Source organism: Heptranchias perlo, chromosome 3, assembly GCF_035084215.1.
Source record: "Heptranchias perlo isolate sHepPer1 chromosome 3, sHepPer1.hap1, whole genome shotgun sequence".
NCBI lineage: Eukaryota > Metazoa > Chordata > Chondrichthyes > Hexanchiformes > Hexanchidae > Heptranchias > Heptranchias perlo.
Window position 1 is genome coordinate 37,256,622 of NC_090327.1, and position 71,642 is coordinate 37,328,263.

Here is a 71,642-nt window from a genome sequence, read left to right on the forward strand (position 1 = left end):
ATTTGATATCATTATACTTTTGAGGGAGGGGTGGCAGAGGCCGTATGGCAGAATGAAAGCCCATCCATCCAATCTCAGTTGGTGAGCAGGATGGGAGAGGAGAGATTGGGGTGCACCGATTAGCACAGTATTCCAAAATATAGTCAGGCAGTTAAATGGTTAATGCCAATATTTGGAAGGGAGATAAGATTTTAGGGACTCCCCCTTTCAGTTGAGGTTTTCAGCTCCTCCCGTTGTACTTGTGTCATGTGATGCTGATTAGCTGCAGTCCAATGAGGCATGTAGGAGGCTATTGGGACAACTAATAAATAGCAACACTCTACCGAAGAGTAGATATGTAAGTGGTTAATTTGCCTATTGCTGCAGGTAAAGGAATTACAAATTATGCTTCTCTTAGTACTTTGGCTATAAGTTGGATGTATTATCTCTAACAATCTGTCTTTGTTCTTCTATGTTAGTGATTTCTAGCAGGTTCTGAGCCATGGGGGATGATGAGATTGCAGCCCTGGTTGTGGATAATGGATCTGGGATGTGTAAGGCCGGGTTTGCAGGGGATGATGCCCCCAGAGCTGTGTTTCCCTCCATTGTGGGGAGGCCTCGACACCAGGTAAAAGTTTGAGCTAACAAAATCTTATCACCACCTTCTTTTGGTGCTTCAGATGTGAATGTGATTGTCCCATGGATGTATGTGTGCTTTAATGTGCATGTTTGATCTGAATGCCTGTTTTGAAGAACAATGTTTGACCTGTAGTGGTGGGAACAGGAGTAGGTAATTTAGCCCCTTAAACTTGTGTTCTCATTCAATGAGATCATGGCTGATTTGTGATCTAACTCCATATACCCATCATAGCCCCATAATCTCTTAAATTTGTTAACAATAAGAGATTTTAAATCTGAGATTGATAATATAACAATTGAGCTAGCATCAACTGCCATTTGCAGAAAAGTTCCCAACTTCTAACACCTTTTTGTGTAGAAGTATTTCCTAATTTCATTCCTGGCACTAATTTAGTCCCCTAATCCTAGACTCCCCAACCAGTGCAAATAGGGTAGATAGTGTCTCTCAATATCTTAAATTTTGATCACATCACACCATAATCTCTTAAATTCCAGGGAATGCAACCCTAGTTTGTGTAATTGCTCCTTCTAATTTAACCATTGGAGTCCAGGTATCATTCTAGTAAATCTGTATTCCCTCCAAGGCCAATATATCCTTCCTAAGTGCAGTGCTCAGAACTGAACACAGCACTCCAGGCATGGTCTAACCAAGGCTTTTATAGCTGTAGCATAACTTCTACCCCCTTGCACTCTAGGATTTTCTGGGCTACAGGGAAAGGGTGGGGGGAGTGGGAATAGCTGGATTGCTCTTGCAGAGAGCTGGCATGGGCTGAATGGTCTCATTCTCTGAATCTATAATAATGTTCTATGTACATGGGCCCTTAATCTTTGTAAATGATGTACTCCAAACAGTAGAAGTACAAAATCTTTTTAGGTCCAAAGAGGATGACTCCACATTTGCTTACTTTGGGCAAAACTGTGGAAAATGGATTTCATTCACTATCTATTAATATCTCTGCAATTTTATATTTGGATGACAGGCTAGAGAGCCACATATCCAAGTTGTTAATAAATACAGTGAAGAGTTAAGGCCCCCAACACACATCCCTGTGGGACACCACTAGTCACATCCTGCCAATTATCCCTACACTATCTCTCCTGCCACTCAGCTAATTTCCTAACCAGGTCAATAATTTGCCCTCCATTCCATGTACTTCAACTTTAGCTTTAAAAAAAAGTCCTTCATAAAGAGACTATCAAATGCCTTCTGGAAGTCCCTTTTTTTAAATTTGTTCATGGGATGTGCGTGAGGCTGGCATTTATTGCCCTTGTGGTGGTGAGCTGCTGCCTTGAACCACTGCAGTCCATGTGGTGAAGGTTCTCCCACACTGCTGTTGGGTAGGGAGCTCCAGGATTTTGACCTAGTGCTGATGAAGAAATGGTGATATATTTCCAAGTCGGGATGGTGTGTGACTTGGAGGGGAAAGTGTTGCTCCCATGTACCTGCTACTCTTGTCCTTCTAGGTGGTAGAGGTTGCGGGTTTGGGAGTCGCTGTCGAAGAAGCCTTGGCGAGTTGCTGCAGTGCATCCTGTGGCTGGTACACACGGCAGTGCCGGTGGTGAAGGGAGTGAATGTTTAGGGTGGTGGATGGGGTGCCAATTAAGCAGGCTGCTTTGTCCTGGATGGTGTTGGACCTGCATTCATCCAGGCAAGTGGAGTATTCCATCACACTCCTGACTTGTGCCTTGTAGATGGTGGAAAGGATTTGGGGAGTCAGGAGTGGAGTCACTCGCTGCAGAATACCCAGCCTCTGACCTGCTCTTGTAGCCCCAGTATTTATATGGCTGATCCAGTTAAGTTTCTGGTCAATGGTGACACTGCCTCCACCCCCCACAGGATGTTGATGGCGGGGGATTCGGCAATGTTAATGACATTGAATGTCAAGGGGGGGTGGTTAGAATCTTGTTGGAGATGGTCATTGTCTGGCGCAAATGTTACTTGCCACTTATGAGCCCAAGCCTGGATGTTGTCCAGGTCATGCTACATGTGGGCTCGGACTGCTTCATTATTTGAGGGGTTGTGAATGAAACTGAACACTGCAATCATTAGCGAATGTCCCTATTTCTGACCTTTTGGAGGGAAGGTCATTGAAGCAGCTGAACATGGTTGGGCCTAGGACACTACCCTGAGGAACTCCTGCAGCAGTGTCCTGGGGGCTGAGATGATTAGCCTCCAACAACCACTACCATCCTCCTTTGTGCTAGGTATGACTCTAGCCACTAGAGTTTTCCCCCTGATTCCCATTGACTTCAATTTTACTAGAGCTCCTTGGTGCCACACTGTCAAATGCTGCCTTGATGTCAAGGGCAGTCACCCTCACCTCTGGAATTCAGCTCTTTTGCCCATCATTGGGCCAAGGCTGTAATGAGGTCTGGAGCCGACTGGTCCTGGCAGAACCCAAACTGAGCATTGATGAGCAGGTTATTAAGTGTTGCTTGATAGCATTGTTGATGACAGCTTCCATCACTTTACTGATTGAAAGCAGACTGATGGGGCAGTAATTGGCCAGACATCATCCATACAGTCCCCTGTCCACTACTTTAGTCACTTCTTCAAACAACACAATCAGGTTTGCTGGGCATGACCTACCCTTTACAAATCCATGCTGGATCTCTGATCAGTTGAAAATTTAAGGTGTTCAGTCACTCTAACCTTAATTATTAGATGGTAGGTTAATTGATCTCTAATTCCCTGGTTCTCATTTCTCAATCTAAAGGAACAGTTCCTGAATTGAGAACTTTAGAAGATTATAGTTGGGGCTTCTACAATGTTTTCACTACTTTTGAAACCCTGGGATGGAAACCATCTGGTCCTGGGGATTTGTCACACTTTTGCCATTTTTTCATTTGTTTACATTATGGTGAGTCCCTGATTCAAAATTAGTTTCTTGGGGCATCTGGCATTTACTTTACTGTAAATATTGGTGCAATGTAATTAATGTCCACCATTTCCTTATCTTCATTTTACAATATCACCATTAGCAGTTTTTAAGGGACCCACATTGTTCTTGACCACCCTCTTTCCTAATAATTGTGAAAAAATTTTGTTGGTTTTGATATCCCTTGCAAGTTTCTTTTATTTTGGAGCTCTTACTATCTGTCACACTTTGCTGTTCTTCGTATCTCCCATCACCTGGATCTGTGCTTTTTGTGTTTATGTTGTCCCTTACCCCTCGTCATTCATGTTTTTGGCAAGTAGAGCTCTTTCCCCTTAGGGGATCATTAAATTCTTTTGAACACCTCCTACTGGTCTTGTTTTGCCCACTTTACTGTAGATAGTTAAGGCCAACTTCAACAGGATGACTCAGTTTAGAATCTTAGTTGCTGATACAGGTTTCTCCCTTTCAAATGTAATGTTGAACTTGATCTGATTGCTGTTAGATAAATGTTCATGCACTGTTAAGCTGTAAACTCAATCTGGTGTATTACTCACTATTAAATCTATTGGCCTGCCCCCTTGTGGTTCTAGGACATATTGTTGCAGAAAGCTGTCCTGAAAACACCCAAAATTTGATGCCTTTCTGATGAGCTTGTCTGCTTATTGCAATCAATAGGAAAGTTAAAATTCCCCATTAAAACCACTCTGCCTTTGCTATATGCCTGACTAATCTCTGCATTTGCACATTCTACCATTTTACAGCTGCTACCAGGGGGGCTTATACACAACTGCTACAGTCTTAAATCCTTTTTTAATTCTACCCATAGTCTCCAATGCCTGCTTACCTCTTGTTATAGCCTCATCATTGAAGTAACTTCATCTTTAATCACTAAGGCTTCTCTTCTCCTCCCTCACCCCCCTGCTGCCAGTTTCCCTATCCTTCCTATAGACCTTATGACCTGGTATATTCAGTTCAGCCTTTACTGTCTTACAACTATGTCTCAGTAATGGCTACCATGTACCCTCTAAGTTGAATGTGTTCCTTATACTCATGTCTTTGTATAAAGAATGCTCATTTGGGCCACATACCCTAACCTGTCCCTCTGCTCTAATGGTTTTCTTTACATCTTTAGTTTTTACTACCTGTAGTTGAGTAATTTGACTTACTCTACTACTGTTTGTTTTAAAATTATTTATACTACTGCTCCCCCCCCCCCCCACCCCAATCAATTTACTAGTTTAAAGCTTATGATTGCCCTATTTATCCTTTCCACTAGGACCCTGGTTCAGGTGGAACTGACCAACAGTACAGTTCCTTCCTGTCTCAGTACTAGTGCCAGTGTCCCATGAAATGGCACTCCTTTCCCACACTACTCATTCAGCCACATGTTTGCCTCCCTAATCTGCTTATCCCTACACCAATTTGGACATGGCTCAGGTAATAATCCAGAAACCCTTGAGGTCTTGGTTTTTTTTAATTTAACTCCTTGGACCACAACAATTTTATATCTGATTACTCTAAAGCTACTTGTGTGCCAATTTGCATATGCCAGTTCTCCTCATTGCCTGCCATTGACCTGTCCTATATCTTAAGAGTTGCTCTGATCTTTTGCATTGCTTCAAGGTCCTAGTCAATGACTTGTTCTGTCCCAATGCTGACCTGCACTTGCACACTAGAGCTTGACTACTTCCTCTTGTGCATGCAGTGTTGCTGCACTCACTACCTATTCTGCATCTACATAGTTATGGATGGGCAATAAATGCTGGCCTCACCAGTGACACCCACATCCCATGAACAAATTTTAAAGTATATTAGTCAGCCTCATGTGAATCATCTATGGGATTGTGCCCATGACTGACTATAACCATGGTCTGGTGCCTGCAGGTTAGGTGTAACCGTCTCTTCTGTGAAATCAATGGGCAAAAGAGTAACTAGGGAGAGAGTAGGGCCTCTTAAGGATCAACAAGGTCATCTATGTGCAGAACCACAAGAGATGGGTGAGATCCTGAATGAATATTTCTCATCGGTATTTACGGTTGAGAAAGGCATGGATGTTGGGGAACTTGGGGAAATAAATAGTGATGTCTTGAGTGTACATATTAGAGAGGGAGGTGCTGGAAGTCTTAACGCGCATCAAGGTGGATAAATCTCCGGGACCTGACAATGTACCCAGGAGGTTAGGGAGGAAATTGCGGGTCCCCTAGCGCAGATATTTGAATCATTGACAGCTACAGGTGAGGTGCCTGAAGATTGGAGGGTAGCAAATGTTATGCCTTTGTTTAAGAAGGGTGGCAGGGAAAAGCCTGGGAACTACAGACCGGTGAGCCTGACATCTGTCGTGGGTAAGTTGTTAGAGGTAATTCTGAGACAGGATCTACAGGCATTTGGAGAGGCAGGGACTGATTAGGAACAGTCAGCATGGTTTTGTGAGTGGAAAATCATATCTCTCGCATTTGAGTTTTTTGAAGGGGTAACCAAGAAGATAGATGAGGGCTGTGCAGTAGACGTGGTCTACATGGACTTTAGCAAAGCCTTTGACAAGGTACCGCATGGTAGGTTGTTATATAAGGTTAAATCTCATGGGATCCGAGGTGAGGTAGCCAATTGGATACAAAATTGGCTTGAAGACAGAGGGTGGTTGTAGAGGTTGTTTTTCAGACTGGAGGCCTGTGACCAGCGGTGTGCCTCAGGGATCGGTGCTGGGTCCGCTGTCATTTATATTAATGATTTGGATGAGAATTTAGGAGGAATGGCTAGTAAGTTTTCAGATGACACCAAGATTGGTGGCATTGTGGACAGTGAAAAAGGTTATCTAGGATTGCAAGGGGATCTTGATAAATTGGGCCGATGAATGGCAGATGGAGCTTAATTTAGATAAATGTGAGGTGATGTATTTTGGTAGATCGAATCAGACCAGGACCTACTCCGTTAATGGTAGGGCGTTGGGGAGAGTTATAGAACAGAGATCTAGTACAACAGGTTCATAGCTCCTTGAAAGTGGAGTCACAGGTGGATAGGGTGGTGAAGAAGGCATTCGGCATGCTTGGTTTCATTGGTCAGAACATTGAATACAGGAGTTGGGATGTCTTGTTGAAGTTGTACAAGACATTAGTTAGGCTACACTTGGAATACTGTGTACAGTTCTGGTCACCCTATTATAGAAAGGATATTATTAAACTAGAAAGAGTGCAGAAAAGATTTACTAGGATGCTACCGGGACTTGATGGTTTGACTTATAGGGAGAAGTTAGATAGACTGGGACTTTTTTCCCTGGAGAGTAGGAGGTTTAGGGGTGATCTTATAGAAGTCTATAAAATAATGAGGGGTGTAGATAGTCAAAATCTTTTCCCAAAGGTAGGGGAGTCTATAACGAGGGGGCATAGATTTAAGGTGAGAGGGGAGAGATACAAAAGGGTCCAGAAGGGCAATTTTTTCACTAAGGGTGGTGGGTGTCTGGAACGAGCTGCTAGAGGCGGGGACAATTTTGTCTTTTAAAAAGCATTTGGACAGTTACATGGGTAAGATGGGTATAGAGGGATATGGGCCAAGTGCAGGCAATTGGGACTAGCTTAGTGGTATAAACTGGGTGACATGGACATGTTGGGCCACAGGGCCTGTTTCCATGTTAACTTCTATGATTCTAATGTAAAATAGGTTATCTGGAAATGATCTGATGTGGAAGCTGGATTTCATTTGTTCCCCCAGCAATTTTTTTTCAAATTGTGGGACTGACCCCCTTACCTAACCAGCTTTCTCATTGCTGTGTGTAAACTGGCATGACTGATTCAAATGCCATTAATCTATTCTGGGCATCATGAGAATCCAAGATTGAACTCTCAAAGGGTGTCCATGATGAGGACTACATTTTCTTTCATCTGAGCAAATTCCTAGCCTTTCACTCTGGCGTTCTCCTTTGTCTTTCAGATGAAATGTTTAAATTGAGGCTCCAGCTGTGGGATGTGAAGAGCCAATGGCTCTCAATGTTCTGGCTAACATTTCTCAAATCAATACTACCAAAATAGGTCACTTATCTCATTTGCTGTTTTGAGATCTTGCTGTGTGCAAATTGGCTAATTCATTTTCCTACATAAGCTAAGCATCAGAAGTAATTGTGGTACACTTTTTGGGAATGACATGGGTGCTATTTAAATGAAAGTTCTTTTTATTGTTCCTTGTTCTGTCTGTCTTCCCACCCCAACAAATCTATTCAGTTCTTTCTAAGGCATTTGTCTTGATCATTGTAGGAGATCCTACAACTCTAGTCTGAATAGGAATCCATTTTTGTTTTTACTTGTTTGCCTCTAAATACTACAAAGTTTTTTTTTTTTCAACTCTCTAGGTTCTGACAATCTCAAGCACACTCAAATCTCAACTGCAGTGTACATTAGCTGATCAGTTAGCAACTTGCCATGCGGAATTGGTTGAATGCTGTGTCCTTTTGGCCACTCAACATAAAGTGCAAATATAGTGTGCCTCCAACCTACCATGTGTGAAACATAGCTGAAGTCCAGTTTATTTGATTTCCATAGGCCCAATACTTAAGGAATTTAGAATTGTTTTAAATGTATGCTCTATTTTCTGACCATATTTTTCTTCTCATTCCAGGGTGTCATGGTGGGAATGGGTCAGAAAGACAGTTATGTTGGTGATGAAGCCCAGAGCAAGAGAGGGATTCTGACCCTGAAGTACCCAATCGAGCATGGGATTGTGACCAACTGGGATGACATGGAGAAGATCTGGCACCATACCTTCTACAATGAGCTGCGAGTTGCCCCAGAGGAACATCCTGTTCTCCTCACAGAGGCACCTCTGAACCCCAAAGCCAACCGAGAGAAGATGACCCAGATCATGTTTGAGACATTTAACACACCAGCCATGTATGTTGCCATTCAAGCTGTGCTGTCCTTGTATGCCTCTGGTCGCACTACAGGTATTGTGATGGACTCTGGTGATGGTGTTACCCACACTGTGCCCATCTACGAGGGGTATGCCTTGCCCCACGCCATCCTGCGGCTAGATCTGGCTGGCAGGGACCTCACTGACTACCTGATGAAGATCATGACAGAACGTGGGTATTCGTTCACTACCACAGCAGAGAGGGAGATTGTACGTGACATCAAGGAGAAACTTTGTTATGTGGCCCTTGACTTTGAGACTGAGATGGCCATGGCTGCTTCCTCTTCATCCTTAGAGAAAAGCTATGAGCTCCCTGATGGTCAAGTCATTACCATTGGCAACGAGCGTTTCAGATGCCCAGAGGCCCTCTTCCAACCTGCCTTCCTAGGAATGGAGACAACTGGGATCCATGAGACCACCTTCAACAGCATCATGAAATGTGACATAGACATCAGGAAGGATCTGTACGCCAACACAGTCTTGTCTGGTGGGTCCACCATGTACCCAGGTATCGCTGATCGGATGCAGAAGGAAATCACTGCCTTGGCTCCGAGCACAATGAGGATTAAGATCATTGCTCCACCAGAAAGGAAGTATTCGGTATGGATCGGTGGCTCCATCTTGGCTTCTCTCTCCACCTTCCAGCAATTGTGGATTAGTAAGCAGGAGTATGATGAGTCTGGGCCCTCCATAGTTCACCGCAAATGCTTCTAATCTTGCTGTAACAAATTGATGTTGAAATGATCTGTTTCAATTCTTTGCCGCAACTTGGTTTTGAAACGTCATGTGTTGTAGCTGGGAGAGACCTAGTATCTTTTGTGGAGTGTGCTGTGCTATAAAATTAGTTGTAATGAACTTTGACCTGAGTAACTTGTCCACCATTGTCATTGGATTTTCCTCAACATTTACAAGCGTTCCATTTTAATTCATATCATTTGGATTTGTTACATTTTAATCATATCCATTGCCTTGAGTTGAATATTTGAGTAATAATTGGTGCAAGGTGCAGCTTTCTTCAAAATCTACAGTGGTACATTTTATAGTTCTATTAGAAGCTGCTGACCAATCTTAAGTTCTCTAATTGATCCTGCCATCTCTACTGCTTTCATGTTACTGTGCCAACCAGTATTGGTCTTTGAGTGAAGCAGGAACCAGAGCTGATGCAGCTATCTGATAGCCTGTCCTTCAATGGAAGGAGTAATCGAATTCCAGCTTGGCTGCATGAGCTGGGATTCAACTGTCTTTTTTGTTTTATTTATCCACTGTCATCCTAAGATCTTAAACATCTCTTCCCCCCCCCCCCCCCCCCCCCCCCAAAAAAAAAAAAATTCCAGTACTATGGACATAGTTCTTGGAGGGATGATTTGTAAATCCAGGGCAGTCGAACAATGTGGCTGTCCATAAACATCACTGCCTAGAATAACTTTAATTTTTCCTTCCTGCCACCACACTCTTGCCTGTAACCTTTTTTAACTTGTCCTCAGTGCAATTTTTTGGCTCTGTGGTAAAATGCACTAGGATCAAGTTGATTTTCCTCTTTCCCTCCCAGGTGTCAATGGTGATGCAATAGACTTCAGCTGGTCAATGGGACTGTAGTATATTGATATACATAGATGGTACTTGGTCCAAGTACCAAGAAAAAAAAATGCTACTTGTGAAAAATAAAAACTACCTCTAATGTATTTGAATCCATTTGTATCTTTTTTTCCTAACTTGCTGTTTTGTGACAGCCTGTTCAATAAAGCATCTGAAATAAATCTTGCTGTGGAAGTTGAATGCAAACATTCAGTTTATGCTCAAGCTAAAAGCTTGAGTAAGCTTTTTTCTCATTTGTATCTTGAGTGAAGTAGGGAACTGAGAACCCTAGGGCTGCTGCTACATTGTTTGTTTGTCTTTGATGTTGAAATACTCATTTGGTCAGATTAACCATTTCAAACCTGGAACTTGCATTTATATAGGACATCCCAAATGCTTCAAACCAATTGTTGCAATGTGGCTGACAAATTGTGCACATCAAGCTCCCACAAATGAGCAGATAATCTGTTAGGTGTAGGTTGAGGGGTAAATATTGGCCAGGACTTTGTATAGTACCATGGGATCTTTTACATCCACCCAAGAGGGCAGATGGGGCTTGATATGCCTTTAGCAAGTCTTCCACTTTTGGGTTCCTGCTTCCTTGCACATCTTTCTGCAGCATATACAGCAATTAGGAGTTAATCCTAGGCATCCTATCCCATACAGTCTTAAATAGATCTCCAAATCAAAAAGAGCTGCAAAGGGCTATTGAAATGGGCTTAGTGGCAGATGGAATTCAGTGTGAGGTGATGTTTATTAAAACAAACAGTCATAATTATACTATGAATGGAGATATGCTTGATATAAAGAGCAGAGGGATTTGGTGGGGTACAGGTTTGCAGGACATAAATGCACCTTGGCTTGATCAGGCCATTTTTAAAAAAAAATGAATTGTGGGTTTAATCAATGTATAGAATATAAATGCTTAGAGGCAATGAACCTAGACCTTTGCAGTATTTGGCTCTACACTATAGGAAGCTAGAGGGTACAATGCAGATCCACTAAGATACTGCCTGGTATGTGGGGGACAATTGGGGCTCTTTTGGTTGATTACAGGACAATGATTGAAATAATTGTGAACAGCATGGATAGAAGTTGAAGTAAAGAATAAGGGGCCATAAATACAAGATTAAATGCAGGAGATTTAGAACAGAGGGTAGGGGACACTTCTGAATTGAGGCTGTGGCATTCACTTGCAGGGTTAATGAGGCAGAAACAATATAAAGTCAAGATTGGGTAGCTGGATGATTGGAAACAGAATTGAAGGGATATGGGAATAGGGTGGGTAAATGTGATTAGCACTTGGGTGGTGGATAAATGCTGTTAGACTGGTTGGGCCAAATGGCCTGTTTCCATATAATTTCTATAATTTTCATAATCATAGAATCTTACAGAAGGCCATTCAGTAAATCTTGCCTTTGCCAACTCAATCAAAATCCCTCATAATTTTGAGCACCTATTAAATCGTCCCTTAACCTTCTGCTCTGTGAACCATCTTGACTTTTCTAGTCCTGCCACATAACTGAAGCCCCCCGCCCCCCCCCCCCATTCTTGGTATTGTCCTAGTAAATCTCCTGCACCCTCTTCATGAGTCCTTTTGATTCACAGGAGATGCTTTCTGCTTATAGAAAGCTACAAACATAAATTTAAAAACCTGATCTGTCACCATAATCTATAAAATTGATTTTTTTTTTGGGTATATGACTGTCATCTTGACATGTAAAAAGTATGTCTATTTGAGTGGTGAGTCAGGTATCCAAATTTCACAAACGTTTTCTTTCAATTTGCTTAAAGCAGTAGTTACTTCAAAATGGATGCTGAGCAAAAACAAAAATCCAACACAATTAAATAAAATCAGCTCTGATCTCCCACAGCTCCCATATGCCAATGTGTTGTCACTGCTCCAGATTTCCTAAGAACCAGATGATCTTTGAAGACAGCAGGGAGCCCTAGGCAGTTAGATTGCAAGCGCAAAAAAATTGAACAGACATTAGCAGAGCATCATGAACAATGGATGAGAAGGAAGACAAAATGGCTGCATGTAGTTCAGATGATTAAACAAAGACAGATTTACATTGATGGAATTACTTAGAAATTACAACACACAAACAGGGAATTTGGCCTAACCAGTCTGTGTTAAAGAAAGGACTTGGATTTATATAGCACCTTTCATGACCTTGGGGCATCCCAAGGGGCTTCATAGCCAATTAAGTACTTTTGAAGCATAGTCACTGTTGTAATGTAGGAAATGCAGCAGCAGCCAATTTGCACACAGTAAGGTCCTACAAACAGCAATTAGATAAATGACCAGATAATCTGTTCTAGTGATGTTGGTTGAGAGATAAACATTGGCCAGGACACCAGAAAGAACCATAGAATAGTTACAGCACGGAAAGAGGCCATTCGGCCCATCGAGCCCATGTTGGCTCTTTCCCTGTTACCCTGCAAATTTTTTCCCTTCAAGTATTTATCCAATTCCTTTTTGAAAGCCACAATTGAATCAGCTTCCACTATCCTATCAGGTAGCGCATTCCAGATCATAACTACTCGCTGTGTAAAAAAGTTTTTCCTCATGCAGCCTTTGGTTCTTTTGCCAATCACCTTACATCTGTGTCCTCTGATTCTCGACCCATCCGTCAATGGGAACAGTTTTTCTTTATTTACTTTATCTAAACCCTTTGTGATTTTGAACACTTCTTTCAAATCTCCCCTTAACCTTCTCTGCTCTAAGGAGAACAACCCCAGCGACTCAGTATATCCATGTAACTGAAGTCCCTCATTCCTGGAATCATTCTAGTAAATCTTTTCTGCACCCTCTCCAAGGCCTTCACATCCTTCCTAAAGTGCGGTTCCCAGAATTGGACACAGTTCTCCAGCTGTAGCTGAACCAGTTTTTGTAGAGGTTCAACATAACTTCCTTGCTTTTGTACTCTATGCCTCAATTTATAAAGCTCAGGATCCCATACTCCACTACTTTTCTTCAAATAGTGCTGTGGGATCTTTTACGTCTACCTGAGAGGACAAACGGGGCCTCGGTTTAATGCCTCATCTGAAAGACGGCACCTCTGACAGTGCACCACTCCCTCAGTACTGGACTGTAGTGTCAGCCTGGATTATGTACTCAAATCTCTAGTGTGGGTCTTGAACCCACAACCTTCTGACTTAGAGGCGAGAGTGCTATCAGTTGGTGTTTATCCTCCACAAGCAGCACGTGCCCACTCTGTTCCTTTATCCCTCTTTCCTTCAACCACCTATCTAACCTGTTCTTAAATGTTGACATGGTCTCTGTTTCAATCATTGACTCTGTTAGAGCATTCGACAGGCTCACCAACCACCTGACCTTTTCTTGTTTGTGTGTTGTAATTTCTAAGTAATTCCATCAATGTAAATCTGTCTTTGTTTAATCATCTGAACTACATGCAGCCATTTTGTCTTCCTTCTCATCCATTGTTCATGATGCTCTGCTAATGTCTGTTCAATTTTTTTGCGCTTGCAATCTAACTGCCTAGGGCTCCCTGCTGTCTTCAAAGATTAAACCAACTGAACACCCAGTGGGTCCTCTCAGCCCCAACCTTAAAACCCATCCATGGGCTAGCCTGAGGCAACCGCTAACCCCAAAAGCTTCCCAAATGCTCAGTCCACACATCATCTTGGTCCCTTCACACTTGTATGATGACTTTCATGATTCCAATACCCTACTTATGGGTTTCTGGCAAATGTAGGGGTGTGTAAATTTCTTTAAGTTCATATCACTGAAAATTATCATCCAAACAATGAGAAGAATGGGAACATAGGAACAGGAGTAGGCCATTCAGCCCATCGAACCTGTTCTGCCATTCAATCAGATCATGGTTCATCTGTACCTTAATTCCATTTACCCATCTTTGCTCCATATCCCTTGATACCCTTACCAAACAAAAATCTATCTATCTCAGTCTTGAAAATTTCAATTGATCCAGCACCCACAGCCTTTTGGGAGAGAGAGTTCTAGATTTCAACTAACCTTGGTGTAAAAAAGTACTTACTGAATCCCTTTATCATTTCAAACACCTCAATTAGATCACCTTTCAACCTCTAAACTCAAGAAATACAAGCCAAGTTTTCGTTACCTGTTCTCATAATTTACCCTTTTTAGACCTGGTGTACTTCTGGTGAATCTGCTATGCAACCCCTCGAAAGCCAATATATCTTCTCTGAGGATCGGTGCCCAGAACTGAACGCAATACTCCAGATGGGGTTTCACCAAAGCTCCGTACAACTGAAGTATAATTTCCTCACTTTTGAATTATTAAATACATTAAGAGCAAAAGGATAACTAAGGAAAGAGTAGGGCCTATTAGAGACCAAAAAGGTAAATTATGTGTGGAGGCAGAAGATGTGGGTATGGTTCTTAATGAATACTTTGCATCTGTTTTTACAAAGGAGAGGGATGATACAAGGATTGAAGTTAAGGAGGAGGAGTGTGAAATATTGGGTGGGATAAACATAGTGAGAAAGGAAGTATTAAGGGGATTAGCAGCTTTGAAAGTGGATAAATCACCAGGGCCGGATGAATTGTATCCCAGACTGTTAAAAGAAGCCAGGGAAGAAATAGTAGAGGCTTTAACAGTCATTTTTCAAACTTCACTGGATGCAGGCGTAGTGCCGGAGGATTGGAGGACTGCTAACGTTGTACCATTGTTTAAAAAGGGAGCGAAGGATAGACCGAGTAATTACAGGCCAGTCAGCCTAACCTCAGTGGTGGGCAAATTATTGGAATCAATTTTGAGGGACAGGATAAACTGTTACTTAGAAGGGCACGGACTAATCAAGGACACTGAGCACGGATTTGTTAAGGGAAAGTCGTGTCTGACTAACTTGATTGAATTTTTCAAGGAGGTGACAAGGAGGATCGATGAGGGTAGCACAACTGATGTAGTCTACATGGATTTTAGAAAGGCTTTTGCCAAAGTCCCACATGGCAGATTGGTCAAAAAAGTAAAGGCTCATGGGATCCAAGGGAATGTGGTAAATTGAATCCAAAATTGGCTCAGTGGCAGGAAGAAAAGGGTAATGGTCGATGGGTGTTTTTGCGACTGGAAGGCTGTTTCCAGTGGGGTGCTACAGGGCTCGGTACTAGGTCCTTTGCTTTTTGTGGTATACATTAACGATTTGGACTTAAACATAGGGGGCATGACTAAGAAATTTGCAGATGACACAAAGATGGGCCGTGTGATTGATAGTGAGGAGGAAAGCTGTAGACTGCAGGAAGATATCAATGGACTGGTCAGATGGGCAGAAAAGTGGCAAATGGAGTTCAATCCGGAGAAGTGTGAGGTAATACATTTGGGGAGAGCAAACAAGGCAAGGGAATACATAATAAATGAGAGGATACTGAGAGGTGTAGAGGAAGTGAGAGACCTTGGAGTGCATGTCCACAGATCCCTGAAGGTAGCAGGACAGGTAGATAAGGTGGTTAAGAAGGCATATGGAATGCTTTCCTTTATTAGCCGAGGCATCGAATATAAAAGCAGGGATGTTAAGCAGGAACTGTTTAAAACACTAGTTAGGCCACAGCTTGAGTACTGCGCATAGTTCTGGTCACCACATTACAGGAAGGATGTAATTGCACTAGAGAGGGTGCAGAGGATATTTACGTGGATGTTGCCAGGACTGGAGAATTTTAGCTGTGATGATAGATTGGATAGGCTGGGGTTGTTTTCCTTGGAACAGAGGAGGCTGAGGGGAGATTTGATTGAGGTGTACAAAATTATGAGAGGCCTAGATAGAGCAGATAGGAAGGACCCATTTCCCTTAGCGGAGGGGTCAATAACCAGGGGCCATAGATTTAAAGTGATTGGTAGAAGGATTAGAGCGGAAATGAGGAAAAATGTTTTCACCTAGAGGGTGGTGAGGGTCTGGAACTCACTGCCTGAGAGGGTGGTAGAGGCAGAAACCCTCAACTCATTTTAAAAATACCTGGATGTGCACCTGAAGAGCCGTGACCTGCAGGGCTACAGACCAAATGTGGGAAAGTGGGATTAGGCTGGATGACGCATTTCTCAGCTGGTGCGGACACGATGGGCCGAATGGGCTCCTTCTGTGCCGTAAATTTTCTATGATTCTATGATTCTATGAATTTCAATTCTCTTTCGATAAAGGCTAACATTCCATTAGCCTTTTTGATTACTTTTTGTACCTGTGCACTAACATTTAGTGATTTGTGTACATGGACACCTAAATCCCTTTGCTCTTCCACAGATCATAATCCCTCACCATTAAGAAATTATTTCAATTTGTTTTTCTCAGATCCAAAGTGTATGACCTCACGCTTCCCCATATTGAACTGCATGACAGAGCATTGTGAGAGGTCCGAGAAGGGTCTATATAAGGAGGGTCTATATAAGGAGGGTCTGGATAAGGAGGGTCTGGATAAGGAGGGGCTCGTCTGCAGCAGATAGGAAAAAAAGATCATAATGACATTACAACACAAAGGTGTGCGGCGAGGCTAAGTCAGTAAGTGTTTAGTTTATTGGTTAGTGTCTTTAGTGGTTGATTAGTGTCTTCAGTTGTTAGCGTTTTAGTGCTAGATAAACAGTTAAATCGCCTTAAAGCTAAACAAACAGTTTTTAAAAAAACTGGTTCAAGAAGGCGGCTCACCACCACCTTCTCAAGGGCAATTAGGGATGGGCAATAAATGCCGGCCTCGCCAGCGACGCCCACATCCCATGACCGAATAAAAAAAAGTAGCTGTCAGCCAACATGGCAGGTTAGATGTCGCATACACATCCTGTGCCATGTGGGAACTCCAGAACAGTTTGTGTGTCCTGGAAAACCACATATGCAGGAAGTGCCGCCAACTGCTTGAGCTCGAGCTCAGAGTTCCTGAGCTTGAGGGGAGGCTGGTGTCACTACAGTGCCTACAGGAAGCTGAGAGTTTTGTGGATAGCACTTTTCAGGTGGTGGTCATCCCGCAGCTACAGAGAGTTCAGGAGGAGAGGGAGTGGGTGACCACCAGGCAGACTAGGAGGAACAGGCAGGCAGTGCAGGAATATCCTGGGAGTGTGTCCACAAACCAATATTCAGTGCGGAATACCAGTGAGGGTGATGATACCTCGGGGAAGTGCAGTCAGAAGCAAACCATGGCCTCATGGGAGGCTCGGTTGCACAGGAGGGCACAATAAAGCGTAGAAATGCAATTGTTATAGAGGATTCGATAGTCAGGGGGATAGATGGGCATTTCTGCAACCGCAGACGTGAGTCCAGAATGGACAAAGAAGGAGATCTTCTTGTGGAGGCAGAGGGCATGACTGAGGTACTGAATGAATACTTTGCATCTGCCTTCGCAAAAGAAGAGGTTGAAGTTAATGTCGCAGTAGAGGAGGAGGGAGTAGAAATATTGGATAGGATAAAAATAGATAGATAGGAGGTGCTAAATAGTTCGGCATCACTCAAATCCAACAAGTCACCTGGTCCAGATGGGATGCATCCTGAGTTGCAGAGGGAGGCAAGGGTGGAGATAGCAGAAGCTTTGACCACAATCTTTCAATCCTCCTTGGATACGGGGTGGTGCCAGAGGAATGGAGAATTGCAAATGTCACACCCCTATTCCAAAAAGGGGAGAGGGATAAACCTGGTAACTATAGACCAGTCAGTCTAATGTCAGTGGTGGGAAACCTACTAGAGACCATTGTCAAGGACAAAATTAATTCTCACTTGGAGAACCATGGATTAATAAGGTACAGCCAGTACAGATTTGTTAAAGGCAAATCATGTCTGACTAACCTGATTGAGTTCTTTGATGAAGTATCAAACAGGGTTGATGAAAGTAGTGCAGTAAATGTTGTATATATGGACTTTCAAAAGGCATTTGATGAAATGCCACATAACAGACTTATTCAGAAAATAGAAACACATGGTATTAAAGGGACAGTGGTAACTTGGGTACATAATTGGCTAAGGGATAGGAGGCAGAGGGTAGTGGTGAATGGATGTTTTTCTGACTGGAGAGAACAGAATTCAGTATTAGGACCATTGCTTTTCCTGTTATATATAAATGATTTGGTATAGGAAGTACAATTTTGAAGTTTGTAGATGATACAAAACTTGGTAACGTAGTAAATAGTGATAAGAGTATAGCAAACTTCAGGAGGACATAGACAGACTGGTGAAATGGGCAGACACATTGCAGATGCAATTTAATGCAGATAAGTGTGAAATGATGCACTTTGGGAGGAACAACATGGAGAGGCAGTATAATCTAAATGGTACTATTGGCTTTGTAAATACAAAAACATGGAAGTCATGCTAAACATTTACAAATCATTGGTTACAACTCAGCTGGAGTACAATTCTGGGCACCACATTTTAGGAAGGATGTCAAGGTCTTGGAGAGGGTACAGAGGAGGTTTACCAAGATGATACCAGGTATGAGGGACCTTATCCCTGTATTATGTGGAGAGATTTGCGATGCTGGGACTGTTCTCCTTAGAGCAGAGAAGGTTAAGGGGAGAACAGATCAAGATATTCAAAATAATGAGGGTTTTTGATAGAGCAAATAAGGAGAAACTGTTTCCTCTGGCAAGTGGGTCGGTAACCAGAGGTCGTAGATTTAAAATAATTGGCAAAAGAATTAGAGGGAAAATTAGAAGAATTTTTTTCATGCAGAGGGTTGATAAGATCTGGAACACATTACCTGAAAGGGTGCTGGAAGCAGATTCCATAGGAACTTTCAAAAGGCAATTGGACATGTACTTGAAGAGGACTCATTTGCAGGGTTATGGGGAAAAAGCTGGGGTGTGGGACTAAATTGGACAGCTCTTCAAAAGATCCGGCACAGGCACGATGGGCTGAATGGCCTCCTTCTGTGCTGTAAGATTCTATGATTGCCCGTTCACTTAATCTGTCTGTGTGCCTTTTTAATTTCCTCTTCCCATCCACACAACTTACTGTGCCTTCAAACTCATTGTCATCTGCAAACTTAGATATGCACCTCTCCATTCCTTCATCTGCGTTATTAATAAATATGGTGAAAAGTTGAGGCCCCAGAACAGATCCATGGGGAACACTGCTAGTTACATCCCACCAATCAGAAAACAAACTTTTTACCCATTTTCTCTGTCTCCTACCTCCCAACCAATTACCAACCCATGTCATTGAGTTACCTCCATTCTATGCATTCTCATTTTTGCTATTAATTTCTTGTGTGAAACCGTATCAAATGCCTTCTGGAAGTTCATATAGACAAGATCCATAGACATTCCCCTATCTACCATACTAGTAAATTCCTTAATTCAACTAGAATTAGTCAGACATTACCTACCCTTCACAAATTCATGCTGACTCTCTTTGATCAATTGATACCTGTTCAGGTGTTCAGTCACTATGAAATGTGGAAAATTGCCCAGGTATGTCCTGTCCACAAAAGCAGGTCAAATCCAATCGGGCCAATTACCGCCCCATCAGTCTACTCTCAATCATCAGCAAAGTGATGGAAGGTGTCGTCGACAGTGCTATCAAGCGGCATTTACTCAACAATAACCTGCTCACCGATGCTCAGTTTGGGTTCCACCAGGACCACTCGGCTCCAGACCTCATTACAGCCTTGGTCCAAACATGGACAAAAGAGCTGAATTCCAGAGGTGAGGTGAGAGTGACTGCCCTTGACATCAAGGCAGCTTTTGACCGAGTGTGGCACCAAGGAGCCCTAGTAAAATTGAAGTCAATGGGAATCAGAGGGAAAACTCTCCAGTGGCTGGAGTCATACCTAGCACAAAGAAAGATGGTAGCGGTTGTTGGAGGCCAATCATCTCAGCCCCAGGATATTGCTGCAGGAGTTCCTCAGGACAGTGTCCTAGGCCCAACCATCTTCAGCTGCTTCATCAATGACCTTCCCTCCATCATAAGGTCAGAAAAGGGGATGTTCGCTGATGATTGCAGTATTCAGTTCCATTTGCAACCCCTCAGATAATGAAGCAGTCCGTGCCCGCATGCAGCAAGACCTGGACAACATCCAGGCTTGGGCTGAGATAAGTGGCGAGTAACATTCGCGCCAGACAAGTGCCAGGAAATGACCATCTCCAACAAGAGAGAGTCTAACCTCCTCCCCTTGACATTCAACAGCATTACCATCGCCGAATCCCCCACCATCAACATCCTGGGGGTCACCATCAACCAGAAACTTAACTGGACCAGCCACATAAATAATATGGCTACAAGAGCAGGTCAGAGGCTGGGTATTCTGCGGCAAGTGACTCACCTCCTGACTCCCCAAAGCCTTTCCACCATCTACAAGGCACAAGTCAGGAGTGTGATGGAATACTCTCCACTTGCTTGGATGAGTGCAGCTCCAACAACACTCAAGAAGCTCGACGCCATCCAGGACAACGCAGCCCGCTTGATTGGCACCCCATCCACCACCTTAAACATTCAATCTACAGGATGCACTGCAGCAATTTGCCAAAGCTTCTTTGACAGCACCTCCCAAACCTGCGACCTCTACCACCTAGAAGGACAAGGGCAGCAGGTACATGGGAACAACACCACCTGCATATTCCCCTCTAACTCACACACCATCCTGACTTGGAAATGTATCGCCGTTCCTTCATCGTCGCTGGGTCAAAATCCTGGAACTCCCTACCTAACAGCACAATGGGAGAAGAGAACCTTCACCACACGGACTGCAGCGGTTCAAGAAGGTGGTTCACCACCACCTTCTCAAGGGCAATTATGGATGGACAATAAATGCTGGCCTTGCCAGTGACGCCCACATCCCATGAACGAATAAAAAAAACCTCTGTCCCTCATGATAGATTCCAGTAACTTCCTCACAATTCACGTTAACCTCACAGGCCAATAGTTACCTGGTTTCTCTCTCCTTTCCTTCTCAAATAATGGCATTTTCAATTTTCCAATCAATCGGCACAATTCCTGAATCTGGAGAGCTTTGGAATATTATGACTTAATGCAGCTATAATTTCCTCACCTATTTCTTTTAATTCCCTGGGGTGGAAACCATCAGGTCCTGGTGATTTGTTTATCTTAAGTCCCATTATTTTCACCGTGACCATTTTTTACTGAAGACCCGCATGCCTGGTACCATTGTCGTAAATCTCCTCTGTACCCTATCTAAGGCAAAATTGAATACAAATTCTCAAACAGCCATGATGGGATTTGAATTCACATTCACTGGATTATCCAGTCAAGCCTGGTCCAGTAACATAACCACTACACTACCATATTCACAGATAATTGATAAGAGATTGATTGCTATGATTAGTCAACAACTCCATTATCATTATATCCAGAGGCGAACTAGAAGGCAAACTAGATGGACCTTGGTCTTTTCTCATCTAGCAATTCCTATGTTAAAGACTTCAGGGCACTAACACAGAGGAGAAGGGAGTTATCCCAGTGTCCTGGTCAATATAATCCCTTCAGAATAAAAACAGATTAACCTACTCTTCACCTTATTCTTATTTGTGGGATCTTGCTGTGTGCACAATGGCTGCCACATTTAACAACATAACAGCAACCAGCCCACTTCAAAGAGATTCATGGTTTGGGAGGTGCTGAGAGGCTGCACAAGCTTGAGTCTTCCTTTCAAAATGTTTCAAGCAAATGGAATCCAGGCAATTAAAAGGTTAAACACAACATCAAATTTAGAGGAAATATTTTATTCATTTATAGTAAAGACAGAGAGCAAAGAAAAAACAAGGGTCTTTTTAAAATGAAAAATAAAAGGTTTAAATATAAATCTAATTGTATTTAGTAGAGGTTTTTTTTTAGCTCCTCCCCCATGCCTACCTCATGTGATATGGGTGAGCAGGAACCTGGTGCAGTATAACAGAGGAGCCAACGAGGTAAGAAATATATCCTTAATCCTAATCACTGAGTCTTACAATATAAGAGGGTTGGTGCTGGGTTTGTCCTCAAAGATAAGATTCTTTGGTGAATTTACTGCAAGAATATGGTTTTCTTTTTCTGTCTATAATGTGTTGTGTTTATTTTCCTCTCTGCAGTGATTTCTAGCAGGTTCTGAGCCATGGGGGATGATGAGATTGCAGCCCTGGTTGTGGATAATGGATCTGGGATGTGTAAGGCTGGGTTTGCAGGGGATGATGCCCCCAGAGCTGTGTTTCCCTCTATTGTGGGGAGGCCTCGACACCAGGTAAAGTTTTACTTTAATTAGTTGTCCAAACTAACATTTTTAAAGTAGCTTTTCAATTTTGATTTATGCTTCAGGGGTGTGAGTTGAAGGTCAACAGACTTCTTGGCACAACTGGTCTCCCTTCCTTTATATAATGCATGAAGGATATGGTTATGATACTAGTTTAGCAATCTAGATGCCTGAACTAATATTCCAGAGAACAACGAGTTCAAATCCCACCATGGTAGTTTGAGAATTTGAGTTCAGTTCTTCTTTTAAAATCTGGAAATAAAAAGCTGGTATCAGTTTTTAAAAAAAGACCACTAAGCTCTTGGATTGTCATAAAAATACTAATGTCCCTTAGGGAAGGAAGCCTGCTGTCCTTACTCGGTCTGGCCTATATGTGACTCCAGTCCCACATCAATGTGGATGACTCTTAACTGCTCTCTGAAGTGGCCTAACAAGTCACTCAGTTGTGTTAAACATCTCACATCAGGGCAACTCGGGATAGGCAATAAATGCTGGCCTTGCCAGTGACACCCATGTGTTGTTCTCTGGGGAGGAGGTGGGGCAAGGGAGAAATAATGTGGGGGTGTGAAATGGTAACTTGGGTGCATGGACTGGAAAGGGTTGCTAGGAGACTGCTGTTTATAAATAACTACTTTAATTTTTTTTAAATATATAAAATGAATGAAGAAATCAGCCATTTTTATAAGTGACTTTGAATTTACAATGGCTGGAAAAAAATGTCTTCTCTCTCTCTCTCTATTCTTGATACCCTCCACTCCATGCTGTACAAACATGAGTTTTCCTTTATTTTTGGGATATGAAGAGAGAATTCTTTTTCTTTTTGCCCAAATTTCTATTGGCTGGACAGGATTATCCAGGATACTTAGATTGTGAACTCCCCTCCTGATCTGTGAATCAATAGATCAATTTTATCAAGAAATTAAAATTCTTAACACCTACCCTGCAGCTTTCAATCCCCTTCTGTTCTCTTTATATTTGCTTGAAAGCATTCGGTCTGATGAATGATGAAATGGACACTGTTAACACAATCTGACCTCCACAGAAGGAGCAGGTTAATGTGTGGGTTGCCAACTCTGGTTGGAGGCATTTCTGGAGGCTTGATCACATGACAGTCTGACCATGTGATGCTTCATCACATGACATCTGATTACATGACTTCTACAAATGTTATTGTATTTACCTTTTTATAAAGTTGGGTCCCCTGTAGTTGAGTATTTTTGCTCATAGTTCTCTCTTTCTCCTCCTCCTCCTCCTCTTTTCTTTCTCTCGTTCTTGTTCCGGTTCCATGTGAAGGTGACAATTCTGAACAGGGAGTCTCAGTCAGAGCTGATCTATACTTGGACCTCACACGTCAAAACTAGACTGACCTGAACCAAACCGAGAGATCACAGTGGGCTTGTTGTTTGGGGCATTTCTCACAGGGCACATCGTCCTAAACTCAGCTCAGCACCAACATTTCGAAACCACTCCCTGAGTTCAGACTCGATAAAAGAAAATTTTCATAGAAATTACAGCACAGGAGGAGGCCATTCGGCCCCTGGTTCTGGTGCTCTCTCCTGAAACCCCATCCCCTCCCCAAAGATCTTTATATATTCCTCCTTTTCAAATATATATCCCATTCCCTTTGAAATGAAGGTTTAGTCTCTACCTCAATCGTCACATGTGGTGAAGTATCCCACGGTCTAATAGCCCTCAGTTCAAGAACTTTCCTCCTCCCTTCACCCTTCTTTCTTCCAGTGAGAATCCTTGGTTTCCGTTCCCTAGTTCCCCATTTGCCCACCAGTGGAAATAATCTTTCACTATTTACCCACAGTAAGGTCCCCAGGTTTCACTCATCCCTTTACTGACTGCTCCTCTCTGTGTCACTCCCACTCACCACCTTGCTTCTGCTGCTGCTAGCTCTGCGGTAAATGCTGGTCCCCGTGCCCACCCCCAACCCATTTTCCCCATCCCCTCCCTCCGCTTGAGTGCCAATACTCTGACCCCTAGTCCTATTCTCTTCCCCCGAGCATCGTTCCCCACTCTTGAGACCCCATGATTTCAGAGACCACCTATTTCAGCCCCTGCTTTCAAAAGCCCCCCTCTTTCGGAGATCACCTCCCTCCTGCTTGTAGAGGCCCCTCTCTCCCGCTCTCAAAGGCCCCAGCTCTGAGGCTTCCTCCCCCTCCCGACACCCATGATTCCCGAACCCTCCCAATTCCCGACTCTCCAGAGGCAGCCCTTGAGTTCAAACCCCGCCATTTACTTTAAGCTAATATCAGTAAAAATGACCATGAAGCTGTTGGATTATTGTTAAAACCCAACTGGTTCATTAATGTCCTTTAGTGAAAGAAACCCAGTCTGGCCTATATGTGACTCCAGTCCCACACCGGTTGGCTCTGAAGTGTCCTAGCAAGCAATTCAGTTGTATCAAGAAGACCCACCACCTCCTTCTCAGGGTAACTAAGGATGGGCAATTAATGCCAGCCTTGCCAGCAATGCCCACATCCTTAGCATGTGATACTATAACACTGAGGCTATGCTGTTTAGTTGAGTGCAGCCCACCTTCCTGCCACATCCCTCCAAACGGACACAACACCATTTATTCATGAGGGGGAGAGAAAGGGTCTCCGGTGGCATTACCACTTTATTCGTTGCTTGCCATGCCGTTAGATGTAGCTCATTTTACCCCAGTGCAATGATTAAGGCTTCTACGAAGAAGAAGTTCAGTGTCAGAACCTTCAAACCTAGCATTGGGAGAGGGGGAAAAAGTTGTCTTGCCTTGGCTGTGGTAGCACTGTCTCTTGAGTCAGGACATAGTGGGTTTAAGCCCCATTCCAGAGACGTCAGTGCATCATCTAGGCTGACACTTCACTGCAGCACTGTCGGAGGTGCCGTCTTTCGGATGAGAAGTTAAACCAAGACATCTGCCCCCCACCCCGGGTGGATGAATAAGATCCCATGGCAATATTTAAAGAAGAGCAGGGGTGTCCTGGCCAATATTTATCCCTCAACCAACTCTTATAACATATGACCTGGTCACTTTTTCATAGTTTATAGGACCTTACCGTATGTCTCTTTCATTTTTTGCTACTGATTCAGCTACACACTCAGATTCCATTAACTTTTTAAATTATACCCTTGCTCATTAACCATATTTTTCTTCATTCCAGGGTGTCATGGTGGGAATGGGTCAGAAAGACAGTTATGTTGGTGATGAAGCCCAGAGCAAGAGAGGGATTCTGACCCTGAAGTACCCAATCGAGCATGGGATTGTGACCAACTGGGATGACATGGAGAAGATCTGGCACCATACCTTCTACAATGAGCTGCGAGTTGCCCCAGAGGAACATCCTGTTCTCCTCACAGAGGCACCTCTGAACCCCAAAGCCAACCGAGAGAAGATGACCCAGATCATGTTTGAGACATTTAACACACCAGCCATGTATGTCTCCATTCAAGCTGTGCTGTCCTTGTACGCCTCTGGCCGCACTACAGGTATTGTAATGGACTCTGGTGATGGTGTTACCCACACTGTGCCCATCTACGAGGGGTATGCCTTGCCCCACGCCATCCTGCGGCTAGATCTGGCTGGCAGGGACCTCACTGACTACCTGATGAAGATCATGACAGAACGTGGGTATTCGTTCACTACCACAGCAGAGAGGGAGATTGTACGTGATGTCAAGGAGAAGCTGTGCTACATGGCTCTTGACTTTGAGACTGAGATGGCCATGGCTGCTTCCTCTTCATCCCTAGAGAAAAGCTATGAGCTCCCTGATGGTCAAGTCATTACCATTGGCAACGAGCGTTTCAGATGCCCAGAGGCCCTCTTCCAACCTGCCTTCCTAGGAATGGAGACAACTGGGATCCATGAGACCACCTTCAACAGCATCATGAAATGCGACATAGACATCAGGAAGGATCTATATGCAAACACAGTCTTGTCTGGTGGGTCCACCATGTACCCAGGTATCGCTGATCGGATGCAGAAGGAAATAACGGCCTTGGCTCCGAGCACAATGAAGATTAAGATCATTGCTCCACCTGAGAGGAAGTATTCGGTGTGGATCGGTGGCTCCATCTTGGCTTCTCTCTCCACCTTCCAGCAAATGTGGATCACCAAGCAGGAGTATGATGAGTCGGGGCCCTCCATAGTCCATCGCAAGTGCTTCTGATCTGAGATTGTTCTGAAATGTGCAGAAGTCCAGGCCATTGTCTAAGTAGAATATTGCCTTAAAACACCTTTTTAACTCCTACTGCTATTTTTCTTTTTGGTATGATGTTAAACGATGCAATTCTGTTGATCCAATTGGCAGGGTGTTCAATTTCTATATGCCTGGGAGTTTCCTGGTTTAAAATCCTCTGTGTCCTAGCAGAAAGTCAAATGCAATTTTACCAAATCTGCTTCTTCCTCCTTTTTCTGCCTCTCCTTTCTCTTTTTTTTGTTCTTCCCCTCTTTTCCCCCCCCCCACCCCCACCTTTTGAGACAGTTGATCATTTAAATGCCCTCCAGGATTCCTTGATGTGGTATTTTGTCTCAATACCCATAACTCCTTCAAAATACCATAGGAATGAAATAATTTTATACCACTGTAGTTTATTCACCCTTGAGGCAACTAACGTTGGCTTGAAAGCTGATCTGTCAGCAATTGGTCAAGGTGCCTTGTTTATTGACTTGACCCTGTCCTAGAATGTTAACTGTACTCCAATTACACAAATGCATCGCAGTTAGTGGTCTTAGTTTAGCTGGAAATATGTAAAAGTAACTGCTGCAGGTTATCTTTAAAACTCTTCCTATGGGACTTCAATCCTACATGCCTGTTCATTCCAAATTTGATTGTACCTTTCCCATTCTCCACCCACCACTACACACATGGTGCTGGTCTGTCTTCAGAGGGGTGCTCATTGTATCCTTCCTCTTGGTCAAGAGTGAAGTTACCTTTACAAGTCGAGCTAATGTATTCAGTGGCCACCCCTGGTCACTAGGGTGTTGTGTGCTGAGTTTTTTTTAACCAGCTGTCTAAAGTGGCACGAATAATCTCTCTGAAATACCACAGTGACCTGACTCAAAAGGACTTGTGATTCTTGTGCCTGATCTGTTCACCCTGTGGGATTACTAGTGAACACTTCTAGGGATCTGCATAGGATCTTGCAACTGGTTATTCTGTTATAATGTGTAGGTCCGATTGGCTTACTGCAACTGACATTGGGAGGTCCTAAAACAATAACCAAGGAGAAACCAAGAATTCAAATGAGGTGATAGCAAGTGGGAAGAAACAACTTTTTAATGAATATAATGAGGTTGGAAGGTTCAATATGTGAAATACTGGCCTCTTGGTATTACTGCTCTGATAGGGTAAGGAAGGTTCAATTTCAGAATAACCAGCTCCAAGAATAACCTGAAGTCTTAGTAGCTGAAGTGAAGTTTTTTGGGGTCAGTGCCTGAAGTGACACAAACTGAAATGCATTTTGGAACCCCACGGAGAAGAATGTGATTTGGAGACCATGGGGTAAATTTTAACCCCATGAATGGGTGGGATGGGGACAGGTGGGAAGGTAAAAAATCACTTTTTAAAAAAAAAAACTCCAACCCACCCACTTCTGATTTTAACGGAGACGGGTCAAGGAGCGGGTGACCAATCCACTCTCGAGAGGCGGGTCGGTCAGCGAAATCTTTTAAAGAGGCTGCGGGTCCGGGATTCCCGGGCCTTCTGCTTCATGCCACGTAAGAGGAGGCAAGAAGGCCCGGCTGAGCAGGTAAGTGCCTATATTGCACTGCTTGTGGGCCAGAAGGCGCAAGAATGTTTCCTCCAGGCCCAACAATGACCGACATCCCCCCGCAAACTAAGACCTACCTGCTGTTCTCCCGTCCGACTGATGGCCAGCCTGTCAATCTAGCTGGCCTGATGGGCGGGAAACCTACAACAAAAAATTAAAGACGTCCTTACGTCAAAATTGTAAGGACGTCCGGGAAACCCGTACTTCCAGGATTCCTGTCAGGAATTGCACCCCCCACCCCGATTTAAAATTTTAAAAGTCTGTCCACCCCAAGCCTCTTAGTTGCAATGACCTGAGTGACTATTCCTATTGGGTGTACAGGTGCTGAACCTTTCCCTTCCCGTCCCAAAAAATTATGGAGACTTAAAAAAAAATCAATCCATTTAAACAATGGCCCAGCTGAGTTCACTTTGGCCTCCAATCTGCATGTTTTAAGTCTTGCCAAAGCTTCCAGACCAGAAACTGAATCCTGCTTTACATGAACTGGCTATTGCTGTACATGGCCTAATGAATACAGTGCTCCATCTAATGTTTGTGCAATTAGTGTTGTACCAGGGTAGGAAAGCAAAATTCCCTCTTCTCCTTCTCCCTTTCCCATATCATTATCTTGTGTTAATGGGCAAATGACAATGCCTTAATGGTTTGGAGTGGGTGTGTCTGTAGCTGAAGATTTGTCCAATTGCAATCTGTACGAGTCTCTGTCCCTATGGAATTTAGAACTGTATATATAAAGACAGTAAATAAACCTTAAATATATGATGTGATTTATGCTCTTGTTTTTTCTGCCCTATCTCATCTACTCAAAATCATTCCTTTTGGTTACAATATTAAACTACTGCCTGTTTTTCTTCTGTGGAGACTGAGGATCCCATGTCACCGTTGAAATGAAAAGGGAAGGAGTTCTCCCATTGTTTTTCATTCTCCCTTAATCTATTACCCAAAGCAATTTAACTGGTCATTCATCCTGTTTCAATTGCACAATGGCTGCTGAGTTTTCCTGCATAAATCACAGCACTCCACCCACCAATTGCTGAGAGACCTACTTCTACAAACAGCAGTGCCTCCTTATGTGAGGTGGACAATTATTGGCCTTGAACGTGTTGCTGCATCTCCTGTGGCCTAGTTGACTTTAAATGGCAGTGGGAATTATAAATCTACTCCTACGTTTTGAGACACCAGACTGCCTACAATAAATATGGCTCCATATCATACAATAAATACTGTTGTGGCTACTTGAATCCAACAGGTCGAAGGAGATGTTCACTCAGCCTGTGACTCATTGTGATCGAATCTTATGTTGTCCTAGTATAAGATTTATTTTTAAACTTGCAGTTCAATCTCCAAGTGGTTTCTTCTTTAAAGAAAGGTGCTTATGTAACTGCAAGTCCTTTCACAACCTCAGGACATCCCAAAGCACTTCATGGCCAATAAAATACTTCTGAATTGTAATCACTGTTGTAGAATAGGGAAATGTGGCAGCCAATTTACACACAGCAATGTCTCACAAACAGTAATGAGACAAATGACCAGATAATCTGTTTTAGGTGTTGGTTGAGGGATAAATATTGGTCAGGTCACTAGGACAACTCCCTTCATCCAATAATGCCATGGGATCTTTTATGTCCTCCCGAGAGGGCTGATGAGCATCATCCGAAAGATGGCACCTCCAACAGTGCAACACTCCCTCAGTACTGCACTGAAGTGCCAGCCTAGATTATGTGCTCGAGTTCGGCTTGAATTCATGACCTTCTGATTCAGATATCAATGCTATCACTGAGCCAAGGTTGGCACCTAAAGAAGTCCTTTCCTTTTGTTCTCATTGATGGCTGAGCTTGGACCCTTGCCTCACACCATCCTCCATCATCTTTACTTTAGAACATCCTTGAGACTTTTGATTTTTTGAGAAAATGGACAAAATTAGTTCAAAGCCCTACAGACTGGTTTTCCTGTGTGTAGTTAATTGGTGTTTGGGGGATGGGAAACAGAGAGACTAAGTTTCAAATGAGAATTTATATAGAAAGGTGAATGTGTGGAACAGGAGATGGTGGTGGCAGATACTGTCAACAAATTCAAGAGGGAACTGAATAGTCTTTTGACAAAAGAAGTGATTAAGGGGTTTAGGGGAGGACCACAGTGGTCTATTTTCAGTCCTGTATATTCCTAGTTCCTAAGTCCAATATTAGAATCCAGTTGGGTACCTAAGGGTTGATTTTTTTTTTTCACTTGTGCGCTCCTGGCATAGACACACAAACATACAAAAATGATGGGCAGGAAAAGACCTTCTGGTCCATTAACCCTGCCCCACAAGGTCCTGTTGCTTGATGAATCATGATTAGACACTCCCTACTCACCAGCAGCTGTGTAATCTCCTGGGAGAGGCAAAAAAATAAAGTTTAAAAACCCAAGATCAATGAGGGAAAAATTCTGGAAGATTCCTCTTAGACTTCCTTAGGCAATTAAACCTAGTCTAACAGATCACATTGACCATGCTTGTGTAACCTGGTATTTCAAAGGTGTTGATTCCAGCTCTCTTTTGAAGGTACGAAGAGAGTCAGCACTCACCGCATGAGCTGGCAACTTATTCCATAGGTCGACTATCCTCTGGGAGAAGGACAACCAACTAACATCTGAGCTAGCCCTACCCTTGCATAACTTATACATATGACCCATGGAGCCCTGCTACCCAAGAATAAATGTTGGAGAATCATTCCCATAACCTGGCAAAAATCACAAGCACTGAACCTCCCCTGATCTGTGCACCCGGTTGGTGAGACTTTGCATGGGGGCACACAAGCAGAAAATCTGTCCTGCGATGTTTCTGTGGGCAAGCCAAGACCTGGACCTGGAGATCTGAAGGGGATCCAGTGTCGCAGTGGTAAGCGGCCTGGACTTCCAAAGAGTTAACCATTTTTTTTTCTTTTTAAACAAAATATAAATTTCATGGATTGGCCTCCATGGGGGAGGGGGGGGTAGACTGAAGCAGTGCCAGAGGAGGGGAAATTAGGAGGGGATAGAGTAAGTCCCCTCAAAAGGGTGGGCAGAAGCCTATGTTTCTGGTATAAATGCACTCCCCCTGTACCATGGTGCCCTCCCACTGACACCTCAAAATGCACGGTGGGTCAGCGCTAAAGCTCACTGTCGGCTGCGATCCTGTCGTAACCTGCAGGATGGAGACTCAGGGAATTTCCGGGCCTGTTTCCTTTTATTAAAACAATAAAAGCCTTTGTCATGAAGTGAGCAAAAGGACAGACAGCGAGAGCAGGCCGATTGTGTTCTGCTGAGTAATCTGGCCTGGAAGGACCTCGGTCTTGATGAGCTGCCTCTTCATTATAAATTAAATCGTGTTGGGAATCAGTCAGTGTTTTCTGATGGCAGAAGGCTCTAGGTACGGATCAATAGTCTGCTCACCATCTGTTCCACAGTAATTCAACCTACGGAGGCTATTTTGGGCATTGCAGTACGAATAATTTAGTCGATGATTTCTGCCCTTTCATTTTCTTCCTGCATTTTACCGCAGTGCAAAGTCATTCCGAGGACCTTTGAAAATCATCAAATCTCTTTCTATCTTTTAATCTCTTTGCTCCTGCTGACTGTGGACATCTAATATTTCACATGAGTGACTGCAATTCCTCTCCCAAGATAAGGGAGGATGTGAAGTAACTTCTTAATTACTATTTTTTTTGGCCTCATGCATAATCTACTCAGTCTTGAAGTCTACTGGTCTTTTTTAAATTTGTTCTGGGGATGTGGGTGACACTGGCATGGCTGCATTTATTGCCTACCCCTTGTTGCCCCAAGGGTATTAAGAGTCAACCATTGGAGTCATGTGTAGGCCAGACCTGGTAGAGGACAATCCAGCACTACCTCGCCATAGCCTGTGGAAGGATTGTCCAAAGTTCCTTGTCCCATCAAGAGATCTATCAAGTAAAGCTCAAGATAACGTCACATCCTATGTATTTGTCCTTCACCAGTTAGGGTAGGCTAGTGTAGTGATTTTGGTACTGAACTAGCAACCAAGATGGTTGAGAGTTTAATTCTCACCATGGCCCATTGTGAACGTGAATTCAATAAATGCGGGGGAAGGAAAATGCAAAAACCTAACTAGTTCACTAATGTCTTTCAGGGAAGGGATCCTGCTACCCCAACCTGATCTGGCCTACCTGTGACTCCAATCCCAAACTATATGATGATCTCTTGTACAACTGAATAGAGGACATTAATTCAATTCCTATAGCAACTTAGGTAGTCGCGATGAGAGGCTTTTCATGGTGAAGTGACAGAGACATAGATCTGGGCCTAGATCACCTGTTTGATGCTGGCCCTGAAAAGAACTTCATATAGGCAGCTGCAACCACCTACTACATAAATAGAAGATGAAGGATAACCCGATGTGCAACTGTGGAGAAGCTATCCAAATTACGAAGCATCTTGTGAAGCTAAGATCCTTCCCTGTTGGAATAACTTCAATTGACTCCATATCACCAGAGGCCAGAGTGGATGACCAACTTGGACGTTAACATTTAATGTTGCTTTTCAAGCTGCATACGAAAGAAGATGTTGTGTAAACAAGTTGCTATGGAGCACAATTAGAAAGTCAATCACCACCATGGCCAATAAATGCGGACTTACCAGCTTTACTCACATTCCAAGAACAAATCATTTTTAAAATCCCTTGACGTTTCCAAGATTATAGAAGCTCAGTAGCTATCATGACACAACATTTGGTCACCTCTATTTGTATGTATCCTAACCCGAAATTACTCTTTTCTCTGTTTTTCCCCCCCTTATCCCAGTGCAGTTTTCTCTCCCGCCCCCCACCCCCCTTCCTTGAGGTGCAGTCATGTTGGGGTAGGTGTCCCTCGGGGGGGGGTGGAAATAGGTCAGATAATTGGGACAAGCCCCTAAATTGGCAGCAGTTGCTGGTACATCGTTAAATTGAGGCTAAGCTGCAAGATGCTAAAGTAGCATCATCAAAACCTGCTTTGGCATCTGGTATGTCATTGGTAAACTCAGGTGAAAAGTCATTTGTATGCTCACAAAAACACATTGTTTCACAACAAAAGGACTGCAAACTCTAATAAATCCAAACCATACGACTTCAAAGGGGTTGACAAAATAATGGCTGTGCCAATTAACAACTTAAAAAAGGTTGCATGATGCCCCCTATGGCTCAATGGGTAGGAACAGGCCATTCAGCCCCCCAATCAGATCATGGCTGATGTGTACCTCAACCCTATTTTCCTGCCTTTGCTCCATATCCCTTCATACCTTCACCTAACAAAACTCTATTGATCTGAGTCTTGATCGTTTCAATTGAAACAACATCTTCACACAGAAACTATTTCCTCTGGTGGGGGAAATCAAGAACAAAAGGGCACAATCTTAAAATTAGAGCTAGGTCATTCAGCAGCAAAATGACAAAACACTTTCATACAAAGGTTAGTAAAAATCTGGAACTCTCTTCCCCAAAAGGCTGTGGATGCTAGGACAGAGAATCATAGGCTTCCATGCTGGGAAAGACTTCACATTGCACCCCTCAAGGTGTGACAGGACAACAGGTCTGTCTCAGGTGGGAGTGATGGCACAAGAGACAATAAACATGGCGACCTCACCAAAACATTGCCGACCTGGAAATGGTAGACTCTGTCCTCTGCACTGCCATTGGGAGATCGACCTCTCCCGGAGGCGCTTATTTCGCTATTAGGTACGGTTCCAACCTCATCCAAGTCCTCATTATTCATGTGCAAACATTGAAAATGGATACCTGCAGGTTAGTCAACCATGGGGGTTGGGAGGGGCATCACAGCTTAGTCCAAACCTGTCCTAACTTAACACAAAGTAGGGTTCAAATCTGAGACCTTCCTGCGTCCATGGCTTAACAGCTTGCTGGATGATCCCATTGAGCCAGAGGGCAGCCGAGTCAAGTTTAGCTAAGTTATTCAACTGCCGAGGGCATCACAGCTGAGCCCAATTCTGTCCCCACCCAAAAGTCCAACAACTCGCATCTCACTTTGGGAAGACATGCCAGAGAGCATTGCAGATCCAAGAATAAAATAGACACAAGAGGGAGAGATGATGAGCTGAAGGAAGGAACTTGCATTTATATAGCACCTTTCACGATCTCAGAACGTCCCCAAGTGCTTTACAGCCAAAGAAGCATTTCTGAAGTATAATCACTGTTAAAATGTACGAAACACGGCAGCCAATTTGCACACAGCAAGGGCCCACAAACAGCAATGAGATAATGGACAGATAATCTGTTTTAGTGAGGTTGGTTGAGGAATAAATATTGGCCAGGACACCGGAGAGAACTCCCCTGTTCTTCCTCCAATAGTGCCATGGGATCTTCTATGTTCACCTGAGAGGGCAGACGGATTAACATCTCATCCAAAAGACAACACCTCCAACTGTGCAGAACTCCCTCAGTATTGCACTGAAGTTCCAGCCTGGAGTATGTGCTTAAGTCTCTGGAGTGGGACTTGAACCCATGACAACCCTCGTCTCTCCCCCCTCCTTCTTCTCCCATTGTTCTTTCAAGCAAATATAAGCAAACTCTGGTTTGGTTTCCATAGGCTGAGTTTATTAGTGGTATAACAGATGCAAACTTGTATGATTTACAGTTTGGTTATAGTTTATAATGTTGATAATATCCAGCGAATATATATAGAAATAGATCTTCTTTTTGCGGTTTACATTGTTAATTCCTAGAGGGGACAAAAAAAAGAGGATATTTAAACAGTTGTACTCATGATCAAGCCTGAGGCCTACCTCTCCTTCACCGGTGACCCTCGGCATATCGGCTAGTCCACATGACTCTGGGGATTCGATGCCAACCCTACCCATCCGGCGGAAACCGGGCTGGTAGACAGTTAAAATCAACCGAGTGATTTACCCATTGATATCTGGCCTGGATCCCTCTGTGTTCAATTTTAACCTGCTCTTCTGAGCAGGCGGCAAAGACACCCTCCGGAGTTCTTCCTTAAATATGCAGATCAGTTTGAACTCTGGCCTGAGTGGGGAAGCCACTGTGGCTTTCCTGCCGAGTGAAGGCCTGTCAGAATAGGCCTAAAATTTCCTTGTGGGGCCAGGAGGAGCACTGTTCCTCTGGGCCCCACAAAGAAAGTTTAGACCTCCCCCTGCCCCGGACTTATTTCCCCCCCCCCCACCAAACGTACCACGAGACCCCCGTGGAATCCCAGTCCCTACACTTACCCGAGAGCCGGCGGGCAGCCATTGGCCACCCGAATTTCCCAGGTCAACAGACGCTCCTCGGATACATCCCACCAGTTGCGTGAGTCAGCAGAGGCCCAGCAGCCATGGCCCGCTTCTGCAGTGGGCAGGCGTCTTTCCCGCCAATGGTTAAAACCCCCCTCGAGTTACTATACATTGCCCACCCGCCTGTGAAATGACAGTCTCGGGATGTGGGTGACGCTGGCAAGGCCTCATCTATTGTCATTCCCTGGAAAACTATTTATTCAAACAATTAAGTGGCCCGAAAGGGCATTAAAAGTCAACCAGGCAGTGTGGGACTGAAGTCACATGTAGGCCCAGACTCAGTAGCATGGCAGTTTCCTTCCCTGATGAACATTAATGAATCAGTTGAGTTTCTAACAATCCGACAACTTTCAAGGTAATTTTTTTTTCTGGTGCCGAGCATTTCCAGCATTTCCTGTTCTTGTTTCAGATTTCCAGCGTGTGTTTGATTTTTGTTCAGGAGATGGAACGAGACGGTCCCAGACTCATCTCCCAAGGAACCCTTACCACCAGCAGAGAAAGGAGACTTTCATCTCATCAGGCTAAGCTAAACTCATTCCAGGGCCCAGAGGTGAAGTGACAGGCCAGTGTCCAAACCCACTTTACCACCCAATCCACCTTCTCCACAGAAACATCACAGTAAAAATGCTGTCATTTTTTCTGAAGAGGGTAAATAGAGAGACAAACATAAAACAAAGATGTGTTAAGCTCCGCAGCATCTCACCATTATAGCGTTGACAATGTCGTTCTTGTTGTGCCTCAGTGCTCGCACAGCTTTCCCTCTTGAAACATTTGCTTGGGCCATCACGAGCTCTATGTCTCTTGCTTCGAGTCCCGTTTCATCCAGCTGAAAAATAAACATGCGCACAACATTTAAATGAGCCAGACCATGTAACCCTTGGAACCTCCCGAACAAGGATTCTGTCCCTTACAGTGCCATGCTGGATTGAGGCCGCTGTCTCTCTCTCTCACTCACTCCCTCAGCACTGGGAATCCAACCAACCCTAGAGTTGATGCCAGGACAATGATATCAAGGAAACAGTGGGATCTGCTGAACACTTTGTGAAGAAAAATGAGCAGCAGCCTTTACTTTAAAAAAAAAAATTAGTTCAGGATATGAGCATCACTAGTAAACCCATCCCTAGTTGCCCTGAGCAGGTGGTGGTGGGCCTTCTTGAAGCTTAAACCATATAAATTAGGTTAAGAGAAGTGAGTTTTCCTTCACATGGACACGAGGTAATTGTGTCATAGGGAGACAAAAATTTATAGAAATAGAAAAGGCTATTAGGCCCAACAACCCCATCTCTTGACAATCAACACTCCTATCACCCATCTCCTTCAATTCCATGAACATAGCTAATTGCCTCGACCCCACTTATTCAGTCCATTTCGAGGTCCTTCCCTAGGTAACTTATCCCATAACTCTATTGCCCTTTGGTTGAAAAAGTTCACTTCCCCTGACATGCTTTCTTGCTCCTAACTTCCTCATTTTTAACTTGTGTCCCTTGGGATTTGAACCAGTCTCCATGGTGACCATGTTAGAGATTAAGATCATTGGAGTTCAGAAGAATGAGAGGTGATCTTATTGAAACATATAAGATTGTGAAGGGGCTTGATCGGGTGGATGCGGTAAGGATGTTCCCAAGGATGGGTGAAACTAGAACTAGGGGGCATAATCTTAGAATAAGGGGCTGCTCTTTCAAAACTGAGATGAGGAGAAACTTCTTCACTCAGAGGGTAGTAGGTCTGTGGAATTTGCTGCCCCAGGAAGCTGTGGAAGCTACATCATTAAATAAATTTAAAACAGAAATAGACAGTTTCCTAGAAGTAAAGGGAATTAGGGGTTACGGGGAGCGGGCAGGAAATTGGACATGAATTTAGATTTGAGGTTAGGATCAGATCAGCCTTGATCTTATTGAATGGCGGAGCAGGCTCGAGGGGCCGATTGGCCTACTCCTGCTCCTATTTCTTATGTTCTTATGATAGTAAAGGAATCCATTTTGTACAAAAAGAATCAATTATATTAGGTTCCATTTTATATCAGCTTAATAGTTAAAAACTTAAAACTAAAAACCTGCAAATGAAGCTGACAGGCAATATCTACAGAATATCAACAAATCTGTAAGGCTGAAACTGGCATCATATAAAATAGCCTTGAATCATTCTAATCTTACATCTATATGTTTATTCTTCTCTGTACATGTAAATAAATATGGTAGTTTATGTTATGTCCTAAGATCGTGCTGTGAAGCTTTTTTGAGTCTTTGGTATGTTGAGCTATTAAGACGTAATGTAAAACCAAGAGTGAAGGTCATGGAGGAGGTGATGTAATGGCCTTTTTAGCTGAGCTCAAAAAGCGAGACCATTGTAATGTGAGATCGGAAGAAGGAGAAAAGAGAGAGAGGAAAGAAGGTTGCACTCAACTGGCTGTAGCATGCTTTCTTCTGCGGCAAAGCATCTTTTGCAATCTCTGAGTTGGCCGTGAGTATATTTGTTCATTTAACCCTTAATAAATCTGCAAATGTTTGACTCCATGTTTCGAACTTATTCTTGGCACATAGACACAGGACTACCACCTCGGTCCTATTATTACAAGAATACATTCCCAACAACCACTTTGCCTGGATCCTTGTTTTCAGATCTCTTCCTAATTTTGAAAACTCTAAAGGAAACAAGCCCCCATCATTATTAACCTTTTCTCTCACCTTCAAATTCCCGACACTCACCTCCGCACTCTCTCAGGGGCACTGCATTCATTTCCGTTGCCATTTCTTTGATTTTTGTGCTGACTGCCTTTTTTCTCTTTCAGTTTTTTTTCCAGAAAGGAAAGAAAAACATAAAACCCACCAAATCGGCCTTCTGTTTGTTTTCTGCCTAATTCCAACATGGCCGCCTCGTGTTGCCTAGATCCCAAATTGGACGGTGAGTAGCGCCAAATCACGAAACTATCACTGGAGCCATTCTATCCCTTCAGTACTGGACATAGTCAGGAAAGCACATAGAGAAGATCAGGATACTATAAAAGGTAATGCTCCATCTGGGAACACTGAGGGGGTCCCCAATTATCTCCTCCTCCCTACTTCTCCATCTCTTCCCCCTTTACTGAAGGCACCCGCCTGAAAAGTTGCAAAGGTGCTTTACCTCCTCTTCCTCGCTCTCCTCCTTAATAGTGAGGGTCGGAGTCGTTTCAGGGATCAGTGTCGCATGCTCAATGGGAACTTTGAACTTCTCGGCCGCAGCCTTGTGAGCCTGCTGGGATAGATCTTCAATCTGGAATAAAAGAAAAAAATAAATATATATCAGGACGTCCCAACGCTTTACAGCCAATTAAGTATTTTTGAAGTGTAGTTCCTGTAGTAATGTAGGAAACATGGCAGCCAATTTACACACAGCAAGATCCCACAAACACCAATGAAATGAATGACCAGATGATCTGTTTTTGGTGGTGTTGATTGAGGGATCAACTTTGGCCAGGCACATGGGGAACTCATCTGTTCTTCTTCCAATAGTGATCTTTTCTATCCACCTGAGAGGGCAGCTGGGACCTCGGTTTAATGCCTCATCTGAAAGATGGCGCCTCCGATAGTGCAGCTCTCCCTCAGTACTCCACTGAAGTATCATCCTAGATTTATGGGCTCAAGTTTCTAGACTGGGGTTTGAACCACAATCTTCTGCCTCAGAGGTGAGAGTGTTACTAACTAAGCCGCAGCTGACACCCATGAGTGGGAGCACAGATAATTACCCTGGCTTCGCTCCGTCTTTTCTCTGCCTCCTGCTAGGGGGAAGAGATCTATGGGCATCGGCCACCCTCCCAGCGACTCAACCAAATGACCGCGCCTCCTGTGTGGGATGGGACGATGCAGCAGGGATTTGCCATGCTAGCAGAATCCCAGGATGAAGCTGGCAGAGCAGGCTTTGCACACCTCCCACCACCCACCAAATTGCTGCAGTCCTGTCCTCGGACAACCTTCCAGACTCAGGATTGCCAACTCTGTTGAGGCCTGAATGGAAAATGGAGACGGCAGGCTTCAGTTGATTGCCGCAAAGTAGGCCAAGTGAATTTTTTTTCTCCTCTTTATAAACTCTGCGACAGGAGCCTATTCTTTGCCCAAGCGATCAATCAGCTCGTGATCAATGGTTTGGCACGAGGCGAATAGAAAAGGGAGGAAGTTGTGCTTCAGTTGTACAGAGCCATGGTCAGACCCCATCTGGAGTACTGCGTTCAGTTTAGGGCACCACACCTCAGGAAGGACATATTGGCTTTGGAGGGGTGCAGCGCAGATACACCACAATAATACCTAAAAGGGTTAATAACCCTTTTGCATAACCTTGGCTTGTATTCCCTTGAGGAATAGAAGGAAGATTGAGGGCTGATCTCAATGAGATGGTTAAAATGTTAAAAGGATACAGCGAAGCTATTTCCTCTGGTGGGGGAATCCAGAACAAGGGGAGATAATCTTAAAATTAGAGCTAGATCAGGAAGCATTTTTTCACACACAGGGTAGTGGAAATCTGGAACTCGCTCCCCAAAAGGCTGTGGATGCTGGGTACATTGAAACTTTGAAGACTGAGGTTGATAGATTTTTGCTAGGTAAAGGCATCAAGGGATATGGAGCTAGGCAGACAAATATAGTTGAGGTACAGATCAGTCATGATCTAATTGAATGGCGGAACAGGCTTGAGGGGCTGAATGGTCTACTCATGTTCCTACCTCTACACTGCCCTAGCAAACACTCACAGGACAGGTACAGCAGGAGGTAGATACAGAGTGAAGCTCCCTCTATACTGCGCCAACAAGCCCCAAACTTAGAACAGCCCCTCCAATGTATCCAGTCCTCATGGTTTTATCAAGCCAATACCCAACAAGGCACGGTCAGTCACTGGTTGTCGTGGTTACTAACAGACGCTCACCTTTGCTTCTCCAAAGACGATGTAGATGTCAGACACCGGACTTTTGAAAACATCTGGCTTCGTTATGACAAACAGGATGTTTTTAGACTTTCTGATTGTTATCCTCGTCACACCATGCACCTGGCGCAGCCCCAACTTGGACATAGCCTGGGACAGAGACGGGAGTGGGGGGGAGCGGGGAGAGAAAGAGAGACAGTGGGGTGGGGGGGGTAGGGAGAGAGAGAGACACACACACACAGACCGGGGGGGGGGGGGGGGGGGAGGGGAAGGGAGACGGAGTGAGAGTGGGAGAGAGTGTTGGATTGAGATAGATGGGGTGAGATAGAGGGGGAAAGGAAGAGAGAAAGAAAGAGATGGATTGAGAGAGGAGAGAAAGATGGGGTGAGAGAGAATGGGGAAGAGAGGGAGGATACAGCAGGGTAGAAAAGGAGAGAGAGGGTAAGACAGAGAGATATATAAAGGAGAGACAATAAGCAAGAGAATGAAAGAGAGAAAGGGAGAGAGACAGTGCGAGGAAAACAGTGAGGGGGGGGTGGGGGGGAAGAGACAGATAGTGAAGGAGAGAGAATGAGAAAGAGACGGAATGAGAGAGGGAGAGGGGGGGGGGGAAGAGAGAGAGAGAGAGAGAGAGAGAGAGAGAGAGAGAGAGAGAGAGAGAGAGTATTTATTACAACACATTTTAAAATCCATGTGGAAGAGTACTAGCTGTTGAGTTTGTCATTGGTTGGATGTCCTTCTCTCCTGCTATACTGGGGTTTATGTTAGATACAGGGAACGAGTGGATGGATTCATGGAGCCACTGAACATGAAGACCAACACGTATCTTGGCTCTCCCACTGAATCACAGAACTCCCTACATCGCTCTGTCTCCAGAGTCATTTATTTCCAGGAAATACATAGATTGTCACCCAGTGCACTGAATGAGGGCTCGGTCAGTGTCTCTGTGTATCTCGATGGGTGTCTTTGCTCGTATGCGTATATAGGCGTGTTTCTTTTTATTCATTCTTGGGATGTGGGCACCTCTGACAAGGCTGGCATTTACTGCCCTGAGAAGGTGGTGGGTGGCCTCCTTATTGAACCACTGGTCATGGTATGACACAACTGAGTGGCTTGCTAGACCACTTCAGAGGGCAGTTAAGAGTCAACTACGTTAGTGTGGGACTGGAGTCACATGTAGACCAGACTGGGTAAGGACGGCAGGTTTCCTTCCCTAAAAAAATTTTTAAAACTGAATTCAAATTCTCAAACTGCCATGGTGAAATTTGAACTCATGTTCTCTGGATTATTTAGTCCAGGCCTCTGGATTACTAGTCCAGTAACATAACCACTGCACTACTTTGTCCATAATGTGTTAGTGCATGCATGTGTGTGCCTTGTATTCATGTGTGTGCCTTGTATTCATGTGTATGCTTTTGTACATGTGTGCGTACGTGTGTTTTGACTCACCTTCCGTGCCTTTTTTTCACTCCGGCTCTGCTTGGCTTTACTGACAGGCTCATCGCCAATCCCAACCGCTTGTGCCAACTGTGACTGCAAGTGATTTTTTAAAATATACAAGAAAAAGTTGTACTTAATATGCACCAACACCTGAGTGAACCGCTGTCCTCATTGATATGAGGAAAATAAGTGTTGAGGACTGGGAAACAATTTACTCCCCACGTGTTAGCATTAAACATTCCCTGTTCAGGTACAGCATGGATTGGATACAGAGTAAAGCTCCCTTTACACTGTCCCATCAAACACTTCCAGGTTGGGTACAGTACCATTTAGATACAGAGCTAAACTCCCTCTACATTGACTAATAAACACTCCCAGCTCAGGTACAACAACAACATCTTACATTTATACAGTGCCTTTAACGCTGTAAAACATCCCAAGGTGCTTCACAGAAGTGTATTCAGGCAAAAATTGACACCAAAGGAGGAGATATTAGGACAGGTGACCAAAAATTTGGTCAAAGAAGTAGGTTTTAAGGAGGGTCTTGAAGGAAGGTTGAGAGGTGGAGAGGTTTAAAAAGGGAATTCTAGAGCTTAGAGCCTAGACGGCTGATGGCACGGCTTCCAATGGTGGAGCGAAGGGAGTGGGGAATGCACAAGAGTCCAGAGTTGGAGGATTGCAGAATTCTTGGAGGGTATTAGCTCTGGAGGAGGTTACAGAGATAGGGAGGGGTGAGGCCATGGAGGGATTTGAACATGAGGATGAGAATTTTAAAATTGAGACGGTGGACCGGGAGCCGATGCAACTCAGCGAGTACTGGGGTGATGGGTGAACAGGACTTCGCACAGGCTAGGATACAGGAAGCAGAGTTTTGGATGAGCTCAAGTTTATAAAGGTGGAAGATGAGAGGCCAGCAAGGAAAGCATTGGAATAGTCGAGTCTGGAGGTGATAAAAGCACGGATGAGGGTTTCAGCAGCGGATGCTGAGGCAGGGGCGGAGATGAGCGATATTACAGATGTTGAAGTAGGCAGTGTTTGCGATGGAGAAAATATGTGGTCAGAAGCTCAGCTCAGGGTCAAATAGGATGCCGAGGTTGTGAACAGGCTGGTTCAGCTTAACACAGTGGCCAGGGAGGGGGATGGAATCAGTGGCGACAGAATGGAGTTTATGCCAGGGATCGGAGACAATGGCTTTGGTCTGCCCAATGTTGAATTGGAGGAAATAGCGCTCATCCAGTACTGGATGTCAGACAAGCAGCCTGACAACACAGAGGCAAAGGAGAGGCTGAGGGAGGTGGTGGAGAGGTAAAGCTGAGTGTCGTCAGCGTTCATGTGGAATGTGATGAAATGACTTCGGATGATGTCACCGAGGGGCAGCATGTAGATGAGAAATAGAAGGGGGCCAAGGATAGAACCTTGGGGGACTCCAGACATAATGCTGCAGGAGCAGGAAGGGAAGCCATTGCAGGAGATTCTCTGGCTACGACTGGATAGGCAAGAGTGGAAATAGGGGAGGGCAGTCCCACGTTGCTGGACCACAGAGGAGGGGTGTTGAAGGAGGATTGTGTGGTCGACTGTGTCAAAGGCTGCAGAGAGGAGGAGAAGAAGGATGAGGAGGATGAGTCACAGAGGATGAAATGTGTGACTTTGATAAGAGCCATTTCTGTGCTATGGCAGGGGCAGAAATCTGATTTGAGAGGTTCAAACATGGATTTGTGGGAAAGATGGGCATGGATTTGGGAGGCGACAACACGTTCAAGGACTTGAGAGGAAAGGGAGGTTGCAGATCGGGCGGTAGTTTGCAAGGACAAAGGGGTCAAGGGTGTTTTTTTTTGAGGGGGCAGGGTGAAGATGGCAGTTGGAGTCCAGAAAGGGAAGTTAGGTGGTCAGTAGTTCAGTGGGAATAGGGTCGAGAGAGCAGGAGGTGGGTCTCCTGGACAAGATGAACTCGGAGAGGGCATGAGGGGAAGTAGGAGAAAAACTAGAGAAAGGTATGATTTCAGGGCTAGGGCAGGGGGAAGCTTGGCTTGGCGAGCAAAGGGAAGGAAGGTTTGCAGCAGAGACAGCTGAACAGGAGGTCTCAATCTTTGTGGCAAAGAAGTCCATGAGCTCCTCCTTGTTGGATGTGAGGGGAAAGGGACAGGAATTTAAGGAGACGTTTGATAGCGGAAAAAAGCCAGGGATTATCTTTGCATTCCAGGATGGTCCTGGTGTAATGAGCAGTTTTGGCAGAGGAGCAGGGCCAGATAGTGCTTGATGTGGTCCAGCCAGATCTAGTGATGAATGGCTAAACCAGTTGTGCACCATATACTTTCAAGTCTTTGTCCCGTGGAATTAAGAGATTGAAGATGGGGGCCGTACCAGGGGGAACAACCAGGGTGGGCGTGATTTTGAGTTTTACTGGAGAGAAGGGCAACAAAGGTGGAGGAGAGGGAGTGATTGAGCAGATCAATAGCTGTAGTAGTGTGATGAATGGAGGGCCAATCCTCAAAAGGAGAAGGTGCCCGAGGTGTAGGGGGACAGACTAAGGTGATAAGGGCCACACCTCTACCGCGGCAGTTTAGGTGTAAGTACAGAGTAAAGGCTCCAAGTTATATAGAAAGGTAGAACTTTTGTTACTTTGACTGCCACAGGGAGCTTTGTGCTGACTGAAGATTGTCAATCTAGAGGTGACATGGGTTGGACAGCCTGACCCCACAGGTCAGTAACCGTCCCTGGACAGCCTCAGCCTTGGCACGCGCTGCACCTCACTCTAGGACAGGTCGCTGCTTCTTAGGTTGTGCACATAATCCAGTAGTAGTTGATGCAAGCAACTGATGTGAGAAGCCTTCACCCCCGCTGTTCCCTCTGACTCCTGCAGCGATATAGGATGCCACTCATTGCAGCCATAACTATTTAAACTATTTTAAAGGGGGTGCAGGAACAGATCAACCTGGGGGCATATGTACACAATTTTTTGAAGGTGGCAGGACAAGTCGATAAAGCTGTTTAAAAAAGGATATGGGATCTGGTGCTTTACAAATAGAGGCATCGAGTACAAAAGCAAGGAAGTTATGCTTTATAAATCATTCGTTAGGTCTTAGCTGGAGTATTGTGTCCAATACTGAGCACCACATTGTAGGAAGGATGTCAAGGCCTTGGAGAGGGTGCAAAGGAGATTTACTAGAATGATACCATGAATAAGGGATTTCAGTTATGTGGAGAGACTGGAGAAGCTGGGATTGTTCTCCTTACAGCAGAGAAGGTTAAGGGGAGATTTAATAGAGGTGTTCAAAATTATGAAGGGTTTTGATAAGAGTAAATAAGGAGAAACTGTTTCCACTGGTAGGAGGGTCGGTAACCAGATGACACAGATTTAAGATAATTGGCAAAAGAACCAGGAGGCGAGATGAAGGCAAATGTTTTTAACACAGCGAGTTATGATCCGGAATGCACTGCCTGAAAGGGTGGTGGAAGCAGATTCAATAGCAACTTTCAAAAGGGAATTGGATAAATACTTGAAAAGGAAAAATTTGCTGGACTATGGGAAAAGAACAGGGAAGTGCAACTAATTGAATAGCTCTTTCAAAGAGCCGGCACAGGCACAATGGGCTGAATGGCCTCCTTCTGTGCTGTATGATTCTATGAACACTCACCGGAATGTTGTTAACCTGTCCCGGAGATACAAAAACTCCATGTCAGGTTTGGAGCAACGTAAACCAATGGAGTATTTATAGCATCCAATGGAAAATAGCCCCAACTAGCATTAAGAAGTCCTTAACAAGTCTTTAACAAGCCCTTAATTGGTGTTTAACAACGATTGCCAAATAACACCAGAACATTAGTTCTAATAAAAACTTTTCTCACAGGGCAGAAAATTCAGAATATTGCAACTGGTAGAAATTTGTGTGTTTTTCCATCCACTTCAATTGCTAACTTTCATAATTATCTGTGGAAAATCTGCCTTCATTTTGCTTAAGTCAGATTGTCAATTTAGTGCAAATTTAAGGCAATTTAGGGACACCTTTGCACTGTGAGCCCACCTCCACTGGGAACTAGGTGAAGACTTCTACAACCTAGGATTCTTACAGCCAGCAGAGTGAGGAGATCAAATTGGGTTGGATTTGAACCCACATCCCAAAGGTCAAACAAGTTTATCGGATTATATCACCCAGTGTTTCCTATTCACAATGTCACTGTGGTAGATTGTCATGATGTTGCACAACAGAGGACAGGAGCAGCCATTTTGTGTAGAACTCTCCAAAGGTTTGTATACAAAATGGCTGCTCCCAAGATGCTTCTACCCAGCATGACTATGGGGTAAGGCTGATCAGGGGAGGAACCCAGAGCATCAATCCTTATTCCACCCATGTCATGGTGTAGGACCTTTATACTGTTGATGGCTAGAACCGTTCAGATAAAGCTTTCACATTAACTTCTCTGTCACATACCTGTTCCTGTCCAGCTGTCGGAACTGAGACCTCGGGCTCCTCAAGCTCAGGTACTGAATCATCGCTGTCTGATTCATTGCAAGATCCTGGTAACATAAAGCGGCAGCATTAGTGAGACAGAGTCACTTAGGCACATAGAAAATATGCTTGACAAAGCAAAACAAAATTTTAAATGCGAAGTAGAATCCACTGACTTGCCCCAGAAAGGGATATGTCTAGACATTTATCAGTGTCTCATTTAATCAGTGTTGCAGTGCTCTGTAGCCTAGAGCTGCTGGTTAGAGCAAGACAGGCCATTTTTAGTGTTCCTCCTGCTGTGATGTCATAAAGGTCTGCTCTATCTACTCTAATCCCATTTCCCAGCTCTTTTCTTGTACTCTTTAATATTTTTCTTCTTCACGTTGGTTTGCTCTTAACTGTTTTGATCAACTCAGCTTCAATATCCAGGTAGGATGCATCTAAATAGCTCTTGAACCAGGCAATATGAGTGGGTTAAGATGCAATTGGGTGTGTTTCCGGAGAGAGGAGGGAACATAGATACTGGAATAGGCCGTTCAGCCCATCATGCCTGTTACGCCATTCAATTAGATTATGGCTGAGCTGTACCTCAAATCCATTTACCTGCCTTTGCTCCATAATCCCGTTACCCAACAAAAATCTATCGATCTCAATCTTGAGGGATATGGGGAGAAGGTGGGTAATTGGGGTTGAGTTCACTCAAAACCAGGGCAGATTTGGGCCCTAATGCTCTTTTCCTCTTCCTAACTGAAAATAATTATGGGGTGAACGTCCATGGGTGTTTTCCCTCTCGTCCGCTGTAACTATGGCAAAAGAGCCATGGGACCCCCAAAAACTGTCTCGCTTATCCGGTATTTCCTAACCCTAACCCGAACCCTAACCCTCCCGCCAAAGTTACACCAGAAGCAGGAAACCCCCCGCAGAAATTCATCCACTATGTTCACAACATAACATCGCAAGATCACAACTTAAGTCCAGGTAAAGAACGCCATTCAGTCCATCTTAGCTCATCCTACCTAGAGGCCTTTCTAATTGTTGGGTCACTCTGCCTGAAGCTCATCCTGACATCTGTCCTGAACAGTTTTAGGCTACGCTCCCTTGTTCTAGTATCCTTATCAGTGCCATTTAAGATCTTGTAGAAAGTGCCCTCTCAGTCGCCTCCTTTCAAGGTTGAATAGCTCAATTCTCTCCCGACTTTCCTCGTCACTCAATCCTTCAACACCAGGGATCAGCCTCATGGCTCCATTCTGCACTGCCTCCAGGGCATGAGTGTCCCCCTTGTATCTTGGTGATGACTGGACAAAGTATTGCAGGTGCAGTCTGACCCAGAGTACAGATTTAGCGTGACATCCTCAATTGACCTAGCAATATACTTGCTCTGGTGACTGATGCTCCACAGTGGTTTGATCTGTTAAATGCCGAATCTAGTTTATCCCCCAGCACCCTCGCTCCACCTCACCATTGGCCTTTAAAGGAGTTTCCTGAATACCAGGCTCTTTGGTTTAAGGGCCAAGAACAATAAAGCAGATTCACAATAAAGCACAGATCCCTGCTAACATTAGCCTAGGCTTTCCACACCCCACCCTCACCAATTTATCAGTAGTTCTGGACTATGAGTTTGTAAAGCCATATGCCCACCTCCTCCCCCTGCTGTTTTCCAAGGCCAGGTCCCTTCAAGGCACAGTATGCCTGTCCATAAGTGGGCGGACATATGGTAATTAGATGCGGAGTAGGGAGACGCAGCCTCTGCTGTATTCCCCATATTTCCCAACATTGGATGTCAGGCCTGACATCCAGAGTTCAAAGGTTGGCGGAGAGAGGGGGAAAGCCGAGGGGATATAAAAAATAAAGGCCTGTGCAAACGCTTTCACAGCATGGCTCCCATCAGCAAACAGAATTTTTTTTTTTTAAATGGGGTGATAAAAAAAAAAGCACACACCATCTTTCTCCCAGTAGGTCCTGAGGCTTGTGCATGTAAATCTCTGCCCCCTAGTTTGACACAACTCTCCAGTAAATTCTGGGGAGCCTACCTCCTCCACCAATATCCTCGCAGGGAGGTTTGCTAGTGCTGTTGGGGAGGGTTTAAACTAGCTTGTAAGGGGGATGGGAACCTGAGCATAGATTCAGATGGGACAGAAGCAGAGCTGGAACTGAAAGGCAGAAAAATTAGTAAGTGTGGAGGGCGGAGGAAACAAAGGTTAGAAACTAGACAACAAAGGAGTTTGGCAGTGCTTAATGGTATATAGCTCAATGCAAGGAGTATAGTGAATAAGGCAGATGATCTAAGGGCACAGATAGACACATGGAAGTATGATATCTTAGCTATTACAGAAACATGGCTTAAAGAGGGGCAGGAATGGCAGCTCAATGTTCCTGGTTACAGAGTTTTCAGACAAGATAGAGAGGGGGATAAAAAAGGAGGGTGGAAATATTGGTTAAAAAAAACAATTACAGCTGTGAGGAGGGATATGTTAGAAGGATCATCAAATGAGGCCATATGGGTTGAGCTAAAGAGCAAAAAAGGGGCAGTCACATTGCTGGAAGTGTATTATAGACTCCCAAACAGTAAGAGGGAGATAGAAGAGCAAATATGTAGGCAGATTTCTGAGAAGTGCAAAAATAGGGCAGTAATAGTAGGGGATTTCAACTACCCTAATATTAACTGGGATACAAATCAGTGCAAAAGGTGTAGAGGGCACAGAATTCTTAAATTGCATTCAGGAGAACTTTTTTAGCCAGTACGTAGCAAGCCCAACAAGAAGGGAGACAGTTCTGGATTTAGTTTTGGGGAATGAAGCTGGGCAGGTGGAAGGAGTATCAGTGGGAGAGCATTTTGGTGGTAGTGATCATAATTCAGTTAGATTTAGCATAGTTATGGAAAAGGACAAAGATAGAACAGGAGTAAAAGTTCTAAATTGGGGAAAGGCCAATTTTACCAAGCTGAGAAGTGATTTAGCAAAAGTGGACTGGAAACAGCTACTTGAAGGTAAATCAGTGTCAGAGCAGAGGGAGGCATTCAAGGGGGGAGATTCAAGGGGTTCAGAGTAAACATGTTCCCACAAAGAAAAAGGGTGGGACTGCCAAATCTAGAGCCCCCTGGATGACAAGGAGCCTACAGGGTGAGATAAGGCAAAAAAGGGAAGCTTATGTCAGACACCAAGAACTCAAACTGCAGAAAGCCTAGAGGAGTATAGAAAGTGCAGGGGTGAAATTAAAAAGGAAATTAGGAAAGCAAAGAGAGGGCATGAAAGAATATTGGCAAGTAAAATTAAGGAAAACCCAAAAATGTTTTATAAATACATAAAGTGCAAGAGAATAACTAAGGAAAGAGTAGGCAGGCCTATTAGAGACCAAAAAGGTAACCTATGTGTGGATGTGGGTATGATTCTTAATGAATACTTTGTGTCTGTCTTCACAAAAGACAATGCAGAGATTGTAGTTAAGGAGGAGGAGGAGTGTGAAATATTGGATGGGATAAACAGTGAGAGAGGAAGTATTAAATGGATTAGCATCTTTGAGAGTAGATAAATCGCCAGGCCTGGATGAAATGTATCCCAGGCTGTTAAGAGAAGCAAGGGAGGAAATAACGGTGACTCTGACCATCATTTTCCAATCCTCCCTTCCTACAGGCATGGTGCTGGAGGATTGGAGGACGGCCAACAATTGTACTGTTGTTTAAAAAGGGAGAAAAAGAGATAGACCGAGTAATTATAGGCCAGTCAGTCTAACCTTGGTGGTGGGCAAATTATTGAAATCGATTTGAGGAACAGCATAAATCGTCATTTAGAAAGGCACAGGTTAATCAAGGGCAGTCAGCATGAATTTGTTAAGGGAAGGACATGTCTGACTAACTTGATTGAATTTTTTGAGCAGGTAACAAGGAGGGTCGAAGAAGGTAACGTATTCAATGTAGTCTACATGGATTTTAGCAAGGCTTTTGACAAGGTACCACATGGCAGAGTGGTCAAAAAAGTAAAAGCCCATGGGATCCAAAGGAAAGTGGCTAGTTGGATCCAAAATTGGTTCAGTGGCAGGAAGCAAAGGGTAATGGTTGATGGGTGCTTTTGCGACTGGAAAGCAGTTTCCAGTAGGGTCCTGCAAGGCTCAGTACTAGGTCCCTTGCTCTTTGTGGTATATACTGACTTGAATGTGGGGGGGCTTGATCAAGAAGTTTGCAGATGATACAAAAATTGGCCATGTGGTTGATAGTGAGGAGGAAAGCTGTAGACTGCAGGAAGAGATCAATGGACTGGTCAGGTGGGCAGAAAAGTGGCAAATGGAATTCAATCCACAGAAGTGTGAGGTAGTACATTTGGGGAGGGCAAACAAGGCAAGGGAGTGCACAATAAATGGGAGGATAGTAATAGGTGTAGAGGAACAAAGGGACCTTGGAGTGCATGTCCACAGATCACTGAAGGTAGCAGGACAGGTAGATAAGGTGGTTTAAAAGGCATACAGGATACTTTCCTTTATTAGCTGAGGCATAGTATATAAGAGCAGAGAGGTTATGCTGGAACTGTATAAAACATTGGTTAGGCCACAGTTTGAGTACTGCATACAGTTGTGGTCACATCACAGGAAAGATGTGATTGCACTAGAAAGGGTACAGAGGAGATTTACGAGGATGTTGCCAGGGCTGGAGAATTTTAGCTATGAGAAAAGATTGGATAGGCTGGGGTTGATTTCTATGGAACAAAAGGAAGCTGAGGGGTGATTTAATTGAGGTATATAAAATTATGATGGGACTAGATGGAGTGGATAGGGAGGACCTATTTCCCTTAGCAAAGTGGTCAGTGACCAGGGGGCATAAATTTAAAGTAATTGGTAGAAGAATTAGAGAGGATCGGAGGAGAAATTTTTTCACCCAGAGGGTGGAGGGGGTTTGGAATTCACTGCCTGAAAGGGTGGTAGAGGCAGAAACCCTCAACACATTTAAAAAGTACTTGGATGAGCACTTGAGGTGCCGTAACCTACAGGGCTATGGACCAAGTGCTGGAAAGTGGGATTAGGCTGGGTAGTTCTTTTTCAGCCGGCATGGACACGATGGGCTGAATGGCCACCTTCTGTGCCGTAACTTTCCATGATTCTATGTAAATCATTCCAGAGCTGGAAACATGCCCAGGGTCAGGGCCCGGTGCATTCTGGGGCAGGCCCCAGCAGAGATTCTCCCTAATCAGAAAGCCTAGGCCATTGTCCTCTCATATACTTCAGAAGGGAAGCTCCACATTTGCATTACAGATCGATTTTTTAAAAAATTCATTCTTGGCGTTTATTGCCCATCGTTAGTTGCCCTGGGAATGTAGTAATACAACTGAGTAGCTTGCTAGGCAACTTCAGAGGACAGTTAAGAGTCAACCACGTTGGTGTGGGACTGGAGTCACATATAGGTCAGACTGGGTAAGGACGGCAGATTTCCTTCCCTAAAGGACATTAATTACCTCTGTTGACAGTGGTGATCTCATGTATCCTTTGCCTCACCGGGATCTGGGCGTCCCTGGATTCCGATTTATCTGGGTCCTCCTGGGAAGCGCTTCTTCTCCCAACATCTCGAAGTGGGATTGGGAAAGGCAGCTCGTTCTCACTGGAAGAGCTGGACTCTGACTGGCTAAAAGCATGACGTGTCTGGCGGTCGGGCTCGATGTCCGAGGACCTGGCTGCAGCTTGGACGGAGTGTGGGCGGTCAACTCTACGGCACTGCTCCAACTGCGCAGAGAGCTGCAGGGCTACAATAATAGAAGGTATTTTAAAGACATTACTAGACAAAATATTTGCGTTACGAGTTAAAGATTTATTTACTTTTTATATTGAGAAACCTAGGTGAAGCGACATTGGCCAGAGTACACGGCACGACCAAGGCTGAAAAGAGCAGGAGAGAAGACGAAGTGAATCAGCAATTAGTGACGTCAAGCTTTGGTTTTGAACTGACGCCAAGCTTTGGTTTTAAAAACCCAGTCTGTGAGCCACTTGCGCCTTCCAAACACTGGGAATTCAGCCCATGAAAGTCCTACGTCCTATTTGTGCTTATATTTCTTCATCTTTGGTTTATCCTGTTTGAATTTTGTGGGCCCGGAGGTTTGGAAAGGGCTGGTCTTAGAGCTGTAGATAAATCCGAACTCAGAACACCAAGATCTGTATCAGCAACTTGAGATAAATGCAAATTAATGAGAATGTAGATTTAAAGTGCACATATGCAGTCCACTCTCACCTGACTCAGAAGGTCCCACTCCAGAGACTTGAGCACATAATCAGTGACGCTTCAGTGCAATACTGAGGGAGTGCTGCACAGTCGGAGGTGCCGTCTTTTGGATGAGATGTTAAACTGAGAACCCGTCTGCCCTCTCAGGTGGACGTAAAAGATCCCATGGCACTATTTGAAAAGGAGCAGGAGAGTTCTCCCTGGTGTCCTGACCAATACTTATCCCTCACCCAACATCACTAAACAGATTATCTGGTCATTTATCCCATGCTGTTTATGGGATCTTCTAGTGCCCAAATTGACTGCGGTATGACAACAGTGACTACACTCCAAAAGTACTTCATTGGCTGTGAAGTATATTGTAGGAGTAAGGGAAGACCGAAGGAGGTGAGCAGCTCCACAGTGTTGAGTTTCTAGGAAACTATCAGGGTAGGAGATGGTGCGATGTTTTGATTTCAACACAGTGAGAATACAAGGAGGAGGAAGAGCCTGTAGGATGGTGTGGAAACAAGAGAGGAAAGAGAAGAAATATCTATTTTATCATAGATTCAACAGAACGAGAGGGGTTGGTGGCTAGAGGTGAGAGGACACATTCAGCAACACTGTGACCTTTGCTTCACTGAATGGTACAGGGAATAGTTTGCATTCAGTATGACTTAATGAAGAGAGACGCTAGCACCTTAAGCGAGCACAGGGCTGGAAGTTTAAATCAAACTCACGCCCGTGAAATTAAAATGCTGACATTGTCCTAAATATGCCCCTCACCTCAATGTCACTTACCCGCTAAAGCAATCGACCTCCCAAGCAGCTTCTCGTGTCCATGGGCTTTCCTATAATCCTTTTATATTGGATACAAGCTAGAGTTTTAAACTGCTGAGGGGAATGGATAACATAACAGCTCCACCTTGGTCTTGACATCCTGTGTGCAATGCCACGGAAGGTCAACTAGTAATATTAAAAGTCATAATTATAGCACTTACTTCCTGTAAGCACGGCACTTACTTCCTGTCACATTTTAGCTATCACACTTCCAAGACCACACTTTAGGGAGCTGCTGGTATATATACACACATTTTTTTTTAAAGTCTTGCGATTGCTGCATGTCCATCACACACCGGAGGTCACAATCCATGTTACGCTTCAAAGTATCTCACTCTGTACAAATGCAAAGATCTTTTTGTGAAAAAAGAAATCCAGTCTGAAATTTTTAACCAGTTACAATTGCACTCTGCTTAACCTCAGTAGTTCATATGTAGCTACATTTGCTACATCAGCTGGATTTGCCCATTAGAGAGTGGCAACATTAAAGGCACAGGCCAGGATAGCAAATGAACATTCTAACCATGCTCCAGATTCCAGACAATGCCATGACTAGTAATTTTAAATGTTGTAAACGAAGATAGAAAGAATTTGCATTTATATAGCACTAATCAAGTCTTTCAGAGACAAGAAATTCACAAGCAAGAAATTATTTTGAAGTGTAGTCAATGTTGTTACGTAAGCCAACGCAGCAGCCATTATGCACACAGCAAGATCCCACAAATAGCAATGACCACGGTCTTGGTTGAAGGAAGAATGTTGGTCCAAACATCTGAGACCACCCTTGAATGGTGTCATGTGATCTTTAAAACCGTCTCAACTGAGTCTTGGTTTAACTTCTCATCAAAAGGACGGCAACTCCAACAGTTCTGCACTCCCTCAGTACTGCACTGGGAGTGTCAACCTGGATTATACACTGTAGTGCTGGAGTGGAACTTTTTGATCCAGAGTTGTTTTTAAACTTAAGCAAGCTAGCACTTGTGTTAACCATATAGAAGATTATGGGGTGGTCTGATCAAGCTATTTAAAATGTTAAAAGGCTTTTGATCCAGAGTTGTTTTTAAACTTAAGCAAGCTAGCACTTGTGTTAACCATATAGAAGATTATGGGGTGGTCTGATCAAGCTATTTAAAATGTTAAAAGGCTTCAGTACGGTTGATACAGAGAAACTATTTCCTCTGATGGGGAAATCAAGAATGAGGGGGCATTATCTTAAAATTAGAGCCAAGCCAATTAGGAGGAAAATCAGGAAGCATTTTTTCCCACACAAACGGTAGTGGAAATCTGGAATTCTCTCTCCCAAAAGGCTGTGGATGCTGAGGCAATTGGAGCTGTAAAGACTGAGATCGACAGATTTTCGTTGGGTGAGGGTACCAAGGGCTATGGGGCTGAAGTGGGTAAATAGAGTTGAGGTACAAATCAGTCATATCTAATTGAATGGTGGAACAGACTTGAGGGGCTGAAAGGAAATTGGTCCTACATCTGTGCCCTTACCAGTGTCCTTCAGTCACCCCTTGTTGCAGTATATTTGTACAAGTGAACTGCTGGCTGGAGAGAGCCTGAGGGGGTGGGGAGCAGCCATTTTGTGCAATGTATGAAAAGTATGAAAAAAAGACTTGCATTTCTATAGTGCCACTCATGACCTCAGGATGTCCAAAAGGGCTTTACAGCCCATGAAATACTTTTGAAGTATAGTCGCTGTTGCAGGGAAACGCAGCAGTTAATTTTTGCACAGCAAGATCACACAAACAGCAACGTGATATGTGAAACTGATCATCTGTTCTTTAGGTGTTAGTTGAAGGATAAATGTTGGCCAGGAAACCGGGAGAACGCCTATGCTCTCCTTCAAATAATGCCATAGGATCTTTCACATCCACCTGAGCAGGCAAACGGGGCTTCGGTTTAACATCTCATCCGAAAGACAACACCTCTGACAGTGACACTCCCTCAGTACTGCACTGAAGTGTCAGCCTGAATTATGTGCTCAAGTCAGAAGCCATAATCTTTTGTCTCAGAGACGAGAGTGCGTCCACTGAGCCATAGCTGACACCTGAACTCATGAGGGAGAAACCATGATGCACTGCTTCCTTTTCAGGAGGTGATTGGAGGAGAACTTTATGATGTCCCAGACAGTGATCTCTTCACAAGATGGCTGCTTCTAGAGTGCCTTTCATCAGCAGATCTAAAGCATAAAACAGGGTAAACAAGGTACACCAGTAAATGTACAGATATTTCCCTATGTAACATTTCAGATTGTGGGCAAGTATAGGGACAGTTGCCTCACTCAGCGTGGTGCTGAGCCACGCAATTTTGGTTCGATCCCCGGCCTGTGCTGAGCTTGCTGATCTTATCTGGGATAGCAATAAATGCCAATAGAAATGGTGTTGAACACCCCTGGGTCAGGGGAAGGAGGTAGATGAATCAGCCAGGGTTCCGTCCTCCTCGTCACCATCCAGTCGCCCCTGCTTGAAAGTGCGTGCACGTAGGTGTCAGGTGAGAACAAAATTGGACTTGGCTGTGGCCCACCCCTCCCAAGGTCGACTTGCCTGCCGACACTCACCGACTGGATGCACACGTGAAAAGTGGCCATTTGATCGAGGTAGCAGACAACCAAAGATGAGGGAGAGGCGAAACAGGAAAATTGGAAGGAAAAAATTTTATGGAACAATTCAACGGATTAATGGGTTGAAATTACTTTTTGGCAACATTAACTGATGAAGGTTTAACATCAGTTAATGCACTCTTGTGCCTACATATTAACGGAGGGACTACCCATTTATTTTTAAACAGGTTAATATCTTAAATTAAAATCGCAGACAGAGGAAGGTTATATGAATGAGTTAAACGTTCATCTGTATAATACCGGCCACTTTAATCTCTACCCTTTTAAAAAATTACATTCGCCGGGAATTTCCTTGAAGAAATAGGGCCATCTTGATTGAGGAACAAACCCCATCTGTGGTTTCCATTGAAGTTATGAGGGCTGATCAGGTGAATCTCCAAGGAAAGTCCTGACAGTTTTTTTTCCCCCCCCACCCACAGTGAGAATTGGTTATGTTAAAAGCCTGGATTTACTGCTACAGACAGATAATCACGGCCTGGATCACAGAAGTGGAAAGATCCCAATGTGGACCAATACCCAGAATGCCAGTGCAACAGGAGAAGGCATGGCGTGTTCTAAATACAGTACATGGTTTCAGAAGAGTGGGCAGAGGGTTCGTCACTGAAACTATGGAGACCTTCACCACATCTCTTTGGAATAGATTGGAGTCTATATTGTGAGTCAAGAGACAGGTTTTCTGGCATTTTTTCACACAAACGGTAGTAGAAATCTGGAACTCTCTCCCCTAAAAGGCTGTGGATGGCTGGGTCAATTAAAATTTTCAAGACTGAAATTGATAGATTTTTTTTAGGTAAGGGTATCAAGGGATATGGAACTGAAGTTGAGGTACAGATCAGCCATGATCTGATTGAACGGTGAAACAGGCTTGAGCGGCTGAACGGCCTACTCCAGTTCCTATGATAGGCAAATTCAGCTGGTATACTTGTGATTTTTCTCAATTCATGGTCAGGTCCCTCGTGGATATAAAATGTCTCACCTCTGAGGGTGCAAAAGTAGACTTGTCAAGTCTGGTTCCATAACAAGCCCACATTTGATGCATTGAGTGACATAGTGATAGAGGTGCTGGAAGAGTCTGTTAAAAGAAAGCATTTATATACCACCTTACCACATTGCGCAGAAATGTCTCAAAACACCACTTAATCATTTTCAAGTGTTAAGTAAGTAAACACAGCAGCCATTTGTGCAGAGCAAGATCCGCCAAACAATAGTGAGGTGAATGACCAGTTCATCTGTTTTGGTTGAGAGAGGAATACTAACCAAGACGACTCCCTGCTCTTCTTCAAACAATGCCATGCGATATTTAATGCTCACCTGAGCAAGTAGACAGGGTCTGAGTTGCCTTCTCCAAAGGACAGCAGCTCCAGTAATACAGCACTCCCTCAGTACCGCACTGGAGTGCCAGCCTAGATTCTGAGCTCAAGTCCTGGAGTGGCACTTGAACCCACGACCTTGTGACGTAAAGGCAAGAGTCAAGTGAGCCAAACTGAGATGTTGAGATAAAAGAACCATGATGTGGGGGGAGGGGGAAGAGAATAATATCACGTTGCCACTGTACAATACATATATTTAACCAATAAAAAAATCCAAATAAATTAATTTTTATTCTCAAGTTTTTACCAAATGGAAACTCTTTACCTGTTGGTTTCTCATCCAAATCCATTGCATCAGACAGCTTAAACTCTTCATGGCTTTTATCTCCTCCTGATGGGCTTTCAAACGTAGCAGCATGCTTTGAGAAGATTTCTCTGTCCTGATGTCCTAAAGTCAGTTTACATGATGGGGAGGATGCAACAGCAGAAAAGCAGTCGTTAGCCAGTTCAGGACAGGTTGTGGAGGGAGCTTTATCTGGGGAGGGAAGATCTACAACAGAATGGATGGGCGTAGGAGCAAAACCGAATTCTGTCATTGAAAACGCAGAAGAAATGTTACTCAATGTAGCATGAGGACATGCAAGAGATTTATCTGGAGCACTGCGAGATACATTGAGCAATGTGTTGAATGCTGGCGTCTCTGCCAGCGAATGACCAATGGTGGAGAGATGCTCAGAATGATGTGAATTACCTAATCTTTTATCCTGAGTGCTGTCACCACTCACATCGGGTGAAGCGCAGTGATAAGTGTCAGCCTTTTCTTCTCCATCACTACCCACTAGGCAAACAGGTTTTTGATCTGGAGGTGGGGTCTCCAATGATGCACTGTTGTCTTTTTCGCTGTAATGCAATCGTTTGCTATTCTGTGTGACCACAAAAGCATCAGGTACAGTCTGGTTTATATCTGAACTGGATTGAGAGTTTACTTCTAAACCAGGAACATCTTGGGTACCTGACCAACTCAATTCTTCAGACTCATGGTGTTGACAAGAATCCAACCCATCACTGAGTGGACCTGTGCCCACCTTTCTTTCTTCTAAATCTGCAGGCACCTTCATTGACAACTCCTCCCGTACCTCCTCGCATTTTAAAGCGACCTCATCAGCCTTACGGTCCTGAATGGAATGTTGTGCTATTTGACAGACAGAAGGGATGGACAAAGCTATGTAAACTGGCTCTGATGACAGGACTGGGTGGTCACAGGTCTCAACACCTTCTGACCTGGAACCACCTGATGCAAGTCCAGATTCTGGTGCGAACTCTGAAACTTTAGACGGCAACATTGTCTTATAAATCTCCTCTACTTCTGAATTTGGTTTCTCAGCTAAAATGTGGCTCATTTCATTGCCTGGGCTTTCCGCTTCAAACTCTGACCCATCTTGCGTTACAAAGGTCACATTTTGCTGAGTGACATCAGGGGTCCTTGTGTGATCGTCAGTAGTTTCTTGTTCGAATAACTCAGTAACATCCTCAGTCGAGCTTTCAGAATCCTTCAGACACTCGCCAGTTAATCCTTGTGCAGACTCTGACAATGCCGAGGTAGAAGGGCTCAATCCTCTTGAAGAAACCGAGATCTCCAAATTGCAATGAAAAGATTGTGGTGCAGTTTCACAAATTTCCTGTTGTCGATTAGTCACTGTTAGTGTTGAGTTTGGGAGTTCAGATTGATTATTGGTTTTTCTTTGCTCAAAGTATAAATCCTCCTCTTGGCCAGCGCTGTGCCCTGGTGATATCTCTGGGAGTTCTGTATGGCAGGAGTCAATACCTGGTACAGAATCAAGGAGATTTAGTTGATCGGCATAACTGGCTTGTGGGATAGTTGAAATCTTGTCTCGCCCACCTTCCACTTCGGATACTTGGTTTATGACCTCCAACCGACAAGCATCATCGCTTAGCTGGATATCAGGGAGTTCCATTTTTCCACCATCATTTGTTGATGCTGTCTCTGCAACTTCTAATGTACTATCACCACCTCCTGGTGGAAGGCTGGAGAAACCCACTTGACCAGCATTATCTCTTGGACTCTCATCCAAGTTCACTATTGTGCTCACATTGTTTCCCGGTGTTGCATCGGACATATTTAATTTCCCACCATCTGTACCTTGTGAATCATCAATAGCATCGTCTGTTGATGCACTACCTCCTGACATTGAGACCACTGCCTCAAGTTTATAAGCATCACCTTCAGATGAGCTGTTAGGGAACTCTACTACACCACTAGAATTTTGTGGTATGATATGTGACACATTCAATATACCCGTATCACTACTTTGTGACAAATCTGTGAGCTTGTCTTCTTCACCTTCATCCTCCTCCTCCTCATCATCAACAAGGTCATCATTATCTTCTTCTGACATAATATCTATGATCTCCAAATTATAAGGAGCATCACCTGACAGAACATCAAAGACTTCTGTTTGATCCCTACCATCTCCTGGTACTGTGTTCATGACTTCTGATTTACAAGCATCATCTCCCGGTAATATATCAGAGAGCTCGGTTTGGTTCACATCTGTTACTTCACTAGAATCATGTCGCAATAGGCTACCAGACTTCTCCATCTGGGAACCGTGATCTCCTGAAATTTCTGATATCCCATTAGATTTTCTTGGGAGGGTATCTGAGTATTTAGCAGCATCACTGATCTGTGATTCATTTAACAGTTTATCTTGACTTATCACGGTACCATTAGCCTCTGATTTACAAGCATCATCTCCTGGTAGAATGTCACAGACTTTCACTTGACTAGCCTCCATATCTTCAAACTTGCTACTAGTGGCATCTCCTGGTAGAATGTCACAGACTTTCACTTGACTAGCCTCCACTATTGGCAGAGTGTCCATATCTTCAAACTTGCTAGTGTCATCTCCTGGTAGAACGTCACAGACTTTCACTTGACTAGCCTCCACTATTGGCAGAGCATCCATATCTTCAAACTTGCTACTAGTGTCATCTCCTGGTAGAATGTCACAGACTTTCACTTGACTAGCCTCCATATCTTCAAACTTGCTACTAGTGTCATCTCCTGGTAGAATGTCACAGACTTTCACTTGACTAGCCTCCACTATTGGCAGAGCATCCATATCTTCAAACTTGCTACTAGTGTCATCTCCTGGTAGAATGTCACAGACTTTCACTTGACTAGCCTCCACTATTGGCAGAGCATCCATATCTTCAAACTTGCTACTAGTGTCATCTCCTGGTAGAACGTCACAGACTTTCACTTGACTAGCCTCCACTATTGGCAAAGCATCCATATCTTCAAACTTGCTAGTGTCATCTCCTGGTAGAATATCACAGACTTTCACTTGACTAGCCTCCACATCTTCAAACTTGCTACTAGTGTCATCTCCTGGTAGAATGTCACAGACTTTCACTTGACTAGCCTCCACTATTGGCAGAGCATCCATATCTTCAAACTCATCAGCATCATCTGCTGGCAGGATGTTATAGAGTTCCACTTGTCCATCAACATCTACAGCCATGTCTACAACCGCTGCTTTGTGACCATTATCTTCTGGTAAAATGACTTCAACCGCACTGTCACCCATTACCGTACTGAGAACTTCTAACTTGCCAATGTTGTTTTCTGAGTAGATGTTCAAGAGTCCTACTTGTTCACAAACATCTCCTACATCCCAAACATCAGTGGCCTCTGATTTACATGCATACCCATCTGGTAAGGTGTCAGAGATGTCTACTTGACTGCCATCATCTTCTAGCATCGTTTTAGCAATCCCTAATTGGTCAGCATCATCTCCTGGTCGGTAGTTGGAGACCTTCAGTTGACCATCATAATCTCCTTGCACCTTGTCTAAGGCCACTAATATAGGAACTGTACGTCCTGCTAGGATACCTGAAATATCTAACTTGTCTGCATTATCACCTTCTGAAACATCTTCTGCCATTGTATTTATGGTCTCTGATTGAAAAGAATCATCTTCTGATACAACATTGGAGACTTTCATTTGTCCACCCACATTTCCCCCTGCCAAGTCTATGATAGTTGATTTACAAGCATCATCTTCTGGTAAGTTGAGAGAAACTTCTACTTGACTATTATCATCTCCTGTTACTTTTTCTGCACCTACTAATTTACCAGCATCATCCCCTAGTTGCATATTGGTTAGTTCCAAATGTCCACCAAACTCTTCAACCACCATACCTAGGATCTCGGATTTAAAGGCATCATCTTCTGGTAATGTATCTGAGACCTCCAACTGTTTACCGTCGTCTCTAAATATTGTGTCTATGGCCCTTGACTTAACAGAATAATCCTCTGATTTACTGCTAGAGCGCTCTAATTGATAATCACCATCTTTTAGCATCATGTTTAAGAATTTATCAACAGTATTCCCTGGTGGGAATTCTAAAAGGCCCAATTGGTTGGCATCATTATCTGGTAAGCCATCGAAAGGCTCTGCTTGATCATTACTCTCTTTGTGTAGTGTATCTAAATCCTCCAACTTACCAGCACCAACTTCTTGCAGAATTTCAGAGGATTCCACTTTCCCATCAGTATCTTCAATTAGTGCAACTGGAAGTTCAACCTGATTATCACCCTTTTCCGGTAGAGCTTCTGAGTTTGTTAAAGGATGAGTGTCAGCTTCCAAGATGGAGCCAGAGATCTCTAATTGGCTGGTAGCATTTCCAGCCAGAACATCTGGAAGCTCTGTAGGATTAAAACATCCTTGTGACAAGGAGACAGAGCACTGCACTCGATCATTACTTGATAAAGAGTCTGAACTTAACTCAGGACCTGACAAGTTAGATTGATCGATGTCAACTTTTGCTTCAATGGGACAAACTCTACTGTCTCTTGTTCCATCTTCAACCTGTTGACTTTCAGATTTTTGATTTGGTTTATCTAGTAATGGTTCTGAGTAACTAGACTCAGTCCTGCCGGCCAGCTGCTGAGGTGAACCTGAAGACCTGTCACTTATTGTATCTTCCAATGAGGCCATGTCCTGTTGAGCACTCGCTTGTAGAGGAGGACTGGTTTCACCAATAGGATTATAAATCTCAAAGACATCTGTAGATTCAGAACCTTTGATTAAGGGCACGTGTTCAGGTAAGTCTGATTCACTGCTCATGTCATAATCTTCTGTCTCTGATGATGATGAACTCTTCAATGATAGAGGTATAGTGTTACTTGTAAAAACTTGCGAGTCTTCACATGGCGAACCCCCTTCCACTGAAACGTCCGCCGGAACTATGTTCATCATCTCCTTCTGCTCAATCTTGAGAGGCTCACTGTGTTGCTCCTCCAGATTATTTTCTTCAGGGTTTCTTTTCGGTGCTCCAACTGTTTGTCCAGTACTTGTTAAATCAGAAAGGTTATTGAGCCCAGTACGTGTTTCGGACTGGTGTGTACCGGGCGAGGAGCATGGTACTTCCACATTTGGTGCAATGTTTTCATCTAAGCTGTTTCCATGACGAGGCAGCGGCATGTCCTTAAAACCCAACGCAATGACACTTTTACACCCCATAGCTGGTCTACTTTCAGGTAATGTTTCCAGGAACTCTTCAGCTTTTTGTGCATAAGCAGAGACACCACTCTCTTGGACAATATTATCCTCAGAGGGAGCTACTTTGGAATGTGGAGACCTTGATCTGAGACATTCTCCATGAATATCTATAATTTGTGATCCACAGAGAGAGGATGGCCCAGCAGTGTTTACATTGGCTGAATCTGGTTGGAAAGAGGTAACGCAGGGAGATTTTTCAGTGTCCTCAAGTGCTGGGTCAAAACAAGTAGGATGATTGTCAGTCTTCACTGAGACTGACACCAAATCCTCGCTGATATGGTCACTGACGTTGGTGGAATCTGTAGCTTCCCCAATGGCATATTGACCACCATCACATGGTTTTTGTGTAGTGAAGACGGGGTTATTGCTTTCGGAATTTGATTCACTTGAGCTGATATTTGGCATGTCAGCATCACTGGCCAGATCAACAGGCAAATTCAGGGGCATCTCAGAATTGGGCCCTTTGCTCGCACCATCTTTGGATCGGGCACTAACCATTTGATCATGGTAATCATCAAATTTATTCATACCTTCAGGTAAATCAGAAGCCAATTCAAAGTCAAGTTCATCTCTTTTGAGGTCCTTGCCAGGATGGGTAATTTCCAACTGGGAAGTGAGACTTGTTGAATTTGATTCTGTTGGTGAGAGCTCCTTTGTAACCCGAGATGTGGTCATTGGCTCACCGCAGCTATCTGATTGGACCTGTCCGAAGGTGGGGAGAGGTTCCAGCTCTGGTGACTGCCTTTCACATGGTGCCTGTTCATGAATCATTTCTTCGAAGGCTGACAATCCAGATGACAGGTCTTCACTATCTGAATCAGTTGAATATGTCTCATTCTCTTCAACCTTCAACATCATTTCCGAAAGACTCTTTGGGCTGGTTTTTGTAGACTCAATCAATGATGTTTGCTGAGGCTCATCTGGCACACTGGGGACGGGCAGTGAAATGTATTTATCTGCCGACAATGCATCAGTTTGTAAGCTATATGTCTGTAATGGAGAAGCAGTAATGCACAATGAAGCTTGCTGTTGTGTGACTTCTGCAATTAATGATTGTCCTTCGTCTTTACTGTCAACAGCTGTGCCCTCAGGCTCTTTCCTCCAATTCTTTTGTGTTTCCATTTCAGCACTAAGTGTTTCTTCTTCATCGCCAACAGAGTTGGATTTCCCTGTCTGTAATGATGCCACGTTACATGATGTCATACTTGTAGCGCAGTCAGCCTCACGTTCTCCAGAGTCTGACGAGGAGGCTGACGAAGACACTTCCATCTCACTATCGCTCCCTGAGTCTATGGATTCATCCTTTGGTCCTTCAATATGTACTTCAGTAACTCCTGAGAATAGGACATAGCGCTCTGCAGCGATTCTTTCATCCTCTCCATCAAGAGACGCGGAAGCAGAAGATTCTGATGTGGTATCTTGAAATGCGAAGGATTCATCAACTCCTGCATTGATAGAGGTCTCAGACAGTGAATAAAGGAATGATGCAGAGCTGTCTTCATCTTCATCCCCAACATCACCTTCATCAGCATCACCACCACCAGAACCCTCAACATTTTCCTGTTCTGTTGTGGTTGGGGGCACTGCAGACAATGAAGTAATTTCAATAGACTCTGCCTCGAAAATAATGCTGCCTCTAAATGATAGCAATGCTGCAGGCACCATTCTCTCATTATCAAGACTCGTGCTAACAACTTCGTATGGAGATTGGAGCAACAGCGCAGTCCCCATTTCAGGACTGCTTGCTATTTCTGACGCTTCGGATGAACAGGCAACTTGTATGGAGCTGCACATCCCACTGGATGGTTGACCACTTGGAATGCAAACTGCAGAAGCTAGCGGTACAGATCTTTCAAGTTCACCTTCAGTTACATGGAAACCGGCATAATCAGAGGCATAATCAGGACTGTAGAGAGCATTGGAGATTTCCTTGAATGATTCATCCAATAGTAGATCGAGTTGACAGGAGATTGAAGTTTCATGTTTCGTGTCAGGTTCCTTCTCGGTCTTTAGTTCCATGCCCCTTTCTTCATTGATAGCATCAGCATAGTCTTCAGCAAGGTCCTCAGAAGAAGCAAGAGGAGCATAAGTAGTGCAATCGTCACAATGTTTGCTATAAGCATATTGATCCTTGACTGTCTCAGTGGTGAGCAAAGAATTATGTGTTGGGTAAATTGAGCTGTCACCCATGTCATTTGACCCATGGTTTATACCCATGTCTCCCTTTGATACATATTCGAACTCTGAAGTCAGGCTCCTCTGTGCTGTTTTGTAACAAGTAATATTATCAAGTGATCCCATTGGCATTGTGCTTTCTTCCTTAATCAGATCTCGAACAGGTTCAGATGCATGCTGCCCAGTATCTTCACCAACCTCGGTGCTTACTTTGGGCATATCTAGCCCTATTGGGTCATCTTTGCTACTGGGCTCAATAACTATTTCTCTTGGACCTCTTTCAGCATTTTCACAGTTTGATTCACCACCATTAGGCCATCTATACTCCCTATTATATTTTGACTCTGAATTGTCTTCCTCCTGAGGAATAGATATTGGATGAAAGGTGAGTGCCTCTTCAAGGTTTCCATCTGAAGTGATTGTACAGCTCTTGTCCTGCATCGTCGCATTATGTGTCATTGTTTGTGAGCTCTGCAACTCTTGGCTAATATCACAGTCTGTAGTGTATGATTGTTGATTCATATCATTTCCCTCAGTTAATTCTGGTCCTGTACTGGAAATGTCCTGATCTTTAAGATTCATATATTCCTGTCCATCTTCATCATCTTCTTCACTGCTTTCAAGATTTTCGTTATCAAATGCTAAAGGAGCAAGGTCATCCTGCGTTTCTGTGAGGCACCTTTCAGTTGACTCTTCCATAGAGGTCCAAGTTTCCTCATCAATTATGCCATAAGGAGCATCAGAAAGAGGCAGCACTTGCTCGGACTGCTCTTCATTGAGTTCCTCTGCGAAAGCAGACAATGATTCTACGTAACAGGCGGACACTTCCATCGTTTCAACTTCCGCCAGTAAGTTTGGAGAGCATGACGGAGAAGTGTTAGGGGTGCCTGATGATGTCCAGCTGCCTCCTTCTGCAGTTCTGTAAGATCCTGAGGGAGAGGTCGGTGGAGAACAGATGCCCTCGCTGCCCTCACTCTCCAGGGCTTCGATGGGCTCCTCATGTAAGCTAGTTTTCAAATAAGAAAAATGTTTCTGGGCACCGCATGCCGTCTTTACTGGGGTTGATGGCGCAGTGAAGAAAAGATCTGGATCGGTACCACACACATGATCCGCAGCACTGGGATACACAAGCAATTCTTTGGTGGGTTCCGAATAACACAAAGGCATATCAGTGTGTCCAATGGTCGTAACCTGATCCTGAGTTTGTGAAGATTCAGTCTTTGCGTTTTCAGCCCTTGATTTCAGAGTCAGCAAGTGAAGAGAATCAGTAACTACAGGCAGGTCGGCCCCTGCGGCTGAAATGGCCTGCAGTTCTAATGTTAGTGAAGCTTCAGTACTGCTGCTCGTGACATTGGGAGAGAGGCCAGAAGTGCAGAGTGTTTCTACAAGAGGGATTGGTTTTTCACTGCCTGCTTTAAGTGCATCTTGGCCCATTTCTGCATGGGCTGTATCCTTCTCAACGAAGGGCAACTGAACTGATATGTCCATTTCTGAATCGGACAGATCCTGATCTCGCTCAGTCTCCAAACCGGCCATTTCTGCTTCTCTGGCCACTTTGGTATCTGTCAGTTGCGTGTCCCCGTCTGGTTCCTCCCTGGATATTGTGTCCGTCTCTGAAATGCTGCTCACCTCCGAAACTCCCAATGACATGCCTGCATTGGCCCCCGAGCTGGCTCGTGTTGTGTCTACGACAGAGTCGGCAGTGGCTGGTGGACCATCTGGTAAGTGCCTGCTTTTTGCTAGAGCTTCCATTTTGGATATCCCTGAGCCATCGTCTGCACTGATGAGTTGTGCGCCATCAACAGTGCTTAGTGCAAACATGTCCTCCCTTTTTCGATCCACATCCAGTTTGTGCTTCGCTACTTGGTCTTCGTTTTCTGAAAGGCTTTCCTTGATGCAAGATGCGGCTGAAGACGACTCAGGGTACGAGTTATCTGTGTCCGTGTCGCAACTCGCTCCTTCAGGCTGAGGTCGGGCGCCCTCGTCAGTCGGACCTTTCTCGCCAAGGTTTTCGGCAGCGCCCCTGGCGGGATCCAACACGAGGCCAGTGGTCGGGAGCTCGCTCTGCTCGATCCCCGTAGACCAAGTCGAGCCGTCAGCGAGCTGCATCAGATACAAGGAATCAGCTGTTGGGGAGGCTTGGGGTGAAGTGGGCTCTTTAGGGGTGAGCATGCTGTGAGAAGAGCCACAGGAAACATCAGGGGAAATGTCTGCAGATTTAACAAAAAAGGAAACAAAAGAAAAAGCAGATGGATTGCAAATAGAACAGAGCAGGAATGAAAAAATGGAAATAGGGAAAAAGGTAGAGAGCAAAATAGTCAAGAATTAGTATTTTCATTGGCTTTTGTTCAATTCATAGAATCTTACAGCACAGAAAGAGGCCATACGGCCCACCGAGCCAGTGCCGGCTCTTTGAAAGAGCTACCCAATTAGTCCCACTCCCCTGCTCTTTCCCCATAGCCCTGCAAATTTTTCCTTTTCAAGTATTTATCCAATTCCCTTTTGAAAGTTACTATTGAATCTGCTCCCACCACCCTTTCAGGCAGGGAATTTTTAACCTTTTTCTAGGTTTTGAGACTCATCTTTCACACCTTACATAGAATCATAGAAAGGCTACAGCAAAGAAGGAGGCCATTTGGCCCATCGAGTCCACGCTGGCTCTATGCAAAAGCAATCCAGCTAGTCAATTGATAAAACAATTAATCCCATGTTTCAGGATTTGATCCACCTTCTCGTTCATTTTTTCCTTTTCAGGCAGTTCAATCTCCACAACTTTTGCTGTAGAATCTACTTGCACACGAGATCCTGCAAATTTTTTCCTTTCAAGTACTTATCCAGTTCCCTATTGAAGGCCATGATTGAATCTGCCTCCACCATTCCCTCGGGCAGTGCGTTCCAGATCCTAACCACTCGCTGTTTAAAAAAGTTTTTCCTCATGTCACCTTTGGTTCTTTTGCCAATCACCTTAAATCTATGTCCTCTGGTTCTTGACCCTTCAACCAATGGGAACAGTTTCTCTCTATCTACTCTGTCTAGACCCTTCATGATTTTGAATACCTCGATCAAATCTCCTCACAACCTTCTCTATTCCAAGCAGAACAACCCCAGATTCTCCAGTCTATCCATGTAACTAAAGTCCCTCATCCCTCGAATCATTCCAGTAAATCTCTTCTGCACCTAAGGCCTTCACATCTTTCCTGAAGTGCAGTGCCCAGAACTGGACACAATACTCTAGTTGTGGCCGAACCAGTAATTTTATAAAGGTTCATCATGACTTCCATAGAGCATCAACAAGTCATGACTGAACACCTTTAAAAAAAAGAGAAAGAGAACCAGTTAATTCTTGTTGTTTCGTCTGTCCTTCAGATAATCTGCCCTCTCCCCAGGGATGGGATCCAAGCAATAGCCAATTTAGACAAACTTCCAACAACAGTAATTAGCCTCTAAATTTCCTCAGGATGTGAATAATTCGACCAAGTCACAACAGGGAGTAGCTCAGCAATGGCCCTAAAAGGGACAAGCCAGGTTAGTAACTAAGCAAATAACCTGTGAGCAATGCCATGGGAGATCAGATAGTTTCTCATTAAAAGCAATTTGATGGTGCAGAATCATACAGCACAGAAGGAAGCTATTCAGCCCATCGTGGCTGTGCAGGATCTTTGAAAGAGCGATCCAATTAGACCCACTCCAGCTCTGCAAATTTTTCCTTTTCAAGTATATATCCAATTCCCTTTTGAAAGTTACTATTGAATCTGCTTCCACCACCTTCCAGGCAGTGCATTCCAGATAGAATAATAGAAGGTTACAGCACGGAAGAAGGTCATTCAACCCATCGAGTCCGCACCGGCTCTACGAATGAGCAATCCAGCTAGTCCCACTGCACTGCCCTATCCCCGTAGCCCTGCACATTTTTTTGTTTCAAGTACTTATCCAGTTCCCTTTTGAAGGCCATGATTGAATCTGCCTCCACTACCCCCACAGCAGTGCATTCCAGATCCTAACCACTCACTGTATAAAAAAGTTTTCCTCATATCATTTTTGGTTCTTTTGCCAATCACCTTAAATCTATGCCCTCTGGTTCTTGACCCTTCTGCCAATGGGAACAGTTTCTCTCTATCTACTCTGTCCAGACTCTTCATGATTTTGAATACCTCTATCAAATCTCCTCGCAACCATCTCTGTTCCAAGGAGAACAATCCCAGCTTCTCCAGTCTATCCACGTAATTAAAGTTCCTCATCCCTGGAATCATTCTAGTAAATCTCTTCTGCACCCTCTCTATGGCCTTCACATCCTTCCTAAAGTGTGGTACCCAGAACTGGACACAATACTCCAGTTGTGGCCGAACCAGTTTTTTTTATAAGGTTCATCATGACTTCCTTGCTTTTGTACTCTTGGCCTCTATTTATAAAGCCCAGGACCCCGTATGCTTTTTTTAACCGCTTTCTCAACCTGCCCTGCCACCGTCAACAATTTGTGTACCCAGATCTCTCTGTTCCTGCACCCCTTTTAGAATTGTGCCCTTTAGTTTATATTGCCTCTCCTAATTTTTCCTACCGAAATGCATCACCTCGCATTTTTCCATGTTAAACTTCATCTGCCACGTATCTGCCCATGCCACCAGAGTCTCTATATCTTCTTGAAGTCTATCACTATCCTCCTCACTGTTCACTACCCTTCCAAGTTTTGTGTCATCTGCAAATTTTGAAATTGTGCCCTGTACACCCAAGTCCAAGTCATTAATATATATCAAGAAAGGCAGTGGTCTCAGCACAGACCGCTGGGGAACACCACTGCACACCTCCCTCCAGTCCGAAAAACAACCGGTCACCACTACTCTCTGTTTCCTGTCATTTAGCCAATTCTTTATCCATGTTGCTATTGCCCCCTTTATTCCATGGGCCGCAATCTTAATAACAAGCCTACCATGTGGTACTTTATCAAACGCCTTTTGAAAGTCCATATACACATCAACTGCATTGCCCTCATCTACCCTCTCTGTTACCTCATCAAAAAACTCTATCAAGTTGGTTAAACACAATTTGCCTTTAACAAATCCGAGCTGGCTTTCCTGAATCAATCTGTAACAACTCATAACAACTCGCTGAGTAAAAAAATTCTCCTCATCTCCATTCCCCCCCCCCGGTTCTTTTGCCAATTATCTTAAATCTGTGTCCTTTGGTTATCAACCCTTCTGCCAGTGGAAAGTTTCTATTCTATCAAAACCCTTCATAATTTTGAACATCTCTATTAAATCTCTCCTTAACCATCTCTGCTCTAAGGAGAACAATCCCAGCATCTCCAGTCTCTCCACTGAACTGAAGTCCCTCATCCCTGGTATCACTCTGGTAAATCTCCTCTGCACCCTTTTCATTTCAAATGCAATCATGTACCCCATTGTAAATACTGTATTATATCAAAGAATCTTGCAGCACAGAAGGTGGTCATTCGGCCCATTGTGCCGAAGAGCTATCCAAATAATTCCACTAAAAATATTATTTTTAATTGAGAAACTCAGATGAATAATAGCTGCTAATGCCCACAATGCAGCACCACCAGCATCTAGTGGCCAAGTGATATCAAGTTTGGCTTTTAAAAGCCTGTAGTTTCTAGGTGGAAGAGAAGACTGATGGAGGTGAGGGATTCCACGGTTGATGAGCAGGAATGAGTTAGAGCAGGGGAAGGATGGTGAGACAAGTCTTGATTTCAACGCATTGAGGACGCAGGGAGAAACAAGAATATATTATGCCATTTTTGAGGCACAGAAGGGACAAGAGAGGAAAGTTTGGAGGAGCACGACCATAACTACAAACTCTGGCCTTCGTCAGACTGCCCTTCCTACAATCTGAAAGCCTTTTTTAAAATAAATCGGATTTCAGAATATGAGCAACTAGCAAGGCTGTAAATTGCCCATCCCTAGTTGTACAATCAACTGAGTGCCTAGCTAGGCCACTTAGGAACATAGAAACAGGTGTAGGCCATTCAGCCCCTTGAGCCTGTTCCGCCATTCAATTAGATCATGGCAGATCTGTAACTTAACTCCATCTACCCGCTTTGGTTCCATATCCCTCAATACCCTCACCCAACAAAAATCTATCAATCTCAGTTTTGAACTTTTCAATTCACCTAGTCTCAACAGCTTTTTGGGGGTCAGACTTGAAGATTTCCACTACCTTTTGTGTGAAGAAGTGCTTCCTGACATCATCCTGAATGGCCTAGCTCTAATTTTAAGGTTATGCCCCCTTGTTCTGGACTCACCCACCAAAGGAAATAGTGTTTCTCCATATACCCTATCAAATCCTTTAATAGTCTTAAGCACCTCAATTAGATCATTCCTTAATCTTCTATACTCAAGAGAATACAAGCCTAGTCTATGCAACCTGTCCTCATAATTTAACCTTTTTAACCCAGGTATCATTCTGGTGAATCTGCACTGCACCCTCTCCATGGCCAATATGTCCTTCCTGTTCAGAACTGAATGCAATGCTCCAGATGGAGTCTAACCAGAACTCTGTACAGCTGGAACATAACTTCCACCCCTTTGTATTCCAGTCCTCTTGAGATAAAGGCCAACATACCATTAGCCTTTTAAATTATTTTTTGTACTCTTGAGGGCCATGGGTATTCCAAACCAGGATTAACAATCTGAAGGACATTAATAAATAAAAAAAACATGCATTTATATAGTGCCTTTCATGACCTCAGGACACCCCAAAGCGCTTCACAGCAAATGGAGTACTTTTTGACGTGTAGTCACTGTTGTAATGTAGGAAACACAGCAAGGTCCCACAAACATTAGTGAGATAATGGCCAAATAATCTGTTTTAGTGATGTTGGTTGAGGGATAAATTTTGCCCAGGACAGTGGGGAGAACTCCCCAACTCTTATAGTTAACAAGAATGCCATGGGATCTTTTACGTCCACCTGAAAGGAAAGATGGGTCAGAATTTAATGCGTGAACCAAAAGGCAGCATCTCTGACACTGTGGCACTCCCTCA

At 44.0% G+C, this 71,642-nt stretch overlaps 3 protein-coding genes across 4 annotated transcripts; 2 read left to right on the top strand and 1 right to left on the bottom strand.

The window, feature by feature from the left end:
• Nucleotides 1-317: 317 nt before the first annotated feature.
• Nucleotides 318-10,150, top strand: LOC137312165 (actin, cytoplasmic 2-like). Its single transcript, XM_067978851.1, has 3 exons — nucleotides 318-366; nucleotides 459-607; nucleotides 8,103-10,150. Exons 2-3 carry the CDS (start codon nucleotides 482-484, stop codon nucleotides 9,105-9,107), a joined length of 1,131 nt encoding a protein of 376 aa, XP_067834952.1. The 5' UTR covers nucleotides 318-366; nucleotides 459-481; the 3' UTR covers nucleotides 9,108-10,150.
• An 11,821-nt stretch (nucleotides 10,151-21,971) lies between these two features.
• On the top strand, nucleotides 21,972-28,644 carry LOC137312180 (actin, cytoplasmic 2-like). Its single transcript, XM_067978853.1, has 2 exons — nucleotides 21,972-22,116; nucleotides 25,278-28,644. The coding sequence occupies exons 1-2, from the start codon at nucleotides 21,991-21,993 to the stop codon at nucleotides 26,280-26,282; spliced, it is 1,131 nt and encodes a 376-aa protein (XP_067834954.1). The 5' UTR covers nucleotides 21,972-21,990; the 3' UTR covers nucleotides 26,283-28,644.
• A 5,799-nt stretch (nucleotides 28,645-34,443) lies between these two features.
• Nucleotides 34,444-59,730, bottom strand: LOC137312196 (nascent polypeptide-associated complex subunit alpha, muscle-specific form-like). Of its 2 annotated transcripts, XM_067978858.1 has the most exons (9): nucleotides 57,635-59,730; nucleotides 57,209-57,331; nucleotides 51,374-51,658; nucleotides 45,918-46,003; nucleotides 41,497-41,580; nucleotides 40,051-40,197; nucleotides 38,281-38,409; nucleotides 35,864-35,986; nucleotides 34,444-34,589 (listed from the first exon to the last, which is right to left on the bottom strand). In XM_067978858.1, the coding sequence occupies exons 1-9, from the start codon at nucleotides 59,697-59,699 to the stop codon at nucleotides 34,575-34,577; spliced, it is 3,057 nt and encodes a 1,018-aa protein (XP_067834959.1). In that variant the 5' UTR covers nucleotides 59,700-59,730; the 3' UTR covers nucleotides 34,444-34,574. The 2 variants fall into 2 exon arrangements, with proteins under 2 accessions (XP_067834959.1, XP_067834955.1); XM_067978854.1 differs by having other exon boundaries at nucleotides 57,209-59,730.
• Between the last annotated feature and the right edge of the window lie 11,912 nt (nucleotides 59,731-71,642).

Coding starts and splice junctions, on each gene's coding strand:
- LOC137312165 (XM_067978851.1), top strand. CDS start 482: ATGGGGGATGATGAGATTGCAGCCCTGGTTGTGGATAATGGATCTGGG. Junction 608..8,102: donor TGGGGAGGCCTCGACACCAG/GTAAAAGTTTGA, acceptor TTCTCATTCCAG/GGTGTCATGGTGGGAATGGG.
- LOC137312196 (XM_067978854.1), bottom strand. CDS start 59,699: ATGGAGGCTAGTCAAGTGAAAGTCTGTGACATTCTACCAGGAGATGAT. Junction 46,004..51,373: donor GATCACCACTGTCAACAGAG/GTAATTAATGTC, acceptor TTATGTTACCAG/GATCTTGCAATGAATCAGAC. Junction 41,581..45,917: donor CGACAGCTGGACAGGAACAG/GTATGTGACAGA, acceptor AATCACTTGCAG/TCACAGTTGGCACAAGCGGT.
- LOC137312180 (XM_067978853.1), top strand. CDS start 21,991: ATGGGGGATGATGAGATTGCAGCCCTGGTTGTGGATAATGGATCTGGG. Junction 22,117..25,277: donor TGGGGAGGCCTCGACACCAG/GTAAAGTTTTAC, acceptor TCTTCATTCCAG/GGTGTCATGGTGGGAATGGG.